At 42.5% G+C, this 69000-nt stretch overlaps 1 protein-coding gene and 1 non-coding gene across 3 annotated transcripts; both read right to left on the reverse strand.

Moving 5' to 3' along the window:
• Nucleotides 1–13732: 13732 nt before the first annotated feature.
• LOC130313953 (U2 spliceosomal RNA) lies at nt 13733–13919 on the reverse strand. Its single transcript, XR_008861751.1, has one exon. It is a non-coding gene; the product is annotated as a U2 spliceosomal RNA (small nuclear RNA).
• Nucleotides 13920–25062: 11143 nt separating this feature from the next.
• LOC130313952 (uncharacterized) lies at nt 25063–31000 on the reverse strand. Of its 2 annotated transcripts, XM_056552681.1 has the most exons (4): nt 30795–31000; nt 29653–29716; nt 28790–28853; nt 25063–28006 (listed from the first exon to the last, which is right to left on the reverse strand). In XM_056552681.1, exons 1-4 carry the CDS (start codon nt 30853–30855, stop codon nt 27671–27673), a joined length of 525 nt encoding a protein of 174 aa, XP_056408656.1. In that variant the 5' UTR covers nt 30856–31000; the 3' UTR covers nt 25063–27670. The 2 variants fall into 2 exon arrangements, with proteins under 2 accessions (XP_056408656.1, XP_056408655.1); XM_056552680.1 differs by lacking the exons at nt 29653–29716; nt 30795–31000 and having other exon boundaries at nt 28790–28921.
• Nucleotides 31001–69000: the final 38000 nt, after the last annotated feature.

The raw sequence follows: 69000 nt of genomic DNA on the forward strand, positions 1-69000 counted from the left end.
CCCCCATGAAAAGTGCCTTATAGGAAAAACCGTCCCTGGCTGCAGCGCAGTGGACCCGTGGGGCTAAAGGGCTAGCTGCTTTGGGCCCCCAGGAATGCCCCATACACATACACTGCCCCAGGGGTCAAGTCCTGGAAAAAAGGGGGGGGGGGGTGTTGTATGCACAGCCGAGATCGCAGGGGTCCCCAATGGCGGGACCCCTGCGATCAGACATCTTATCCCATATCCTTTGGATAGAGGATAAGATGTCTAGAGGAGGAGTACCCTTTTAAAGGAGTACTCTGGGGCAGTATTCCTGCTCCGTCCTGCCCGGGCTGCAAAAAAAAATGAAAATAAACCATCTCTCACCTTCCTGGGTTCCCGCGGAGCGCCACTACAGCTGATCGGTCCTCCGGTCCATCCTCTTCATACTTCCGGGTGTAACGAAGCGTCACATGGCGCTCAGCCTATCGCCGCCGCGATGTTCTGCCTCGGCCCATAATAGGCTGAGCGCCATGTGACGATTCGTTCACACGGAAGTATGAATAAGATGGACCGGAGGACCCATCAGCTGTAGTGGCGCTCCGCTGGAACCCAGGAAGGTGAGAGATGGTTTATTTTCATTTTTTTTTGCAGCCCGGGCAGAACGGAGCAGGAAAACTCTGCACCAGAGTACTTCTTTAAGTACCAGGGCACCAAGATGTATATTTACATCCAATGGGGGAGATTTATTAAAGCCTGTGCAGAGGATAAGTTGACCAGTTGCCCATAGCAACCAATCAGATCGCTTGTTTATTTTTTTAAAAGGCCTCTGAAAATGAAAGCAGCGATCTGATTGGTTGCTATGGGCAACTGCTCCACTTTTCCTCTGCACAGGTCTTTATATATCTCCCCCAATGTTCTTAAGGGGTTATCATTCTGATAATACACTGTAACAAAAACCTCCTCATGTCCCTATCATCATGATAACACACTGTAAGAAACCTCCTCATGTAATCTTCTTAGAATTGGGGTGACACACTGTAACAAGCCTCCTCCTCATGTAATCACCTTACTACTGGGGTGACACACTGTAACAAACCTCCTCCTCCTGTAATCACTTTACTACTGGGGTGACACACTGTAACAAACCTCCTCCTCCTGTAATCACTTTACTACTGGGGTGACACACTGTAACAAATCTTCCATGTAATTACCTTACTGGGGTGACATGTCTCCTCCAGCTCCGCCCCGCCTCCTCCACAGCATCACACAGGTCCTTCAACCACGATCTTCCCTCTCCACCACAGCTAAGCTCCGCCCCAACATGTGATGGTGACATCATCACAGGTCCTACATCTCCAGCATCTAGCAGTCTGGGCCAGGGGAGGAGACGGAGGGAGGGTAAGAACAGAGAGGATGGTCCTGCAGGACTAATGTAAGGAACAGCATTCCTCCTGTGGAAAATGCAAAGGAACGCTGTTCCTGCAGGATTCGAGCCCTGCACTGCCCCCATACACATACACTGCCCCATACCATACACTCTGCCCCCATACACATACACTGCCCCATACCATACACACTGCACCATACACATACTCTGCCCCATACACATACACTGCCCCATACCATACACACTGCCCCCATACACAGCCCCCATACACATACACTGCCCCATACCATACACACTGCCCCATACCATACACACTGCACCATACACATACACTGCCCCATACACATACACTGCCCCATACCATACACACTGCCCCATACCATACACACTGCACCATACACATACACTGCCCCCATACACATACACTGCCCCCAGACACATACACTGCCCCCATACACATACACTGCCCCATACCATACACACTGCACCATACACATACTCTGCCCCATACACATACACTGCCCCATACCATACACACTGCCCCCATACACAGCCCCCATACACATACACTGCCCCATACCATACACACTGCCCCATACCATACACACTGCACCATACACATACACTGCCCCATACACATACACTGCCCCATACCATACACACTGCCCCATACCATACACACTGCACCATACACATACACTGCCCCCATACACATACACTGCCCCCATACACATACACTGCCCCCATACCATACACACTGCCCCATACCATACACACTGCCCCATACCATACACACTGCACCATACACATACACTGCCCCCATACACATACACTGCCCCCATACACCGCCCCATACACATACACTGCCCCCATATACATACACTGCCCCCATACTCATACACTGCCCCCATACTCATACACTGCCCCATACACATGTACTGCCCCCATATACTCACATGCACTGCCCCCCATACACAGCCCCCATACACATACACTGCCCCATACCATACACTGCCCCATACCATACACACTGCCCCATACACATACACTGCCCCATACACATACACTGCCCCATACACATACACACTGCCCCATACCATACACTGCCCCATACACATACACTGCCCCATACCATACACTGCCACATACACATACACTGCCCCATACACATACACTGCCCCCATATACATACACTGCCCCCATACACATACACTGCCCCATACCATACACACTGCCCCCATACACAGCCCCATACCATACACTGCTACATACACATACACTGCCCCATACCATACACACTGCCCCATACCATACACACTGCCCCATACCATACACTGCTTCATATACATACACTGCACCCATACACATACACTGCCCCATACCATACACTGCCCCAATACACATACAATGCCCCCCATAAGCATACAATGCCCCCCATACACATACACTGCCCCCATACACATACACTGCCCCCATACACATACACTGCCCCATACACATACACTGCCCCCATACACAGACACTTCCCCCATACTCATACACTGCCCCCATACTCATACACTGCCCCATACCATACACACTGCCCCATACACATACACTGCCCCCATACACATACACTGCCCACATACACTGCCCCCATACACATACACTGCCCCATACACATAAACTGACGACATACACTGTCCCATACACATACACTGCCCCCATACCTTACACACAGCCCCATACATATGCACTGCCCCATACACATATACTGCCCCTATATACACACACGTACACAACCCCATGCACACATACACTGCCCCTATAAACACACACGTACACAACCCCATACACACATACACAGTCCCATACCATATAAACTGCCCCATACACATGCACTGCCCCATACACATACACTGCCCCATACACATACACAGCCACCATATACACAGCCCCCATACACAAAAACAGCCCCATATCATATACACTGCCCCTATATACACACATAGACACAGCCCCCACACACAGTCCACCATACACACAAACACAGCCCCCCACACACACATACATACAGCCCTGTACTATATACACTGCCCCATACATATACACTGCCCCCATACACTGCCCCATACACATACACTTACACCAATACCACCATACCATACACACTGCCCCATACACTTACACATACACCCATACAAATATACTCGCATACACAGCCCCATATACTCACCTACACTGCCCCATACACATGCACTGCTCCCATACACATACACTGCCCCCATATACACACACATACAGAGCCCCCATATACACACATACACAGCCCCATACAAAATACACTGCCCCATACACATACACTGCCCCCATCTACACACACATACACAGCCCCCATATACACTGCCCCATACACATGTACTGCCCCCATATACTCACATGCACTGCCCCCCATACACTGCCCCTATGTACACGCACATACACAGCCCACATAAATACTGCCTCATACACATACACTGCACCATACACATATACTGCCCCTATATACACACATACACAGCCCCATACCATATACATAGCCTCATACACATACACTGCCCCTATATACACACACACAGCCATACACATACACTCAGGACCAGTTTTAGATTTAATGTGGCGCTGGGCAAAATTAAAAGTGGGGCCGCAAAAGCCAAACAAGTTAGATTTTATTGTGAAACGACTGATGTCATTACAAAGTAAAATTGGTAGTGCATAAAACAAGCGCTTGTAGGGGTCTGTAGGTGGAAAACTGAAAGCGTTATGGTTTTTAGAAGGTGGGGAGGAAAAAACAAAAGTGCAAAAACGGAAAAACGCTGAGTCCTGAAAGGGTTAAATGATCAGGAGCACAAGCCACAAAGCGTATGTCCCTGTAGACACACAATATTTGCTAGACACACAATACCGCTATATTGTTCCAAATTAAAAACCACGATAAAAAGACCAATATTCTGACATACAATAACATATACTGTAGTGGTAGATACCAACTATACACTGGCACCCTGCAGATCGAATGAGGCCGGGTTCACATATGTCAGGCGTGCACTGGAGGGAAACTAATGCTAGAACTGATCCCATTTATTTGAATGGGGCAGTTCACAATCATCCAGCGTCTTAATTTTGACACCGGATTGTTGGACACACCGGAGAGGGAGGTTTGGATTACACCCCCTGAAAAACACTACTGTGCGTGTGTGTATGTATATATATATCATAGGAAAGAAAAATAATATATATATATATATATATATATATATATATATATATATATATATTTCCCAACCAGAGTGTATCCAGCTGTTGCAAAACTACAACTCTCAGCATGCTGGGATTTGTAGTATTCCAACAGCTGGAGGCACCCTGGTTGCGAAACATTGATATATACACACACATGCATAAATCAGTGTTTCCCAACCAGGATGCCCCCAGCTATTACAAAACTATCAATCCCAGCATGCCCAAATAGCCTAAACAGCTGGAGGCACCCTGTTTGGGAAACACTGTTAACAATATATATATATATATATATATATATATATATATATATATATATATATATATATATAAAGTCCCGAAATCACAGCACCAGTCAGGTCATGGATCTTGAAATACTGGATTATTTTATTCTTCCCCACAGCAAATGCAACGTTTCGGCAGTAGTAGCCTTTATCAAGCATAATACAAATACAAAATGTGCATATATATATATATATATATATATATATATATCACAGATACATTTCATTGGCTACAACTCATGTGATACAAATGTATAATTATCTAAAAACGCACCTCTATTTAAATGTAATTGGAGCAATGCTCTGTTAATCACAGTGATGTCAAGTTGACATAGCATCCGTCTATATACAATACAATCAATACACATATAAAGTGCCCTGTGCCATATGACATACAGTGCTATATAGTGTTATATAGGTACCTTCAGTATCAGCCAAATATATAACTCGATCGCACCCAGAACATGCCGATCGCTGCCATCTCCGTTCTCATTCTTGTTTGTATACAAAGCGACTGCGCATGCGTCGGAAAAGTTCCTACGTATCAGCGCATCACTTCCGCTCTCGATCGCTCACAGTAATGTGTGCTGATCAGGTGCGCGTAATGCCCTTACCCACACTAGTCACCATTTTTGTTCTGCGGCTGCGCAAACGGGTCCGACGATCGTGTTATCACACTGGACATATCGCGATCCAGCCGGCCGGCTGTGCATGCGCATTGTAACCAAACACTTGTAACCTAGCAAATCATGTTTGAATAGTACAACAGTAAATGCTGACATCAAATTATCATGCAACTGATATTTTATTTCTAGATGACATGAATGAGGGCATATATTAGAAAAAAAAATAATATATAAGAGGATGGCTGCAATGGCTGCGATCTTGGCTGTAGTGAAGGTCCCCACGCATTTGCTGTGGGGAAGAATAAAATAATCCAGTATTTCAAGATCCATGACCTGACTGGTGCTGTGATTTCGGGACTTTGTTTATATATATATATATATATATATATATATTCTTTTATTTTATTGAAGAGCTGAGGTATGTGCTCTCAAGTCACCCAAGTGCAAGTATTCACACAAAATACCATGCACAAGGATGCGGTCTATCGCAAGCCCTTTTTTTACACTTGATCTTAGCCAAAAGGCCCAGAGGTGATAACCGGTAAAGGGGTGGAACCAACCATGCCCCCTTCATGAGCACTCACACTACTTATAGGGAAGAAAGGAAGGCTGGCAGGCGGCCTCCCATGCATAGGAAAGGAGGGAGGCAGGCAGTCTCCCATACACTCTCTGGGTGGGTGGCAGTCAGCCACCCGTACATACAGCACAGGCTAAATCCACATCATTGCTTAAAAGAAGGACAGGAGTCCATTCCACTCTGATGGAGCAATAAGCAATGCAATCCATACCCTGGCTTTTACAGGAACCCCTGTAATTGTGTAATTCACATTTCTTGCCACAAGATGGCAGTGGTGTTTTAAAATCTTGAACGCTGTGCACAGCTAACTCCGTACTATTGAAATTGCTCAGTGTCTGTCAGACAGACTGGTATTTAGACTCTTCTATCTAGTTAGTTCCGGTGCCCTGCTGCAGCTCGGGCACGGGAGTTACTAACTAAGCTGGGACACTGGCACAGCGTTATTATTAAAACATAATCCTCCCTTACTTTAAAGGAAGGGAGGATTACGTTTTATATCATGAAAAACTATTTCCGAAACTATCTCGGAGTTAGCTGTGCACAGCGTTCAATATTTTAAAACACCACTGCCATCTTGTGGCAAGAAATGTGAATTACACAAGTCAAGAAATATTTTAAAGAAGCATTAATAAAAGTAAATTTTTAGGGGATCTTTAGTCAGGGTTAATCCTGAGGGGATTTATTTCCCCAAGTAGGTTGTTCATTAATAAGTCGGCCCAGAGATCCCTAGGGGATTTAGCTAGTGTAGGTTTTCGTGACATATTCTACTTTAACATAGCGGTAAATTTTTGTGGTTACTTGCATCACAAAATGTCATGAAAATTTAGAAAATTTAGCATTTTTCTAACTTTGAAACTCTCTGCTTGTAAGGAAAATGGATATTCCAAATACATTTTATATTGATTCACAAACACAATGGGGGAGATTTATCAAAGGATTTAGACTGATTTTTCCTGTCTAAATTTGTCGCACAGAAAGTCGCAGTCTAAATATGTGCGACTTTTCTGCGACTTTTGCTCTAGAGGATTTTTAGAACATGATGCATGCAAGTCTATTTTAGACAGAAATGCATTGGAAAATGCATTGGTGCTGAATTTATCAAGTGCGACTTTTGTGCGACAAGTCGCATCTGCCCAAAATACGCTGAAATGTCAGACCATGCTGGAGCAGGACTAAATGCAGTTTAAGCTGTAGACCCTGAAGTCTGAGCACAGAATTTATCAAGGGCTGTGAGACCTTTGATAAATTAGGAGCACAATAGACAGGAGACTACCACATACGCTGGTCTATAAGCATACCCAGAATAGACTAGATTAGTAAATGTCCCCCAATATGTCTAATTTATGTTGGCATCATAAAATTGACCAATTTTTTACTTTTTGAAGACATTAGAGGGCTTCAAAGTATAGCAGCAATTTTCTAAATTTTCATGAAAATTTTAAAATCTGAATTTTTCAAAGACCAGTTAAGTTTGAACTGGATTTGAGGGGCCATTCTGTGAGAAATACCCCATAAATGGCCCCATTGTAGAAACTACACCCCTCACAGTTTTCAAAATGACATTCAAAAAGTGTGTTAACCCTTTAGGTCTTTCACAAGAATTGCAGCAAAGTGAAGGAGAAAAATCAAAATCTGCATTTTTTACACTAACATATTCTTGTAGCCCCATTTTTTTCATTTTTAAAAGTGGTAAAAGGAGAAAAAGCCCCCCAAAATTTGTAGCTCAATTTCTCTCGAGTACGTAAATACATCATATGTTGACATAAAGTGCTTTGTGGGCTCACAACATGGCTCAAGAGGGAAAGAGCAACTGTAGGATTTTTTTAAACAAATTTTGCTGTCATGGTTTTTGGGGCCATGTTGCATTTAGGAAGCCCCCATGGTGCCAGAACAGCAAAAAAAACATATGGCATACTATTTTGGAAACTACACCCCTCAAGGAATGTAACAAGGGGTATAGTGAGCCTCAACACCCCACAGGTGTTTGGGGACTTTGCGTTGAAGTTGGGTGTAAAAATGGAAAATTAGATTTTCTCTATCGGCTCCATTGGGGGACACAGACCATGGGTGTATGCTGCTGTCTCTAGGAGGTATGACACTATGGCAACAAAAAAAAGTCGGCTCCTCCCAGCAGGATATACCCGCCTCTAGGCCCTGAGCTAATCAGTTTTAGCTTAGTGTCTGAAGGAGGTGGACATGGTCTGGAATTCTCCAGACCAGGTCTTCTGTTTCTTATTTTTCCTAGTTAGGGTATGTGTTAGTTTTTTATTCCGTTTTCTTTCATGTTTTCAGGTGGGGACTCGGGAACTGCGGCTCACTGTTTCCTCATTGTGATTGAGGGGGCACAGACATTGCGTATATGAGCTGTTCACCCCCTCTCGCCAACGGTCAGCGTCTGGGGTTGTACCTCATGGGTCCGGGTCCCCCTATTCCCTGCTCGCTTTGCTCGCACATGGTAGCTCAGCGTGATGCAGGTAACAGAAAGCTGACTGAAGACCTCACAGAAGACTCCATTAGGTAAGTACTTCTGATTGAGGTGAGTATATATTCTTCTCCCTTTAGGTGCTGACTTGCAACCTCTGGAGACCCTCATTTTTTGGCCCACCTTTCAGGGTCCAAGGGGCTGGCCTGTGTTAGGGGCTCTATCTTTTATTCTAAAAAAAGGGGCGAGCAATGGCATATTGGGAATGAATGGTTTACTTTATTATTATGCACGTGTGTGTGTGTTATACTATGCGGCTGACAGCCGCGGCGCTTACTATGTGGCTGACAGCCGCGGCGCTTTTACTGTTCGGGCGCATGAAGCGCCGACTTACTTTCGCTTTCGGCAGCAGACGACTGTCGGCGAATATGTGTATCGCCCGCTCACTTCCCCGTGGGCGCATATGCGGCTGACATGTGCGCCTGGGGCAAGGAGCGGGCGCCATTACTATTGTTCTTCTCGGCGGCCGGGGAGCTATAGCTCCGCCCACAGGGCCGCCGGAGCTCACTGGAGGCGCGGATTGTCCTCCAATCAGCGCCGTGCGTGCGATTTTCGGTGGCAGAGGCCAATCAGACAGGGCCCCTGCTCCAGGCACGCCCCTCTCTGGCTATTGGCTGGCCTGTTTCTCCCTCTCTATCTACACAGAGCGGAGTTCTCCTCACAGCAGCCACCACAGGGGACACAGACTCAGGTGAGATAGTTCTTTTTTCATTATGTTCGTACCCAGAATTGTTCCTCCCTCTAAACAGACAACTGGAGCGTTAGTTTCCTATTTGGTCTGTAAGAACTGTAATTCCAAAATACCTGGTTCTGCTGAACCCACTTGCTCTGCCTGCTCCTCTGCTGCCCCAGACCCCCTGGTACCCTCGGATGCTCTTTCAGTTCTGGTGGATTCGGCCGCCCCTCCAGCCTGGGTTTCTTCCCTATCCCAGTATATGGGCTGACTTGACTCAAGTCTCCCGTTCGGTGGCTGAGGCTTCTCGTGATGTGGTGTCTGCCTTGAAGAGGTCTGCCCTGTGCCAACCCTCTAAAGGGCCCCGCTCCTCTTCTCCACATACTTCACCCTCTCACAGGCGTACTAGGGGTGTATCTTCTGACTCTTCCATTGAGTCTTCAGGTAGACGTGGGTGCTCCCCTCGTGGGTCCCGCCCCCCCCCCCCCCGTGTCATCTGGTCACAAACGTCGCTCCTCCAGAGGACGTTCCCGGAATCGCCACTCTGCCTCGCAAGAGTCGCGTACCCGGTCATGGTCGCCCCCCACTTGTTCACATTCTCCTGGTGGATGAGGCTTTCGAATTGGCATCTGACTCGGAGGACTGCTCGGATACAGTTGAAATGGTGAACTCATTGGTTGCGGCCATAAGAGACACCTTTCACTTAGAGGACCCAGGATCTTCGGATGTGACTCCTGAAGTATCTTTTCATCATGCTAAACTGGCACCTCAAAGGTTCAGCTCTCACGCTGAATTTGACACCCTTCTGGAATCTGCATGGAAACATCCGGACAAGAGGCTCCCGGGAATGAAGAAGGTTCAGGTGCGTTACCAATTCGACAAGGACCTTGCCTCTAAGATGGTTTCCCCTCCCTTGGTGGATCCACCAATTTCCCGCCTCTCTAAGGCTACTACACTGTCGCTAGCAGATATGGCTGCTTTCAAGGATTCAACGGACAAGAAGGTGGAGTCCTTAGCGAAGTTTGCCTCTGAAGCAGCAGGCTCTTCTCTGCTTCCCACCTTCGCCTCGGCTTGGGTGTCCAAGGCCCTATCGGTGTGGTGCTCAAAACTCCGTCAGGGTATCCAGGCGGGATCCCCCCAGAGGATCTGTCTGCTTTGGTTCTCCAATGCTCTAAAGCTGGGGACTTTCTGTGCACAGCTTCCATGCAGTCAGCCCGTTGTGCTGCCTTTGCTGTGGGTCACCTGGCGGCCCTCCGCCGTTCCATGTGGCTTAAGGCTTGGGATGTGGATGCGGATGCCGCTTCCAAAAGGTCTCTCACCGAGCTTCCTTGTACTGGTGCCCGTCTTTTTGGCAAGCGCCTTGACGAGATTATCTCTGAGGCGACGGTTGGCAAGAGTTCCTTGTTGCCTCAAAATAAGGCTCGCTCTACTTCCCAGAGGAAGTCCTCTTCCTTTCAGTCCTTTTGGACTTTTGGCCCTAATAAGGGGTCTAGGCAGGCGCCTTCGCGGGACAAGAAGGCTCCCTCATTCCGGGCTTGCCCGTCTTGGAAGTTGGACACCAAACGTTCCGGCCGTTTTGTGGCCAAATCAGGCAAACCCAAACCCACTTCTGCATGAAGTGATGCCCCCACCCGCAGATTTTTTTCGGGTGGGAGGTCGTCTCTTACTTTTTCGAGACATCTGGACCACACACATTCAGAACTCTTTGGTCAGGGACGTGGTGTCCAACGGATACCGAATGGAATTTGCCTCCCTCCCGAGGGATCGTTTTTTTCAGTCCCGGGCCCCCCGGTCTCCTTCTCTGGCGAAACAGTTTCGGGAGGCTCTCCGGTCCCTGCTTCTCCAGGGAGTTATTTTTGGGGTTTCTATTCCAATCTTTTTGTGGTCCCCAAGAAGGGCGGTTCTGTGCGGCCAATCCTGGACCTCAAGCGTCTCAACCTTCATCTTCTCATCCGCCACTTCCGATTGGAATCCCTCCGTTCGGTAGTGGCATCCATGGAACAAGGGGAATTTCTTTCTTCAGTGGACATCAAAGATGCCTACCTCCATGTTCCAATATTTCCCAGCCATCAATGGCTTTTTTTCCTATTACTCCTTGTGAAAATGAAAAATTTGGGAAAACACCAGCATTTTAGTGAAGAAAATAAAATTTTTCATTTTCACGTCCAACTTTAATGAAAATTTGTCAAACACCTGTGGGGTGTTAAAGCTCACTATACCCATTCTTACATTCCGTGAGGGGTGTAGTTTCCAAAATGGGGTCACATGTGGGTATTTATTTTTGTGCGTTTATGTCAGAACCGCTGTAAAAGGTAAAAGGAGAAAAAGCCCCCCAAAATTTGTTGGGCAATTTTTACCGAGTACGGTAAAGTGAGAGAGCGCCATGCGCATTTAAGGCCTAAATTACGGATGCAAGAGTTAGACTTGCCTCGGATACCAAAATTACCCTACGGCAGTGTTTCGCAAACAGAGTGCCTCCAGCTGTTGCAAAACTCCCAGCATGCCTGGACAGTCAATGGCTGTCTGGCAATACTGGGAGTTGTTGTTTTGCAACAACTGGAGACTACGTTTTAGAAACCGTGCCATACCAGAGGTTTCTCATTTTTATTGGGGGGGGGGGGGGGGACTGTGTAGGGGTATGTTTATAGGTAGTGTTTTTAGGGTACATTCAGACTGCCGGGGGATTACAGCGAGTTTCCTGCTGGGAGTTTGAGCTGCAGCAGAAAATTTCCTGCATCTCTAGCTTGCAGCGAGAGACTAACTGTAAACCCCCGCCCCTTGTGAATGTACCCTGTACATTCGCATGGAGGGGGGGGCAAACCCCCAGGTACCGCCACCATCTTCTCCCCCCCCCCCCTCTCTGCCTGACATCCAGGGGCGGGCAGAGCGGGGAATTTCCATGGTAACCCCTCCGCCTTTAACTGCCATTGGTCAGTAGTCATTACTAATGGCAGGGGATAGGGGGGGATGGCACCACTGCCACCTCGCTCCTATCCCTTAGGAGGATTGGGGCTGTCACTGACAAATCCTTTCATCCCTATTTTCCGGGCAATCAGGTCATCAGAGACCCGATCAGCCCGGAATTGCCACAAACGTCGATTTGCCGCCATGGCCGACATGGGGGGTTCTCAGGACCCTCCTAGGCATTTTCACAGGATGCCTGCTGAAAGATTTCAGCAGGCATCTCGGTCCGGTCCCCGACGGCTAGCGGCGGGGACCGAAATTCCCACGGGCGTATCCATACACCCTCAGTCCTTAAGGACTTTGAAACGGGGGCGTATGGGCACGCCCTCCATCCTTAAGGGGTTAAGATCTGCATATGAAAATAACACGCCTACCTTTGTTGCCTGCAGCCACCTCCCTGGCTGTCCGGACAAGGAATCAAACCAACTGTTACGAGAAACTGAAAATAAACAGTATTCACCTGCATCCTTTTGGACTCTTTTCTGAATCAGGGTAATCTGACAACCCATGGTCGTGCTGTTGGTGCTTCTGGTTCTTCTGCTGTTTACACCTGGCAGTGGCATTGAATGACATTTAATAGAACTAAAGGTCCTGGGTGCAACAATCCTCCCATGAGGACCAGCCTCAACAGCTTTGTAGATTGCACTCATGTTTGCAACTCCATATACATTTTATTTTCTTCATACTTCTTTCTTCATACTTTTTTCTTTCTGTCATTCAGACTTTCATTCATTCATTCTCACTCACTCACTCACTCACTTTAATTCATTTGTTCTCTCTCTCACTCACTCAATTATTCACTCAAGCACTCACTCACTCTCTCTCTTACCCACTCACTCAGTCAGTCTCTCTCTCTTTCTTTCTTTTTTTTATTAATTTTTTTCCATCTTCTTCTTCTTCTTCAGACCCCATCATAGCACTAATGCTTATCCAATACCACCAGCAGATGGAGACACTCCATTGCAACATTGGTTGTGAGCAGCAGTTTCTAAAAACAAATGCCTCATGGCTGATTTCTCATCAATCAATGGATGGCAAATTTTGTTTTTATCATTCACTGACCACAGAACCAATGCATGGTCAAGCAACAGCAATGACGCACCCTTGTGAATAACCATGAGACCCTCACATCATTTAACAGGATTCAGCACCACCTGCAAGACAGCTACGTATCATGTCATGTCAAACCTGCACAGGTGTGCTAGATTAGTATTATTATTATTTTTTTAGTTTTTATGACATCAATCAGTGTGCAAACATGGTCAGTAAAACGCCAAATGGATAGACGTTCATAAACCAGTCAGTGCAACTCATTATTGTGGTCTCTAATTGTGGAACTCTTTTTTTTTTTGTGAGGATACGATGAGCTTATCCAATTAAGGAGGCCATTCAGCAGTACTGGGTCTGGACAGCAGCGGCACCTTCTGCAGCCAGTCTGACTGACATGACAAGGCAGGCAACAGCTGCAGCAGCACCCACAGAGGATTAAATAAGAATCTGTCTTTTTTAACACTGGAATGGGGTGGTGCACTGTACCCGAAGATACTGCCATATCGGGTCAATGCATTGGGCGACGGAAGCAAGTTTCCAAATCGGCTCCCATTCTCAAAAATCCATTTAATTTATGGTCCCCAGATAGGGGACGTATCAGATATTAAACTGATAAGAACAGATTTTTGATTGAAAAAACCTTTATTACCAATCAATTGTCAATCACACAATAAATATATTCACCATAACAGAACTGACTTTTTTTTTATCTATCTATCTATCTATCTATCTATATATATATACCGTATTTATCGGGGTATACCACGCACCTGCCTATAACATGCACCCTCATTTTACCAAGGATATTTGGGTAAAAAAAGTTTTTTACCCAAATATCCATGGTAAAATGAGGGTGCGTGTGTGCGCGTGTATACCCCGATAAACCCCCAGGAAAGGCAGGGGGAGAGAGGCCGTCGCTGCCCGCTTCTCTCCCCCTGCCTTTCCTGGGGTCTAGAGCGCTGCTGCCGGCCCTTCTCACCCCCTGGTTATCGGCGCCGACAGCCAGGGGGAGAGAAGGGGCAGCGGCACCCATTGCAGGCGCCGCTGCCCCATTGCCTCCCCCCATCCCCGGTGGCATAATTACCTGGGTCGGGTCCGCGCTGCTGCAGGCCTCCGGCGCGCGTCCCCTGCGTCGTTGCTATGCACGGCGCGGCGCATGACGTCAGTGCGCCGCGCCGTGCAGCGCATAGCAACAGGTAATTATGCCACCGGGGATGGGGGGAGGCAACGGGGCAGCGGCGCCGGCAATGGGTGCCGCTGCCCCTTCTCTCCCCCTGGCTGTCGGCGCCGCTTCTCTCCCCCTGGCTATCGGCGCCGGCACCGATAGTCAGGGGGACAGAACGGGCAGCGGCGCCGATAGCCAGGGGGTGAGAAGGGCCGGCAGCAGGGCTCTAGACCCCAGGAAAGGCAGGGGGAGAGAAGCGGGCAGCGACGGCCTCTCTCCCCCTGCCTTTCCTGGGGGTGTATCGGCGTATAACACGCACATAGACTTTAGGCTAAAAATTTTAGCCTAAAAAGTGCGTGTTATACGCCGATAAATACGGTATATATATATATATATATATATATATATATAAAAAAATATTTTATTGAAGAGCTGAGGTATGTGCTCTTAAAGAGTAGCTATCCTCAACTAAAATGTCCATATTCCCCCTCCCCATCTTTCCCTCACACTGTCTACATCTATCCCTGTTTTTTTTATCCTCTTAAAACATTAGAACAATACCTTTTTCCACTCCTCTTCGGTAGCTCAGAGTTGAGCAGTCTCACGATTGCAGGAAGTCGGCGGGCGGGCGGGCCGGCGTGACGTCATCTGAAGCCTCGCCGGCCACCACTTCCGCCCATCTTGCTGTATTCTGCGCTCAATGTCGGGAGCGCGCATACAGGCGCGCATACAGGCTGGGAGGGACGGCAGCCTCTGAGTCTCCTCCTTTCTGTTTGGTTTTGCACGTACCATTCAGAGAGGAGGAGAGTCTGAGAACGGAGCTGCTGTACTGTGCCCTGAGGGAATTTATAATATCAAAATGGTGGGTAGTACAATTGATTATATGCCCAAAACAATAAAAATAAAATTTCACAAAGCTGCAATCCCCAATAAATGACTGCAGACCGCAGTGCATTATAAATGGTGTGAATAATAGTGATTTTATCCCAATCAAAAATGATGCATAATTTTTGAATGGGATAAAATCTCCATTATTGACACCATTTATAATGCACTGCTGGCTGCAGCCATTCATTGGGGATTGCAGCTTTGTGAATTTATTTATTTATTTTTTCATATAAAGCTGCACTCCCAAATGAATGGCTGCAGCCAGCAGTGCATTATAAATGGTGTCAATAATAGTGATTTTATCCCATTCAAAAATGATGCATCATTTTTGTAATGGAATAAAATCTCTTTTTTTTCCACCATCTATACCAGTGATCCCCAAACTGTGGCCCTCCAGATGTTGCAAAACTACAACTCCCAGCATGCCTGGACAGCCAACGGCTGTCCAGGCATGCTGGGAATTGTAGTTTTGCAACATCTGGAGGGCCACAGTTTTGGGACCACTGACCTATACTGCATTGCTGCGGTTTTATCGTGTACATGTGCTCACTGATTGCATATTTTATTGCATTAGGAACACCTCAGCAATTCAGGATAGGTGATTAAAAAAAAAGATTTTATTCCATTCAAAAATTGTGCATATTTATTGATGGAATGAATTCACAATTTATATCACCATCTAGACTGTATTGCACATAACACCATAACCTCCCCCCAATGGAATAAATGTGCTTTTTTTGCTCACCATCTATACTGGAGTGATCCGGTGTTACTCAATAAAACCGCAGCACTACAATATAGATAGTGATCCAAAGTCCCAAATGAGTCCAAAATCAGAAATTTACCGTGCATACCATCCACACTCAATATATGATAATGAGCGTGCATAGCATGCAGGCTCAAAACATGATAATGAGAGTGCATAGCATGCATGCTCAATACCTGATATTGAGCATCCATAGCATGCACACTCAATACATAATAATAAACATGAATATTTTGAGCGTGCATAGCCTGCATGTTGAATACATGATATTGAGCATGCATAGCATGCACAGTAAGTATATGATATTGAGCATGCATAGCATACACACTCAATACATGATAATGAGCGTGCATAGCATGCAGGCTCAATACATTGTAATGAAAGTGTGTAGCATGTATGTGTAGCATACATTGAGTATCCATAGGATGCATACTCAATACATAATAATGAACGTTAATATATGAGTGTGCATAGCATGCATGCTCAATACATTATATTGAGCATGCATAGCATACACACTCAATACATGATAATGAACGTGAATATATGATCGTGCATAGCATGCATGCTCAATACATGTTATTGAGCATGCATAGCATCCACAGTCAATACATGATATTGAGCATGCATAGCATGCACAATCAATGCATGATATTGAGCGTGCATGGCATAAACACTCAATACATGATAATGAGCATGCATAGCATGCAGGCTCAATACATCGTAATGAAAGTGTGTAGCATGCATGCTCAATAAATGATATTTTGCATGCATAGCATGCACACTCAATACATAATTAACGTGAATATTTTGAGCGTGCATAGCATACATTTTCAATAAATGATATTGAGCATGCATAGCATACACACTCAAAAATGATATTGAGCATGCATAGCATACTGGCTCAATACATCATAATGAGAGTGCATAGCATGGATGCTCAATATATAATAATGAACATGAATATATGAGCGTGCATAGCATGCACAGTCAATACATGATATTGAGCATGCATAGGATACACACTCAATACATGATAATGAATGTGAATATATGAGCGTGCATAGCATGCATGCTCAATACATGTTATTGAGCATGCATAGCATCCACAGTCAATACATGATATTGAGCGTGCAAAGCATGCACAATCAATACATGATATTGAGCGTGCATGGCATAAACACTCAATACATGATAATGAGCATGCATAGCATGCAGGCTCAATACATCATAATGAAAGTGTGTAGCATGCATGTTCAATATATTACATTGAGCATCCATAGGATGCATACTCAATACATAATAATGAACGTTAATATATGAGTGTGCATAGCATGCATGCTCAATACATGATATTGAACATGTATATCCTACACACTCAATACATTATAATGAGCGTGCATAGCATGCAGGCTCAATACATCATAATGAGAGTGCATAGCATGCACACTCAATACATAATAATTAGCGTGCTTATCTGATCAATACCTGATGTTGAGCGTGCATAGCCTGCACAGTCAGTACATGATAATGAGCCTGCATAGCTGAGTGTGCATAACATGCACACTCAATACATGATAATGAGTTTGCTTAGCTGAGCGTGCATAGCATGCAGGCTCAAAATATGATATTGAGCAGCCCTAGCTTGCTGTCGCTATAAATACAATGTGCAGAGTATTATTAAACCTTGTATAATTGATTATTGTACCGAAAAAGGATGATAGCCACTAACATGTTATCTCAACAAGACCAAAACCAAGTAATGGAGAATTTTGCTTTAGGCTATTACATACTCTATTAATATATTTACTAAAGGCAACTGGATATTCATACGCTGCAGAGGAGGAAAGGGATGAAGAATATAATCCTGAAGAATCTTCTGATGAGGTAATTAATATTCTTTATTATTTATATATATATATATATATATATATATATATATATTTTTTTTTTTTTTTTTTTTTTTTTTAATACTTATTATTATATTAATTCACTTTTTTTTTTTTTAAATAGGAAGATTATAGTATTCAACAGGAGACGGAAAGTGACAGTGAGGAGGAAACAGCTGCAACAATACATGAAATAACGCCGGTAAGCATATCAACAAGCTACACTTGAAGATCATTTGAACACTGTAATTGAACCCACACCAGGGTCTAACCTACACATTACTAACAGCGCCCTGATGTTTAGCTTTCTACCCCGTTTGACAAAAGATCTCCATAGACCACAATGGGCAAAATAAAAAAAATAAAATAAAATAATGTTTTAGATCTAGCCCATTCATTCCTATCCACCAAAAATAGACCCTGGAGGCTGACTTCCAGTACCCTGCTGTTTAGCTTCCTACTTCATTTGACACAGGATCTCCATAGACCACAATGGGCCATTGAATTCAATGGGCAAAAAATCTCAATATTATAGATCTAGCCCATTCATTCCTATACACCAACAATAGACCCTGGAGGCTGACTTCATACTCAGCCTCCAATGGTATTTTGACTAAACAAACCTCAAATGTTTAATGGGTTAATTTGTTGGTGTATAGGAATGAATGGGCTAGATCAGTGTTGTTCAAACAGTGGCCCTCCAGATGTCGCAAAACTACAACTCACTCACAGTCCAGGCATGCTGGGGGTTTTAGTTTTGCAACATCTGGAGGGCCACAGTTTGAAGACCACTTGGCTACATCTATCTTCTACAATCTTCACTATCACCAATCTCTTCTTTCTCCTGCCCTAATCTAGCAGCCAAACATTACCATGACACCCTAAAGTCTACCCTGGATCAAATGGCACCCTCTAAAACACGAATCTCCCGACACAGACGGCAGCAACCCTGGCACACGCTAACAACCCGCTTTCTCAGGCGATGCTCTAGGTGTGCTGAACGTCTCTGGAGGAAAACTAAGACTTCTTCAGACTATCTGCACTATAAATTCATGCTTAAATCCTATTACTCTGCTCTTCACCTCGCCAAACAAACATATTTTACCTCCCTCATCTCCTCTCTGTCTAACAACCCTAAACACCTTTTTGACACGTTCAACTCTTTCCTTCGGCCTAAAGTACAGACCCCAATCACTGATCTCTGTGCTGAAGACCTGGCCAAATACTTCAAAACTAAAATCGATGAAATTCGTGATGAAATCCTCTCCCAGTCCCCTAAAAGTTCTGATCCAATTCCCAGCCACGTCTCCTCTTCATCACTCTCAGTTTTTGAGCCTGTAATGGAGGATGAGGTTTCCAAGCTCCTCTCCTCCGCCCGCCCCACTACCTGCTCTAGTGACCCCATGCCTTTACACCTCATCCAGTCTCTCTCTCCTGCTATCAGCTGTCACCTAACTAAAATCTTTAACCTCTCCCTCTCTTCTGGGGTCTTTCCCTCCTCCTTCAAACACTCTATCATAACCCCACTATTGAAAAAACCATCTCTGGACCCTTCCTGTGCAGCCAACTATCGACCCGTCTCAAATCTCCCCTTTATCTCCAAACTCCTGGAATGCTTGGTCTACTCCCGCCTTATCCACTATCTCTCCGAGAACTCTCTCCTTGACCCCTTACAGTCTGGTTTCCGCTCCATTCACTCCATTCATAGAAACGGCCCTAACCAAAGTCACTGACGATCTTCTGATGGCCAAATCAAATGGCAATTTCTCTTTACTGATTCTCTTGGACCTGTCTGCGGCTTTTGACACTGTGAATCATCAACTCCTCCTCAGTAGTCTCCGCTCCATCGGTCTCAAGGACTCTGCTCTCGCCTGGTTTTCCTCCTATCTCTCTGGCCGCTTCTTTAGCGTCTCGTTTTCTGGCTCTACTTCTTCTCCTCTTCCCCTTGCTGTCGGGGTTCCCCAGGAATCGGTCCTAAGTCCTCTACTCTTTTCACTCTACACATCCCCGATTGGGAAAACAATCAGTGGATTTGGTTTCCAGTACCACCTCTACGCTGATGACACCCAACTTTATACCTCCTCCTCCAACATCACCCCTGCACTCCTACAGAATACCAGTGACTGTCTCGCTGCCGTCTCAGACATCATGTCCTCTTTATATCTGAAACTAAATCTTTCTAAAACAGAACTTCTTGTCTTTTCTCCATCAACTGATACTGTACCTAACCCTGACATTTCCATCTCGGTATGTGGTACTACCATAACTCCCGGGCAGCAGGCTCGCTGTCTTGGAGTTATACTTGACTCTGATCTGTCTTTCACTCCCCATATTCAGTCTCTTTCACGTTCTTGTCACCTGCATCTAAAAAACATTTCCAGAATCCGCCCGTTTCTCATTACTGAAACTGCTAAAACTCTCATTATTGCTTTGATTCACTCCCGTCTCGACTACTGTAACTCTTTACTAATAGGCCTTCCTTTCTCCAAACTCTCTCCTCTTCAGTCCATCCTTAATGCCGCAGCCAGACTCATCTCCTCTCCAGCCGCTACACCGACGACTCCTCCCTGTGCCAGTCACTACACTGGTTAACAATTCAGTCCAGAATACAGTACAAAATCCTCAGTCTCACACACAAAGCTCTCCACAATGCTGCACCTCCCTACATCTCCTCTCTCATCTCCGTCTACCATCCTACACTTTCTCTCCGATCTGCTAATGATCTCACACTAACATCTTCTATAATCCGAACTTCTCACTCCCGTCTACAAGACTTCACTCGTGCTGCACCGGTTCTCTTGAATGCTATCCCTAAATCCCTCAGACTCAACAACAACATCCATAGTTTCAAACGTGGCTTAAAAACACATCTCTTCAGACAGGCCTACAAGTAGTCTCTAATTGGCCTCAACATATCCTCAACATATCCCCAACATATCCTCAACATATCCCCACACCTCTTGTTTGAATAGTTATTGTGTAATTTTATGTCTGATACTTGTCTTTGTTTGTACCCCATAATTGTAAGCGCTGTGGAATCTGTATGCGCTATATAAATAAATAAATAAATAAAATAAATAAATCTATAACATAGTGATTTTTTGTCTATTTAAATCCAAGGGCCCATTGTGGTCTATGGCGATATTGTGGTAAACTTGTAAGAAAGCTGAACAGCAGTGTCCTTTTAGTAATGTGTATGGGAGACCCTGGTGTGGGTTCAATTCCTCTGTTGATATAGAGGGAGATTTATCAAAACCTGTCCAGAGGAAAAGTTTCTGAGTTGCCCATTGCAACCAATCAGATTGCTTCTTTCATTTTTCAGAGGCCTTTTAAAAAATGAAAGAAGCAATCCAATTGGTTGCTATGGGCAACTGCACAACTCTTCCTCTACACTGGTTTTGATGAATCTCCCCCATAGAGTTCTGTGATTATACTCATATTAGTTTGAACTTTTGTGAACTAGGTCAATTGAATACAACACATTACCTCCTTTTTCAATTAACCTAGTTGCCCATTTATGGTATCCAATCAACCTAGTTTCCACGGTTCAAAGTATCAATTGACCTATATCTGTCAAACCTAATTAAAGAATAATCACACAACTTGAGCTGAACCCAGTAATTGAACCCACACCAGGGTCTCCCATACATATTACTACCAGTACCCTGCTGTTTAGTTTCCTACTTCATTTGACACAGGATCTCCATAGACCACAATGGGCCATTGAATTCAATGGGCAAAAAATCTCAATGTTATAGATCTAGCCCATTCATTCCTATACACCAACAATAGACCATGGAGGCTGACTTCATACTCAGCCTCCAATGGTATTCTGACTCACCAAAATGATAATGTTTAATGGGTTAATTTATTCCTAAATTTCTGTACTTTCCTATTTTGTCTGTAGCTTGATGCATTGCACAAACATTTTAGCAGGAACTGGTGGGTTTGGATAAAACAGTCCCCCATAGGGCTACTGTAAGTGGTCCCCAAAATTTTTTGTGACACCTCTATGTCCATTTAATATATTGTTCAAGAGGATTACATTTTTTTATTGTATACAATTTTTTATCTTTTTGTATTCATTTTTAGAAACGAAAAGCTCTTCTGGAAAGACTAAGAAAAAAGGCAGAACTACATGGCGAGCTACATGAGCACTCTTTCCAAAACGATCCAGAGTGGCCAAGCATCAATGACATCCCAGGTGACATAGTTACATAGTTACATAGTTAGTACGGTCGAAAAAAGACATATGTCCATCAAGTTCAACCAGGGAATTAAGGGGTAGGGGTGTGGCGCGATATTGGGGAAGGGATAGGATTTTATATTTCTTCATAAGCATTAATGTTATTTTGTTCCAGGAATGTATCTAATCCTGTTTTAAAGCTGTTAATTGTTCCTGCTGTGACCAGTTCCTGAGGTAGACCGTTCCATAAATTCACAGTCCTCACGGTAAAGAAGGCGTGTCGCCCCTTGAGACTAAACTTTTTCTTCTCCAGACGGAGGGAGTGCCCCCTCGTCCTTTGGGGGGTTTAACCTGGAACAGTTTTTCTCCATATTTTTTGTATGGGCCATTAATATACTTATATACGTTTATCATATCCCCCCTTAAACGTCTCTTCTCAAGACTAAACAATTGAAACTCCTTTAATCGCTCCTCATAGCTAAGATGATCCATGCCCCATATTAGTTTATTATATTAGCGCGTCTCTGCACCCTTTCCAACTCCGCAGTGTCCCTTTTATGGACAGGTGCCCAAAACTGAACAGCATATTCCAGGTGAGGCCGTACCAATGCTTTATAAATTGGGGGTATTATGTCCCTGTCCCTTGAGTCCATGCCTCTTTTGATACATGACAATATCCTGCCGGCTTTGGAAGCAGCAGCCTGACATTGCATGCTATTCTGTAGTCTGTGATCTACAAGTACACCCAGATCCTTCTCTACCAGTGACTCTGCCAGTTTAATCCCCCCTAAGACATACGAAGCATGCAGGTTATTAGTACCCAGATGCATAACTTTACATTTATCCACATTGAACCACATTGAACTATAATGATCCAAGAATTGGGAATACACATTGGTGCAAGTGCCAAAATTGCAAAATTATGCCAACAAGAGATGAGAGCATCTGCTGCCAGGAGGAGGATATTCTTAATCCCCACTTTGATAAAGGACTAACTTGTATTCTACAACACGAGGAGTTAGTCAACTTGAGATTTAAAGAAAAAAGTTCAGTGGATGGATAAGTGCCAAAGAATTGTTAAAAAATCGCAATAGGTAATAATATTGTATTGTATATAAATTTTTATATCTTTTTTAGAAACATTTTTTTTAATGTTTTTAAATATTACTCTCTTTTTTTGACCTTTTCATAAAACTTGAAAAATTAAAAATGTGCATATCAGCATTTCTCTGTGTTTACATGAACATAATTGCAGTTGCTATTACAATTCATTTTATTTTTTATTTATTTTTTTGTGTGCAAATAATTTACCAATCTCAAAGTACATTTACACAAACTTTAGCGTATACGGCTGGGGGAGATAAAACCGGGGGATCACGTATCCCTGCCATATGCAACCATATGTTAATTCCTTTCTATGAGCCGACCGGAGTGAAATGCCGATTATGGTTGGCTCATTTTTGCCCTGTATGCGCTTTTTCCACAGACCTAAAGCCATAGTCGACCATGGTTTTACTTCACCTTTTTAGGTACGGTTGAAAGTGCATACGGGACAAAAATGAGCCAACCTCACTGAGGATCACTCCGGTCGGCTCATTGAAATGATTTACCATACGGCAGGGATACGGTAGCACATGGTTTTAGCTCCACCACAGCCTTATGAACTCATGTAAGTGTAACAACATGATGTAGGTCTTTATAAGTCTTCCCCCACGATTGTGAAATTTGAATCTAAATCCACATATCTGTAAATTATTCATAATTTTTACACTATTTTAATCTTATTTTATTTGTAGGGTTATTCGCAAGTCCGCTTATAGATCCTACTCTTGTTTTGCGCATGGAATCCTTGGGCCTAAACGACGAAAGCCAATACCATCATGTGTCGTCAATTTTATTAGGTCTGAATTTCCAGATCCTGACGGGCAATATATTGGATTCCACTGGCCTGATGAATACCCAGCAAGTGACATGGCTGCTGATGTTTGATTCACTATAACACTTACTTTCTGCACTTTTCATGTTATTACAGTTTTACATTGCACTTTTATTGTTTACAATTTTTTTATGTTTATTTATCTTGTTATTTATATTATATTAATTAGTTATTTAAATTTTTATGGTGGTTATTTTATTTTGTCTATTTTAATCTGTCTACACCAGTCATTTCCCAAACGTGGTCGGCACACTGCTATTCCATTTGACACTTCCCATTGTTGGAGTTTATTTTTCCGTTGATTTTTTTATTTCCAGCCCTGGCATGCTCGCTGATGACTGACGGCGCAGGGTGGAAGGGAAGCCTGCGTGCGAACTGCGCACAGTGTCCCACTCCCCCTTGCGGCCCAGTGAGGCAAAAATGGAGCCATGGTGAAGAAGCTGTAATACCTGCGGTGCCACCGTCACTGCGGTGTCACCCAGGTCCACCCTCTACCCACCCCAACTGTCAACCCCCCCCCCCCCCCCGTCCACACCCGTGTCACCATGTTCATCCTCCTGTCCTCAGTGTCACACATGTTCCCCCTCCCCGTCAATCATGTCTATCCCCTATTCACATCTGTCACCCATGTACACTCCTCTACACCCCTGTTACCCAATTACACCCCTCTGTTACCCATGTACATTCCTCTACACCCCTCTATAAACCATGTACACTCCTCTACACCCCTCTATAAACCATGTACACTCCTCTACACCCCTCTATAAACCATGTACACTCCTCTACACCCCTCTATAAACCATATACACTCCTCTACACCCCTTTGTCACCCATGTACACCCCTCTGTTGCCCACGTAAAATAATTGCGGATCCTAATGTGTTTGTTTTGCATGTTTAACAGTGAAGAATTGTGTGTGGAATAAATAGTCAAGATGGCAACAATTCAAAGTAGAGAAGATATTTTTTGTCAGTTGCTATATAAAGCAGAAATTTTAAATACATACCAACTGAAAAATAGATAATCCATACTCCTTGTATCTCGGCCAGCTGCAGCACCTGGCGTATGAGATAACCCCCGGTTTTCTATAAAATTTTACCTTGTTTAAAGGTAGTCTTATATGGCATATAAAAAAAATATTAATTCCTTAGAAACTGAATATTTTTGATTTACGTTTTTTTTTAACAATTGATGATTAAAATTTATTTTCTGTAATGAAAACATTTCACAAAAACAAGTAGTAATAATATTTTTTAATAAACAACACTATAATAATAAACCATTAATAAAAAAAAGTATTTTTTACTCATGAAAATATACATGAATATGCATGTTAAACAATATAGCACATAAACAAGTATATAGCACATAACAAACAAGTAAAAAATTTAAATCTTGAGTGGTGTTTTTCAACCATTGATTGTTTGTCTGGTTTTTCAATTGGTGCTATATTAGAAGGCATTGTTGACCGGCGAGAGGTCCAGTCTATGGAAATGTTTCCATCAGCAAGTCCCATTACATCCTGCATGATTTTCGAGACGAATTCCTGAGTGGTTGGCTCATACACTGATCGTACAAACCACTCTTTCCGGGCTTTTGAATAGGCAAGATTGTACCTCGGTGTGCCTAAAGGTCCGCTAGTTTCAGTCTCTCTTGTAACAACTGCTTGCACTCTATTCATTATAATTATGGTCAAGAGCAGCAAGCTGTGTTCGAGCATACACCCTGTCTGTACTAAAATGAAGTCTTTTAGGCCTGTATTTTGTTAGTGAACTATGAAACACTTCCAGATCTCCAGTGTGACAAAAGTTGCTAAGATGTCTAAGGTCTTTTTGTAGTCTTGTATCCATGACAATTTTTCCAAGTTCAACATAACAGGCACTTTGTTTTTTTAACCATTTTCGGGTGGACTGAATGTCCTCAGGGAGTTGGTCATGATGACAAGATGATTCCTGACCATTATCATCCTTCCAAAAATGAACGTTGGTGACATGGTACAAGACAGAGTTCCATCTGTTTACAAGTTCATCTGGATTGCATTCACAAGTATTAGAACTCCACCATAAATGATTTTTAATTGGTCCTATCCATTCTGCTAAATCTTGGCAGTTTTTTGTTTTTTTTTGCTGACGGCAAGTAGCTTTTTTCCAATAGATTTCGCTAAGTGCCAGACATCAAACTGGTGACCAATTGTTTTATATTCCTCACGCAGCATTTTTCTGATGGATACGTGCCGGTCAGTGCAAATGATGTCTATGTCCACTTTATTTTGCAGTAGAAATTCCAAGGCATTCTTGCACGCTATTTTTTCAAGGGCAACAGAGGATAAACCAATACCGATTTGTTGAATGTTGAAATTCAATATTTTGTTAGTTTCTACATCCATCAATGTGTATATGCAATATTTTGCACTGTGCCCGGGTGAATCACATTGTCCATCTCCAGCAACACATACTGCATGTTGTGATATTTTTTCCATTTCTAATTTTTGATTAATTGTTCAAGAATTTTCAATTGCAGGAAATATATATATTTTTTGGATACGGTAGTAAGTAGCCTGGCTAATTCCCAAAATATTAAATATTTTTAGGAACTGTTGGATTTTGATGTAAGTGTTTCCACTAGTAATGATAGCAGTAGCTAACTGTAAATTTCCAAATGGTTTCTTTCCCAATCGGGGCTGGCTCTGCCATATGCATTTTAAATGTTTGGCCTCGAATTCAGCAAAGACTGAAATATATGATCCCTTTGTTTTTTTATACACTCTTAGTATTTTTTTGTTGCAGGGTGGATTAGAGGTACAAGGCATCTTGTATAGTAATGTGTCCAAACAGCTTTCATAAACTATGAATTTTCTTTCTTCATGATGTGGTACATTTACATTTACAAATTTTTCACTCAGCACATGCTGACTGTCCTCTTCTTCGTAGTCTTCATCATCTGAATGAACTGAGTCTCCCTCATCATCACTTGAACTACTTTCATTTGTTGAGACTGGAGTTGTGATTGTTGATAAACTTTTATCTACTTCTAAAACAGATATAGGGGCATGCAGAGTAGATTCCTCCACAATAACAGTGACTTCAGGGTCTTCAATAGGTTGTATAGGTGAAATTGTCAATTCGGATAAAAGCGTGGCAGGTAGTAGTTCGTGTCTAGCTCTACAACTTTCTTGAAACTCAGGTACACTGTTAAGAGTTGCTGATCCAGTTGGTCCTATATTTTTTTTCGGAGTCGAAAATATTACACTGGCACCTTGCAATGGCTCCGAAGGCAGGTTTCCAAATACCAAGCTTTGTCTTGATTTTTTTTTTCTCAAGATTTTTTTTTTAACCAGTCTTCTGCATTGTATTTTTATAGAGAAAGTTGTAGGTTTTACTTGTATACACTGATTTCCGGTTCCCCAATTCCTGTCAAATATAGTTGCTGCTTCCTTTTTCGTTATCTCTGAGGCTTGTGGCTCCGTTTCAGTTGGGTTAACATGAGGTACAATATTTCGGCAGGTTGGGCACATTTCCCCTGGCTTTAAACCATTGGTTGAAGCTACGTCTTCATCCAATCTTTTCCTCTTTTGAGGATTCAGGATTTCAGCCTCAACTGCCTCGGCAGCTTGAACTTGTATATCCCGTGTAGGAAAATACTAGGAACGGCAAAGGGGGTGAGCCTCTGTTTTCCTGAATTTGGATTAAAGGTATAGTCAGTAGTTTTAAAATGGGCTGAGCAGAGCCGATAATTGTTCGTTTTAGAGAGATGAATGTGGTCAACCAGTTCATCAATTTTGGGAAACTCTTGATCTGTAGCCAATAGCCATGCCATGATACGATCCCTCTCTCTTGGGAAGGAATGCATGATGATATTATGGTCGCCTTTTACGCTCCTTGACTTGCAACCGTTGACAATGCAGCCCGGCATTTTCTAAAGAAGAAAATGGAATAATGGATTTTAAAATAAATACTAAATATGTCTATATAAAAATATTAAAATTACATTATGTTTCTATTTTCTAGGAGAACATTTGAAAAATAATATTTATTGAAAAAGCACCATTCAAATAATAAATACAAGATTAATATGTTAGTTCACTAGTACAGTAATGTAACTCCTTCCAAAATTTTACAAAGCTTTCTAAATAATTTTAGTGCGGGAGCATTACATTATTGAACTGAGGCATAAGATAGTATCCACTATAATCTAAGAATGGTGCAGAATCACGTGGAATAAAATAGTGTCCATTAGTGGAAGATGTTCCCTATTGTGAATAGAGGCAAAAAAAATCTTTATAAATTATAGAGTAGTGTCATGTACTAAATGAAGATTATAAATAACTATAAAACCCTTAAATACAGTAGAATATCTGAGAGCCTTTTAGTAATCTACTAAAACCACCACCCCATATGATTTTAACCACTGTGCCATATTATTTCACCTTGATCCGCCACTATATCTACTACTAATTTTCACCCTACTATTTCATTGCCCCTTTATTACCTCTGTGTGGCATGAAGAGGAAATACATTTATGTATCTAAAGGTTGTTGGGTTGCCCAAAGCAAACAATCATATAGCTTTTTTGATGAAAGAAGCGATCTGAACAGTTGCCATGGGACACTCTTCAGCTTCACATCAGGACAAGTTGTTCTAAAATCACCCACACTATATTTATGTATTACATAACTTTATGTAAAATTTTTATGCAAACCTGAAAAGCGGCTCTGATAAGTAGTAGACAATAAAGCAAAAGAAAAGAGCTGTTGATGAGTCTTCTGAAAAAAATCAAAAAAGGATAATGTCACATTGACACACAGAACTAAACATCATTTTATTACTTAGATTTTTGATCTATGTTGCCCAGTTTTAAAAAATGTAACACATAGACACCATAGGTGAACTAAGCCTAAATAGACAAAATTTATAACACAACAAATGACAACTTATCACAAGTTAACCCTACTAATCGCTTTTGAAAATGGGGATGTGGCTTCCATAAATGTGTGTAGCCTAGGACTGCACACACCAATACCAAAATATTATACACATAGTAGTACATGCAATTACGAAGCGATTACCGTCTCACTTGAGAACTGAGAGCACGCTCCACTGATCACAACATCACCGCTGTCCAGCCAAATCGTGGCATTGGTCCCTGAACCTAGTCCAATAACACCACCATCTGCATTTTCCAGCAAGAGGCACATACTGGCAAACCTTCATTCCGCTTGAAACTTGGTTAATATTGTAACAGCACTGCAAGGGTAAAAGAGTTCCACAGCGGAGGACTCAAGTAAAGCAGTGCGCCCCTGAATAACTCAGTACTCACCCCCACCCCACTAAATATCACTCATACAGCAGGGCTGTGACGACAGGGTATATTGGGCAGAAAATAGAGGGACTCCAGCACAGCTACTAAAGTCATTTTTACGTTTTATTTAGACTACATTGGCACAGTGACGTCCGTGCCAGCTACATGTAATGCTAAGACATTGATTATAACAAAAAAAAATGTTTATGTACATTTAGTTTATATTACATAATACAATTATGTATGTATTATTAAATGCCAACCTGTATAGCTGTTCTGTAGAGTAGTCGACAATAAACACAAATAAGATAGCTGTAGATGAGTCTTCTGAAAAATGAAAAGGAAAATGTCACTTTGACATACAGACCAATACATCATTTTCCTAATTATGGTTTTGATCTATGTATCACAACTTGTTCCAAATTGAATGCATAGACACCTTATGGTGAACATTAGAGATGAGCGAACTTACAGTAAATTCGATTCGTCACAAACTTCTCGGCTCGGCAGCCTTCAGGTGCTCCGGTGGGCTGGAAAAGGTGGATACAGTCCTAGGAAAGAGTCTCCTAGGACTGTATCCACCTTTTCCAGACCACTGGAGCACCTGAAAGCTGAACTAATTTATGCAGGAAAAGTCATCAACTGCCGAGCCGAGAAGTTCGTGACGAATCGAATTTACTGTAAGTTCGCTCATCTCTAGTGAACATAGGTTAAAGCATAAATATTGACACAATTGACGCCACAACAGATGACCACTTATTATAAGTAGTATAGCATCTGGTGTCCATTTTTTCAAGACAGTGGACAGGGTAACGCATAAAGATGTGTTACCCTGTCAGGTGCCCTCTCAGATGTCCAACCATCCTGCCTCAAAATTGATGTCCTGCAAAGTTTCCCTCTGGCGTGATTTGCGGGTAAAATCATGCAAGAACTGATACCAATCTTTTCTTTTTGACAGTTCACATTCATCAAGAATCTAAATTTAACCTCCTGAGCGGTATTCCCGAGCGTGACTCGGGGTTAATTTTCCCTGCCAGAATCGGTAACCCCGAGTCACGCTCGGGGTAGAATTACAGAGTTCCCGGCCGGGCTGCACGATATATCGCAAAAGCAATGCGATATAGCGATGCGGCCCCCCGGGAAAACTAGCGATTATCTGCTCTGGTTGGCTCGCGTTGCGGGGGCCGGCCAGAGCAGGTAAAGAAAAATACTAAAAGTCAGTGTTTCCCTACCAGGGGGCCTCCAGCTGTTGCAAAACTACAACTCTCAGCATGCCCGAACAGCCAAAGGCGGTCCGGGCATGCTGGGAGTAGTAGTTTCACAACAGCTGGAGGTACCCTGTCAGAAAAACACTGAGCTAAATGTAAAAGGAAAAAGTAGTAAAATAAAAAAACCTTTTGCTCACCTAATCCCGGTCCCTGCAGATGCCGTTCCCCTCCGTGCGCTCTGGTCCCTGCTCTATTCATCTTACAGGACCTTTCACTTTTCAGCCAATCACAGGCCGCAGTGGTGTAAAGCCTGTGATTGGCTGAAGGGGAAAGGGCTTGTTCTGCAGCAAATACACTAGGTTTGAAAACTGCCCGGCAAACCCAGTGTATCCTGCTGCAGAACAAGGTGACAAGGAGGGGATAGGAAGAATGTGACAAAGCGGTGAATGTGACAGAGGGGGGGATGTGACAAGGGGGGGGGGATGTGACATGAAGGGGGGGGAATGTGACAGGGGGGAATGTGACAAGGGGGGGGGGAATGTGACAAGAGGGGGGAATGTGACAGGGGAGGGGAATGTGACATGAAGGGGGGATGTGACAAGAGGGGGGAATGTGACAGGGGAGGGGAATGTGACATGAAGGGGGGGATGTGACAAGGGAGGGGGGGAATGTGACATGAAGGGGGGGGGGGAAATGTGACAGGGGGAATGTGACAAGGGGGGGGAATGTGACAAGAGGGGGGAATGTGACAAGGGGGGGGGGAATGTGACATGAAGGGGGGGATGTGACAAAGGGGGGGGGGAATGTGACATGAAGGGGGGGGGGTAAATGTGACAGGGGGGAATGTGACAAGGGGGGGAATGTGACAAGAGGGGGGAATGTGACAGGGGAGGGGGAATGTGACATGAAGGGGGGGATGTGACAAGGGGGGATTTGACAGGGGGAGGGGAATGTAACATGAAGGGGGAGAATGTGACAAGGGGGGGAATGTGACAAGGGGGGGAATGTGACAGGGGGGGAATGTGACGGGGGGAATGTGACAAGGGGGGGAATGTGACAAGGGGGGGAATGTGACAGGGGGGGAATGTGACAAGGGGGGGATGTGACAAGGGGGGGGGATGTGACAAGGGGGGAATGTCACAAGGGGGGAAGAATGTGACAAGGGGGGAAGAATGTGACAAGGAGGGGGGAGAATGTGACGGGGGGATGTGACAAGGGAGAGGGGGAATGTGACAAGGGAGGGGGAATGTGATGGGGGAGATGTGAAATGGGCGGGGGGGAGATGTGAGATTCAGTGCAAAAAATTGTACCGCTTTTGGTACAAATTTCCAGAAAGAATCATACCGCCAGGGAGGTTAATGCCAGATGGGTGGACATGATGGAGGGCTTATGACAGGGTAACACAACTTTCTGCTTTCACCTGTCCATTGGCAAGAAACAATGGACGCATGAGTCAATACAATTTATGCCGAGTTTTCATAAGTTATTCAATCAGTTGTGTCAATATTTAGGGTGAGACCACCTATGCAGGATACCTGATATATGTGAACCACACCATATAGCGCCACCTCTACCCTGTTAATATGTATTTTGAATACCATGTTACACAATTAAATTATTATGTTTTATTTTCAGATTCATTAATTGTGAGGAATACAATTTTGCATTCAGTTGCCTATGTAGCTGGCTCTCCTGGAGGGGCAAGCTGTGCATAACTAGCTTGCCCCCTGACTGGTGAGCAGTTAAGGGGTTAAGAAATATACAGGCAATGTTTTTTAGCCCCCTCCCCCGCCTGTAAAAACTTGTTGCTAACTATAGTGGTATGTCCCATGGGTGGGGGGGAAGGAGTGCACCAATCAGGGGTCTAATAGTTTCCCGGGCTTTCAGGGGCCCTCCCCTGGGTATTTATAGCTGTGGTGCCTCCCTTCCCCCCTCAATCTGCCCAGGACCCGGAGTTTTGACTGCTGGCTGGTATGTGTCTGCCCCTTATTTGTGGCCTGGATGGAGCAGGAGGGTGAGGGCTGGCATGCTCCCTTGTGGCTGAGCTGGCCTCCCCTCCTGTTGCACCCTTGGCGGGTTCTGGAGGCTGGCGGACCTCTTATCAGTCCTGCCCTCCTTTCCCACTGTAATCCCTTTGAGCCCTGTCCCGTTCTTTTGCCCTCTCCCCTGCCTGTACTTTGATCCCTCTCTCCGGGGTGCTCCTGGAGCAGGCTCTGATTACCTACTTGCCCCGTCCGTCTCTTTTTCCCCCCCTTTTGCGGTCCCCTTCGTCTGCCTCCCCCCCCCCTGTTGCGGTCCTTACCATAACCCCCTCCCCTCCCGCCTGTTTGTCCCCTCCGCTCTGGAGGTGGCGGCCCCTGGGTGGCTGCTGCTGTTTTAACCCCCTTTAACGTTTGCGCAAATGGACGTTTATTAACGTCCATTTGCGCGTCCCCAGCTATAATCCGCGCTCACATTGTGAGCGCGCATTATAGCTGTTGGGTCCCAGTTGCTATTAGCGACCAGGACCCCTGATAATGCCAGACATCGCCGATCTGGCAGATGTCCGGCATCACCTTTTCAGACGCGGCGATCAAAGTCATCGCCGCGTCTGAAAATGTAATTGAACGCATCCCGGCTGCTCAGCGGGCTGATCGGGACCATCGCGATAAAATCGCGATGTCCCGATCAGCTGGGACGCAGCAGGAGGGTCACTCACCTGCCTCCTGCGTGTCCGCTCCTCAATTGATTGCTCCAAGCCTGAAATTCAGGCTTGAGCAATCAATCATTGATAACACCAATCATTGCCATGTTACTACATGGCAAGTGATCGGTGTCAGGTTCAGTGTGTGCAGTGTTATAGCTCCTAGGGGAGCTATAGCATTGCAAAAAAAAAAAAAAAAAACTGTTGAAGTATTTGAATAGTTAAGTTAATAAAGATCTTTTAACCCTTGCAATTTTACACGTTTGATCACCCCCCTTTTCCCCATTATAAAATAAATAAATAAAAAATAAAAATTAATAATAATAAAAAAAAAAAAAGAAAAGAAAATAAAAATATCATAATAGTAATGATAAAAAATTAAAATCTATAAATAAAATAATAATACATAAAATACTGTATATTACAACAACATACACATGTGTGGTATCGCCGCGTGCCTACATGTCCGTAGTATAAAAAAATAAATTAATTAATTAATTAAAAAAATTAATAAATAAATATAGTCATTTAAGGCGCTCCGTCTATGGCGTACGTGTATACTATAAAAAAATAAAAATAAAAAAAAACATTACAAATTTATTAATTAATGAATAAAATACATAAATAAGTAATAATTGAATAAATACATTTCACAGTCCAAAATAGCGTATTTTTGACCCCTTTTTATACCGTAAATATGAAAAACAGCGATCTCAAACTCTGATCGAAACGACAATGGTACTGCGGACAGCTTCAGATCAAAACGCCAACTATATGAGCCCTCATACCGTCCCCACTCCTTTGCCCGGCTCCTTACCCCCACCACACTAGCACTCCCCCCTGCCCACTGCTGCTGCTGCCCCCCCCCCTTTTTCCTCGTGCTCTTCCAGTGCTCCCCATGGTTCTTGCAGCCACTGCGACCCCCCACGCCTCACCATCACCTCTCTGCCCAGAGTTCCCAACCCCCCCCCCTTCCCCCACTGCTGCCGCTGCTGTCCTCCTTCCTCCTGCCTCTCCAATGCCCCCCGTGGAGGGGTAGGGAGTGCTCCCCTGATTTCGTGTTGCTCTTCCCCCCTCTGGGGCCGGATGGGGGCATAGACGTATTTGTCGCCGCTCTCGCTCTGGTCCTGGGGGGCGGCACAGGCGGTGTTTTTTGGGCCTTCTGTTCACCTGCGGGGAGTAGGTGTTTCGGTTCTTCCCGCAGGGTTCTCCCTCGGAGTCCTCTACTGCTGTTTTCCCGGCGTGGTTTCCGGCGCCGTTCCGGGCGGCGGCCGAGTGCCCGCGACCCGGCGGTCTCCAGTGTGCCTTGTCCCACGCCTGCGGCGGTGGTGAAGTGGTTCCTCCCTCTGTTGTACTTCTCCATTTTCTGGAATTGGTGAGTGTTCTGATGTGGGGCTTTGCCCCTTCCCTGGTTTGTGTGATTATGGCTACGTCTGTGTAGTGTTCGTCCTTTTGTTCCCGTGTGTTTGTTGAGTTTGGGTCTCGGATATGGGTGTATATCTGTGTTGGTCTCTGGTTGTGAGTTGGGTACGTCTCTTCTTGACGGGGTGCTTTGGTAGGGTATTATTTTTTGCGGTGCGCGCTTGGGTGTGTGGTCTTTTGGCCTTACGCTCTAGGTGGCCGGGGTTTTGCTGACTTAGCTCCCGTAGGCATGTTCCTTTTCCTGAATCGGTGGCTGCCACCCAGTCACGGTTTTGTTTCTTTGGGTTTTCTCCCCCTTTGTTTGGTTTATCTCTCCATCTTAAGTTGTAGTCTCTCTCCGCTGCTCCATTGTCCTAGTATATTTGTCTGCTGTTTTTTCCTGTTTCGCCCAATCTCATGTAGGCATGGGACTCCTGTATGTCGTGCTGGGTGCTTTGGCTGATGTGGCGGAGGGTAGGTTTCGCTTGAGTCTCTAGGGGTAGGTTTTGCTTGTGTCTCCGTTTGTCTTGCCTGTGTGGTTTCTTCTGTTCGTGGTGGTATTGCGGAGGGTGATTCTCCTGTGCTCTACACAGATTTGTGAAGCGTCCATATTTTGTGCTCGCTTCGGCAGCATGTATGTTAAAATTGGAACGATTTTGAGGAGATTAGCATGTCTTCCGCATGCCTTGTTGGCGTTGGTTTGCTGCTTTCCTATGGTCAGGGAGTAATTGCGTTTTCTCTGTTTTGGTTTCTTCAGGGCTCGCTATGTGCCCCGGTTCCGGTCCTTGCTGGTTTACTGAATGTTCCACGTGGAATGTGGTTCAGGGCAGAGTTTTTTCCTGCAGGTTGTCTCTGGCCGCCGAGGGTGTGTGGTATCTGTGCCCCCGCATATGTGCCCCTGGTGCACTAAGGGCTGACGTTCCGGTTGGTTGGGGTTTTTTCAGGCGTGATGCAGTGGACAGGCCTGCTTTCAGTCCCCCGTTGCAGCTCATGGGGAGCTCGCTCTGTTCCCGGGTGTGGCTGGTTTGGTTGGTTGTTGGTGTGGTGTTTTGGTTTTCCAGTGGTGCTGCAGGGTGGTTTACTACTGGGTGTCTTGGTAGTCAGTGGGTTTCTGCCATGCTTGGGTTTTTTGTTTGCGCTTTTTCCTTTGGTGTTGGTTGTGGGAATTTGGGTGCTTGCTTCGGCAGTTCATGTTCTAGGATTGTAACGGTACTGTGTGGGTTGGCGTGGCCCCTGTGCTTGATTGCGCTATAATTTGGTGATGCTTTTCTTTTTTGGGTGTGATTTGAGTGATCGGGGGCGTTTTGTCGGTCTGACATTTGGGGCGTTGTCACTGTTATTATTTCTTTCTTTCGGCTTTCTTCCTGCGCTCGGCTTGTTGCACCTAGTGCTTCGCTGTTTGGAGATAAGGTTTATTTTGCGGCTGTACTCCCTGGGGTCGGTATTGGGTGTTGACGCTTTGTCCCGTTCTCTGGCAGTGGTTCCGGAGGTTGCTCCCTCGGGTGGAGTCGGAAGGTTTGCTCATGTGGCTGTGGAATGGGAGACCACCTCGGGTTCGGGTCCCGGGGTAGGACTGAGTGATACAGTTGTGGTTAAATTTTCGGCCTGTGGGTCATCGTGGAGATTGGTGTATTTCTTGGTCCGCTTTAGTGGCTCCTGCGACTTGGTCGCACTCACGGTGAGGCGCTTGCGAGTAGTTGGGGTTGGTGTGGAGGCCGGGATGTCTACAGCCAATGAGGGTCCCGAAGGTTCCAAATGTGTCTGTGGATAGGGGTTTTGTTTTTTGTACCTACAAGGTTCTGCTGTTTGACTTCCTATTTTCTTTTCTGCTTTGCGGTTGGTGGGATGTTGGTGTATACCTAGGGGCTGGGCCCGTGAGCGGGTGGCCTTGCTGTCGGCGACCGTTTTTTCCTATCAGTTTTTGGGTCGCTTGGTGGCGGCTGTGGGTCGGATTTTTGGTTGTCGCTTTTGCGTCGTTTTTTCTGATCCGAGGTTTTGCGCTGGCTTTTTTCGGGGCTAGGTGGATGGGGCACTTTCTTTCTCCTCGTCTCCTTCCATGACACTTGGGTGTCTGATGTGTTTTTTGGGTGCCTATTTTGTGCGTTTTCAGGTCCGTCGGTCTGAGATTGCTTAGGCGATCTGGGACACACAGCTTGTGCTGCATGAGGGTCCTCGAATGACAGTTTTTTCCGATTGTCGTCCTATTGTTGACTGGACTGCGGTGGGGGCCTCCCCCCCCTTTTTCTTTTATGCTCCCCGCCCTCGATTGTCTGTTTTGGGTTTTGGCTTCTCTTTGTAGGAGGGGGTGTTGTGAGTTTGGGATTCGCTCTCTTTTTGTGTCGGTGTCGGCGGAGAGGGCTCAGTTTCCGTAGAGGGTAGCGCAGCGCGTGGGGCGCGGGCGATCTGCATGTTGCGTTGCTATTTTCGCCCAGTTTGATGTTTCCCACATGTGTTTTTGTTTTGCGAGCGGCTTTCCGCAAGGTGGTGCAAGTGCTGCGGCACTCTTCGGTGTATGGGCGAGTCTGAGAAATGAGTTCACACAAGAGTTATAGTGAATACAAAAAAAATAAAAAAATAAAAAATAAAAATAAAATGCAAAAACATAGGACCTGGCGGCAGGTACCTCGGATTTCCTGGAGAGGTTATGTGTTGGGCGAATTTCCTGGAGAGGAAATGTGTTGGGCGACTTTCCTGGAGAGGAAATGTGTTGGGTGTGTTCGGGGGGCTGAGTTGGCCCCAGGTGTTGGCTATCCAGTATCTCTTGGGTGGGGGTCGGAGCCCAGTGTAGGGCTAACTGGTCTCCTCCGTGGCGGTAAGAAGACGGTGAAAGCGGGGTCAACCCGGGGTAGACCTCCACACAGGACAGTGTGGCAGCACCTCTCGGGTTGGCAAGAAGCCAATCGGTGTCTTTGTTACAGTTAAATTGTTATTTATATAAGTAATTTTATAAATAAAGCTTTGGCCGATCCCCACCCACGGAAAAGTTGAATTGTTGTTGTGTCAGTTATTATTTAATTAATTATTGTAGTAAGGGGGAGGGGTAGTTATAGCCTGCTCGGAGCTAATTGGGTCTCAACAGTCTTTATTTTGGTATAAAAACAATAAAATGGAGGGGAGTGCTTATTTCTCTAAAATGTTATAATTTTTTTTTTAATAATTTATATTATACGGTTTAGTAGTGGAACCAATCGTATAGATGTAGTCTATTACAAACGCAGGGATTAGCGTTTGTGCTAAAAAATAAATAACCAGGAAGCGGTAACCTCCAATTATTACCAAGTTCACAACCTAAAACGAGGTACCGGGAAGAGCCGGTACCAACAGGCCCAGAGCATCCAAAATGGTGATCCTGGGCCTAGTTGTTAACAGGCTGGTGTTTTTTAGTCTGGGGAGGGCCAGTAACAATGGTCCTCGTCCACTCTGGTAATGTCAGGCTCTTGCTGTTTGTTTGCTATCTGGCAGAGACTGAAAAAATGGTGACACACACGTTGTTTGTCAAAAATAATTACCAAGATGGGGAAAAAAAAAAAAACGTGTGCAGTTCACCATATTTTCATTCTCAGCCAGATACCAACCAAACAGCAACAGCCTGACGTTACCAGGGTGGGTGAGGACCATTGTTACTGGCCCTCCCCAGCCTAAATAATGCCAGCCTGTTACCACCTAGGCCCAGGAGCGCCATTTTTGATTCTCCAGACCTGTTGGTACCGGCTCTTCCTAGCACCCCTGTGGCGGTGGGTACCAGGGTAATAATGGGGGGGGGGATAGCGCTAGCTGGTTTTGGCGCTAAAGCTAAGCCCTGACTTAGTAATGGATTCTGTCTACAAGACAGTTTCCACTACTAAGCCTTATAATGTAAATTTATTACACAAAAATAAAAAATTACAACACGTTTTATAAAAAGTTGTAGCCCTTCACACGTATCTGAAATAAAAACTAAAAAAAAAGTTACTACATGCATGGCACTCACCCCTGTGGAGAACGTTTTTTTAATGTGGATGCTCCAACTTTTGATAAAAAACAACCCCCATTTCCTGTGTGGGAATGATGGGAGTTGGAATTTAAAAAACATGTTGAGCCTAAAGATTTGCAACAGCAGAAGGCAACCTGTTCCTAAAATACAACCCTTATCATGGGAGTTGTTGTTTAGAAACAGTTATTCATGTGTCTACTAAAATTACTGATGATGAATATAATGAAGCATATGTTTATTGGTCTCAAGAATGTTTTTATCATGTCAGTAAGCAATACATACACACACACACACACATATATATATACCCATATATATATATATATATATATATCCATATATCCATATATATATATATATATATATATATACCCACACATACATACCCATACACACCCACACATACATACCCATACACACCCACACATACATACCCATACACACCCACACATACATACCCATACACACCCACACATACATACCCACCCATATATATATATATATATATATATATATATATACATATATACCCATACACCTATACATATATACCCATACATATACTGTATACCCATACATATATACCCATACATACATTCACCCTTACATATACTGTATACCCATACACATATATACCCATACCCACATATATACCCATACCCACATATATACCCATACATATGTACCTATATACCCATACACCTATACATATATACCCATACATATACTGTATACCCATACATGTATACCCATACATATACTGTATACCCATACATATACTGTATACCCATACATAAATACACCCATATATATATATATATGCACCCACACATACATACCCACCCATATATATATATACACATATATACCCATACATATATACCCATACATACCTACACACATATATACCCATACCCACACACATATATACCCATACCCACACACATATATACCAATACCCACACACATATATACCCATACCCACATATATACCCATACCCACATATATACCCATACCCACATATATACCCATACATATATACATATTTACCTATATACCCATACACCTATACATATATACCCATACATATACTGTATACCCATACATGTATACCCATACATATACTGTATACCTATACATGTATACCCATACATATACTGTACAGTATATGTATGGGTATACATGTATAGGTATACAGTATATGTATGGGTATATATGTATAGGTGTATGGGTATATAGGTAAATATGTATATATGTATGGGTATATATGTATGGGTATATATGTATGGGTATATATGTGGGTATGGGTATATATGTGGGTATGGGTATATATGTGGGTATGGGTATATATGTGTGTGGGTATGGGTATATATGTGTGTGGGTATGTATGGGTATATATGTATGGGTATATATGTATATATATATATATATATATATATGGGTGGGTATGTATGTGTGGGTGCATATATATATATATATATATATATATATATGGGTGTAATTATGTATGGGTATACAGTATATGTATGGGTATACAGTATATGTATGGGTATACATGTATGGGTATACAGTATATGTATGGGTATATATGTATAGGTGTATGGGTATATAGGTATATATGTATGGGTATATATGTGGGTATGGGTATATATGTGGGTATGGGTATATATGTGTATGGGTATACAGTATATGTAAGGGTGAATGTATGTATGGGTATATATGTATGGGTATACAGTATATGTATGGGTATATATGTATAGGTGTATGGGTATATATGTATATATATATATATATATATATATGGGTGGGTATGTATGTGTGGGTGTGTATGGGTATGTATGTGTGGGTGTGTATGGGTATATGTGGTATGTATGGGTATGTATGTGTGAGTATATATGGGTATGTATGTGTGGGTATATATATATATATATATATATATATATATTTATACACACATATATATATATACCCATATATAAATATATATATATACCCATATACATATATATACCCATATATATATATATATATATATATATATATCCTTATATATATATCCATATATATATATACACACCCATATATATATACCCATATATATATATATATATATATATATATATATATATATATCCATATATATATATCCATATATATATATCCATATATATATATATATGTGTGTGTGTGGGTGTGTATGTATTGCTTACTGACATGATAAAAACATTCTTGAGACCAATAAACATATACTTCATTATATTCATCATCAGTAATTTTAGTAGACATATGAATAACTGTTTCTAAACAACAACTCCCATGATAAGGGTTGTATTTTAGGAACAGGTTGCCTTCTGCTGTTGCAAATCTTTAGGCTCAACATGTTTTTTAAATTACAACTCCCATCATTCCCACACAGGAAATGGGGGTTGTTTTTTATCAAAAGTTGGAGCATCCACATTAAAAAAACGTTCTCCACAGGGGTGAGTGCCATGCATGTAGTAACTTTTTTTTTAGTTTTTATTTCAGATACGTGTGAAGGGCTACAACTCTGTCTGATGGACTACGTTTATTTTGTTGTAAATTCCAAAAAATATTTTGACAGCTTGTGTGGTAGTGCTTCTTTCAATAAAATTTTTATAAAACGTGTTGTAATTTTTTATTTTTGTGTAATAAATTTACATTATAAGGCTTAGTAGTGGAAACTGTCTTGTAGACAGAATCCATTACTATGTCAGGGCTTAGCTTTAGCGCCAAAACCAGCTAGCGCTATCCCCCCCCCCATTATTACCCTGGTACCCACCGCCACAGGGGTGCTAGGAAGAGCCGGTACCAACAGGGCTGGAGAATCAAAAATGGCGCTCCTGGGCCTAGGTGGTAACAGGCTGGCATTATTTAGGCTGGGGAGGGCCAGTAACAATGGTCCTCACCCACCCTGGTAACGTCAGGCTGTTGCTGTTTGGTTGGTATCTGGCTGAGAATGAAAATCTGGTGAACTGCACACGTTTTTTTTTTTTTTTCCCATCTTGGTAATTATTTTTGACAAACAACGTGTGTGTCACCATTTTTTCAGTCTCTGCCAGATAGCAAACAAACAGCAAGAGCCTGACATTACCAGAGTGGACGAGGACCATTGTTACTGGCCCTCCCCAGACTAAAAAAACACCAGCCTGTTAACAACTAGGCCCAGGATCACCATTTTGGACGCTCTGGGCCTGTTGGTACCGGCTCTTCCTGGTACCTCGTTTTAGGTTGTGAACTTGATAATAATTGGAGGTTACCGCTTCCTGGTTATTTATTTTTTGGCACAAACGCTAATCCCTGCGTTTGTAATGGACTACATCTATATGATTGGTTCAATTACTAAACCGTATAATATAACTTAATAAAAAAAAATTATTAAATTTTAGAGAAATAAGCACTCCCCTCCATTTTATTGTTTTTATACCAAAATAAAGGAGAGCCAGCTACATAGGCAACAGAATGCAAAATTGTATTCCTCACAATTAATGAATCTGAAAATAAAACATAATTTAATTGTGTAACATGGTATTCAAAATACATATTAACAGGGTAGAGGTGGCGCTATATGGTGTGGTTCACATATATCAGGTATCCTGCATAGGTGGTCTCACCCTAAATATTGACACAACTGATTGAATAACTTATGAAAACTTGGCATAAATGGTATTGACTCATGCGTCCATTGTTTCTTGCCAACGGACAGGTGAAAGCAGAAAGTTGTGTTACCCTGTCATAAGCCCTCCATCATGTCCACCCATCTGGCATTAACCTCCCTGGTGGTATGATTCTTTCTGGAAATTTGTACCAAAAGTGGTACAATTTTTTGCACTGAATCTCACATCTCCCCCCCGCCCATTTCACATCTCCCCCATCACATTCCCCCTCCCTTGTCACATTCCCCCTCTCCCTTGTCACATCCCCCCTGTCACATTCATCCCCCCCTGTCACATTCCCCCCCTGTCACATTCCCCCCCTTGTCACATTCCCCCCCTTGTCACATTCCCCCCCTGTCACATTCCCCCCCTTGTCACATTCCCCCCCTTGTCACATTCCCCCCTTGTCACATTCCCCCCTGTCACATTCCCCCCCTGTCACATTCCCCCCCCTTGTCACATTCCCCCCCCCCTTGTCACATTCTCCCCCTTCATGTTACATTCCCCACCCCCTGTCAAATCCCCCCTTGTCACATCCCCCCCTTCATGTCACATTCCCCCTCCCCTGTCACATTCCCCCCTCTTGTCACATTCCCCCCCCCCCCTTGTCACATTCCCCCTCCCCTGTCACATTCCCCCCTCTTGTCACATCCCCCCCCCTTGTCACATTCCCCCCTGTCACATTTCCCCCCCCCCCCTTCATGTCACATTCCCCCCCCCCTTGTCACATCCCCCCCCTCTGTCACATTCCCCCCTTTGTCACATTCTTCCTATCCCCCCCTTGTCACCTTGTTCTGCAGCAGGATACACTGGGTTTGCCGGGCAGTTATCAAACCTAGTGTATTTGCTGCAGAACAAGCCCTTTCCCCTTCAGCCAATCACAGGCTTTACACCACTGCGGCCTGTGATTGGCTGAAAAGTGAAAGGTCCTGTAAGATGAATAGAGCAGGGACCAGAGCGCACGGAGGGGAACGACATCTTCAGGGACCGGGACTAGGTGAGCAAAAGGTTTTTTTATTTTACTACTTTTTCCTTTTACATTTAGCTCAGTGTTTTTCTGACAGGGTACCTCCAGCTGTTGTGAAACTACTACTCCCAGCATGCCCGGACAGCCTTTGGCTGTTCGGGCATGCTGAGAGTTGTAGTTTTGCAACAGCTGGAGGCCCCCTGGTAGGGAAACACTGACTTTTAGTATTTTTCTTTACCTGCTCTGGCCGGCCCCCGCAACGCGAGCCAACCAGAGCAGATAATCGCAAGTTTTCCCAGGGGGCCGCATCGCTATATCGCATTGCTTTTGCGATATATCGTGCAGCCCGGCCGGGAACTCTGTAATTCTACCCCGAGCGTGACTCGGGGTTACCGATCCTGGCAGGGAAAATTAACCCCGAGTCACGCTCGGGAATACCGCTCAGGAGGTTAAATTTAGATTCTTGATGAATGTGAACTGTCAAAAAGAAAAGATTGGTATCAGTTCTTGCATGATTTTACCCGCAAATCACGCCAGAGGGAAACTTTGCAGGACATCAATTTTGAGGCAGGATGGTTGGACATCTGAGAGGGCACCTGACAGGGTAACACATCTTTATGCGTTACCCTGTCCACTGTCTTGAAAAAATGGACACCAGATGCTATACTACTTATAATAAGTGGTCATCTGTTGTGGCGTCAATTGTGTCAATATTTATGCTTTAACCTATGTTCACTAGAGATGAGCGAACTTACAGTAAATTCGACTCGTCACGAACTTCTCGGCTCGGCAGTTGATGGATTTCCCGCATAAATTAGTTCAGCTTTCAGGTGCTCCAGTGGGCTGGAAAAGGTGGATACAGTCCTAGAAGACTCTTTCCTAGGACTGTATCCACCTTTTCCAGCCCACCGGAGCACCTGAAGGCTGAACTAATTTACGCAGGAAAAGTCATCAACTGCCGAGCTGAGAAGTTTGTGACGAATCGAATTTACTGTAAGTTCGCTCATCTCTAATGTTCACCATAAGGTGTCTATGCATTCAATTTGGAACAAGTTGTGATACATAGATCAAAACCATAATTAGGAAAATGATGTATTGGTCTGTATGTCAAAGTGACATTTTCCTTTTCATTTTTCAGAAGACTCATCTACAGCTATCTTATTTGTGTTTATTGTCGACTACTCTACAGAACAGCTATACAGGTTGGCATTTAATAATACATACATAATTGTATTATGTAATATAAACTAAATGTACATAAACATTTTTTTTTGTTATAATCAATGTCTTAGCATTACATGTAGCTGGCACGGACGTCACTGTGCCAATGTAGTCTAAATAAAACGTAAAAATGACTTTAGTAGCTGTGCTGGAGTCCCTCTATTTTCTGCCCAATATACCCTGTCGTCACAGCCCTGCTGTATGAGTGATATTTAGTGGGGTGGGGGTGAGTACTGAGTTATTCAGGGGCGCACTGCTTTACTTGAGTCCTCCGCTGTGGAACTCTTTTACCCTTGCAGTGCTGTTACAATATTAACCAAGTTTCAAGCGGAATGAAGGTTTGCCAGTATGTGCCTCTTGCTGGAAAATGCAGATGGTGGTGTTATTGGACTAGGTTCAGGGACCAATGCCACGATTTGGCTGGACAGCGGTGATGTTGTGATCAGTGGAGCGTGCTCTCAGTTCTCAAGTGAGACGGTAATGGCTTCGTAATTGCGTGCACTACTATGTGTATAATATTTTGGTATTGGTGTGTGCAGTCCTAGGCTACACACATTTATGGAAGCCACATCCCCATTTTCAAAAGCGATTAGTAGGGTTAACTTGTGATAAGTTGTCATTTGTTGTGTTATAAATTTTGTCTATTTAGGCTTAGTTCACCTATGGTGTCTATGTGTTACATTTTTTAAAAGCTGGGCAACATAGATCAAAAATCTAAGTAATAAAATGATGTTTAGTTCTGTGTGTCAATGTGACATTATCCTTTTTTGATTTTTTTCAGAAGACTCATCAACAGCTCTTTTCTTTTGCTTTATTGTCTACTACTTATCAGAGCCGCTTTTCAGGTTTGCATAAAAATTTTACATAAAGTTATGTAATACATAAATATAGTGGGGGTGATTTTAGAACAACTTGTCCTGAAGTGAAGCTGAAGAGTGTCCCATGGCAACCGTTCAGATCGCTTCTTTCATCAAAAAAGCTATATGATTGTTTGCTTTGGGCAACCCAACAACCTTTAGATACATAAATGTATTTCCTCTTAATGCCACACAGAGGTAATAAAGGGGCAATGAAATAGTAGGGTGAAAATTAGTAGTAGACATAGTGGCGGATCAAGGTGAAATAATATGGCACAGTGGTTAAAATCATATGGGGGGGTGGTTTTAGTAGATTACTAAAAGGCTCTCAGATATTCTACTGTATTTAAGGGTTTTATAGTTAATTACAATCTTCATTTAGTACATGACACTACTCTATAATTTATAAAGATTTTTTTAGCCTCTATTCACAATAGGAAACATCTTCCACTAATGGACACTATTTTATTCCACGTGATTCTGCACCATTCTTAGATTATAGTGGATACTATCTTATGCCTCAGTTCAATAATGTAATGCTCCCGCACTATCACAAAGGCTCAAAAGAAACACAAGCCATGATTCAACTCAAACGATAATAATTTGAAAAGATTTGTGTTCATCTTGTAAAAATATTTGAGTTAAAACAGGACACACTAAAGCAGTGTTTCACAATCAGTGTGCCACAATCTGTTGCAAAAGTAAAACTCCCAGCAATCTCAGACATACAGAGGGTACACATACATGACAGCCAATGAAGTTTTGCAACAACCGGAGTAACCATATTTTGGATAAACAGTAATAGTTTAGTCTTGAGAAGAGACGTTTAAGGGGGGATATGATAAACGTATATAAGTATATTAATGGCCCATACAAAAAATATGGAGAAAAACTGTTCCAGGTTAAACCCCCCCAAAGGACGAGGGGGCACTCCCTCCGTCTGGAGAAGAAAAAGTTTAGTCTCAAGGGGCGACACGCCTTCTTTACCATGAGAACTGTGAACTTATGGAACAGTCTACCTCAGGAACTGGTCACAGCAGGAACAATTAACAGCTTTAAAACAGGATTAGATACATTCCTGGAACAAAATAAGATTAATGCTTATGAAGAAATATAAAATCTCAACCCTTCCCCAATATCGCGCCACACCCCTACCCCTTAATTCCCTGGTTGAACTTGATGGACATATGTCTTTTTTCGACCGTACTAACTATGTAACTATGTAATAAGTACAGGCCAAGTAAAAAAATAAAACTTATTTAGAAAGCTTTGTAAAATTTTGGAAGGAGTTACATTACTGTACTAGTGAACTAACATATTAATCTTGTATTTATTATTTGAATGGTGCTTTTTCAATAAATATTATTTTTCAAATGTTCTCCTAGAAAATAGAAACATAATGTAATTTTAATATTTTTTTATAGACATATTTAGTATTTATTTTAAAATCCATTATTCCATTTTCTTCTTTAGAAAATGCCGGGCTGCATTGTCAACGGTTGCAAGTCAAGGAGCGTAAAAGGCGACCATAATATCATCATGCATTCCTTCCCAAGAGAGAGGGATCGTATCATGGCATGGCTATTGGCTACAGATCAAGAGTTTCCCAAAATTGATGAACTGGTTGACCACATTCATCTCTCTAAAACGAACAATTATCGGCTCTGCTCAGCCCATTTTAAAACTACTGACTATACCTTTAATCCAAATACAGGAAAACAGAGGCTCACCCCCTTTGCCGTTCCTAGTATTTTCCCTACACGGGATATACAAGTTCAAGCTGCCGAGGCAGTTGAGGCTGAAATCCTGAATCCTCAAAAGAGGAAAAGATTGGATGAAGACGTAGCTTCAACCAATGGTTTAAAGCCAGGGGAAATGTGCCCAACCTGCCGAAATATTGTACCTCATGTTAACCCAACTGAAACGGAGCCACAAGCCTCAGAGATAACGAAAAAGGAAGCAGCAACTATATTTGACAGGAATTGGGGAACCGGAAATCAGTGTATACAAGTAAAACCTACAACTTTCTCTATAAAAATACAATGCAGAAGACTGGTTAGAAAAAAAATCTTGAGAAAAAAAAAATCAAGACAAAGCTTGGTATTTGGAAACCTGCCTTCGGAGCCATTGCAAGGTGCCAGTGTAATATTTTCGACTCCGAAAAAAAATATAGGACCAACTGGATCAGCAACTCTTAACAGTGTACCTGAGTTTCAAGAAAGTTGTAGAGCTAGACACGAACTACTACCTGCCACGCTTTTATCCAAATTGACAATTTGACCCTGAAGTCACTGTTATTGTGGAGGAATCTACTCTGCATGCCCCTATATCTGTTTTAGAAGTAGATAAAAGTTTATCAACAATCACAACTCCAGTCTCAACAAATGAAAGTAGTTCAAGTGATGATGAGGGAGACTCAGTTCATTCAGATGATGAAGACTACGAAGAAGAGGACAGTCAGCATGTGCTGAGTGAAAAATTTGGAAATGTAAATGTACCACATCATGAAGAAAGAAAATTCATAGTTTATGAAAGCTGTTTGGACACATTACTATACAAGATGCCTTGTACCTCTAATCCACCCTGCAACAAAAAAATACTAAGAGTGTATAAAAAAACAAAGGGATCATATATTTCAGTCTTTGCTGAATGCGAGGCCAAACATTTAAAACGCATATGGCAGAGCCAGCCCCGATTGGGAAAGAAACCATTTGGAAATTTACAGTTAGCTACTGCTATCATTACTAGTGGAAACACTTACATCAAAATCCAACAGTTCCTAAAAATATTTAATATTTTGGAAATTAGCCAGGCTACTTACTACCGTATCCAAAAAATATATATATTTCCTGCAATTGAAAATTCTTGGACAATTAATCAAAAATTAGAAATGGAAAAAATATCACAACATGCAGTATGTGTTGCTGGAGATGGACAATGTGATTCACCCGGGCACAGTGCAAAATATTGTATATACACATTGATGGATGTAGAAACTAACAAAATATTGAATTTCAACATTCAACAAATCGGTATTGGTTTATCCTCTGTTGCCCTTGAAAAAATAGCGTGCAAGAATGCCTTGGAATTTCTACTGCAAAATAAAGTGGACATAGACATCGTTTGCACTGACCGGCACGTATCCATCAGAAAAATGCTGCGTGAGGAATATAAAACAATTGGTCACCAGTTTGATGTCTGGCACTTAGCTAAATCTATTGGAAAAAAGCTACTTGCCGTCAGCAAAAAAAACCCTAAAAACTGCCAAGATTTAGCAGAATGGATAGGACCAATTAAAAATCATTTATGGTGGAGTTCTAATACTTGTGAATGCAATCCAGATGAACTTGTAAACAGATGGAACTCTGTCTTGTACCATGTCACCAACGTTCATTTTTGGAAGGATGATAATGGTCAGGAATCATCTTGTCATCATGACCAACTCCCTGAGGACATTCAGTCCACCCGAAAATGGTTAAAAAAACAAAGTGCCTGTTATGTTGAACTTGGAAAAATTGTCATGGATACAAGACTACAAAAAGACCTTAGACATCTTAGCAACTTTTGTCACACTGGAGATCTGGAAGTGTTTCATAGTTCACTAACAAAATACAGGCCTAAAAGACTTCATTTTAGTACAGACGGGGTGTATGCTCGAACACAGCTTGCTGCTCTTGACAATAATTATAATGTGAATAGAGTGCAAGCAGTTGTTACAAGAGAGACTGAAACTAGCGGACCTTTAGGCACACCGAGGTACAATCTTGCCTATTCAAAAGCCCGGAAAGAGTGGTTTGTACGATCAGTGTATGAGCCAACCACTCAGGAATTCGTCTCGAAAATCATGCAGGATGTAATGGGACTTGCCGATGGAAACATTTCCATAGACTGGACCTCTCGCCGGTCAACAATGCCTTCTAATATAGCACCAATTGAAAAACCAGACAAACAATCAATGGTTGAAAAACACCACTCAAGATTTTAATTTTTTACTTGTTTGTTATGTGCTATATACTTGTTTATGTGCTATATTGTTTAACATGCATATTCATGTATATTTTCATGAGTAAAAAATACTTTTTTTATTAATGGTTTATTATTATAGTGTTGTTTATTTAAAAATATTATTACTACTTGTTTTTGTGAAATGTTTTCATTACAGAAAATAAATTTTAATCATCAATTGTTAAAAAAAAAAACGTAAATCAAAAATATTCAGTTTCTAAGGAACTAATATTTTTTTTATATGCCATATAAGACTACCTTTAAACAAGGTAAAATTTTATAGAAAACCGGGGGTTATCTCATACGCCAGGTGCTGCAGCTGGCCGAGATACAAGGAGTATGGATTATCTATTTTTCAGTTGGTATGTATTTAAAATTTCTGCTTTATATAGCAACTGACAAATAATATCTTCTCTACTTTGAATTGTTGCCATCTTGACTATTTATTCCACACACAATTCTTCACTGTTAAACATGCAAAACAAACACATTAGGATCCGCAATTATTTTACGTGGGCAACAGAGGGGTGTAGATGAGTGTACATGGGTAACAGAGGGGTGTACATGGGTGACAGAGGGGTGTAGAGGAGTGTATATGGTTTATAGAGGGGTGTAGAGGAGTGTACATGGTTTATAGAGGGGTGTAGAGGAGTGTACATGGTTTATAGAGGGGTGTAGAGGAGTGTACATGGTTTATAGAGGGGTGTAGAGGAGTGTACATGGGTAACAGAGGGGTGTAATTGGGTAACAGGGGTGTAGAGGAGTGTACATGGGTGACAGATGTGAATAGGGGGTAGACATGATTGATGGGGAGGGGGAACATGTGTGACAGTGAGGACAGGAGGATGAACATGGTGACACGGGTGTGGACAGGGGGTTGACAGTTGGGGTGGGTAGAGGGTGGACCTGGGTGACACCGCAGTGACGGTGGCACCGCAGGTATTACAGCTTCTTCACCATGGCTCCATTTTTGCCTCACTGGGCCGCAAGGGGGAGTGGGACACTGTGCGCAGTTCGCACGCAGGCTTCCCTTCCACCCTGCGCCGTCAGTCATCAGCGAGCATGCCAGGGCTGGAAATAAAAAAATAAAAAAATCAACGGAAAAATAAACTCCAACAATGGGAAGTGTCAAATGGAATAGCAGTGTGCCGAGGGACCACGTTTGGGAAATGACTGGTGTAGACAGATTAAAATAGACAAAATAAAATAACCACCATAAAAATTTAAATAACTAATTAATATAATATAAATAACAAGATAAATAAACATAAAAAAATTGTAAACAATAAAAATGCAATGTAAAACTGTAGTAACATGAAAAGTGCAGAAAGTAAGTGTCATAGTGAATCAAACATCAGCAGCCATGTCACTTGCTGGGTATTCATCAGGCCAGTGGAATCCAATATATTGCCCGTCAGGATCTGGAAATTCAGACCTAATAAAATTGACGACACATGATGGTATTGGCTTTCGTCGTTTAGGCCCAAGGATTCCATGCGCAAAACAAGAGTAGGATCTATAAGCGGACTTGCGAATAACCCTACAAATAAAATAAGATTAAAATAGTGTAAAAATTATGAATAATTTACAGATATGTGGATTTAGATTAAAATTTCACAAACGTGGGGGAAGACTTATAAAGACCTACATCATGTTGTTACACTTACATGAGTTCATAAGGCTGTGGTGGAGCTAAAACCATGTGCTACCGTATCCCTGCCGTATGGTAAATCATTTCAATGAGCCGACCGGAGTGATCCTCAGTGAGGTTGGCTCATTTTTGTCCCGTATGCACTTTCAACCGTACCTAAAAAGGTGAAGTAAAACCATGGTCGACTATGGCTTTAGGTCTGTGGAAAAAGCGCATAGAGGGCAAAAATGAGCCAACCATAATCGGCATTTCACTTCAGTTGGCTCATAGAAAGGAATTAACATACGGTTGCATATGGCAGGGATACGTGATCCCCCGGTTTTATCTCCCCCAGCCGTATACGCTAAAGTTTGTGTAAATGTACTTTGAGATTGGTAAATTATTTGCACACAAAAAATAAATAAAAAATAAAATGAATTGTAATAGCAACTGCAATTATGTTCATGTAAACACAGAGAAATGCTGATATGCACATTTTTAATTTTTCAAGTTTTATGAAAAGGTCAAAAAAAGAGAGTAATATTTAAAAACATTAAAAAAAAATGTTTCTAAAAATGATATAAAAATTAATTTACAATACAATATTATTACCTATTGCGATTTTTTTAACAATTCTTTGGCACTTATCCATCCACTGAACTTTTTTCTTTAAATCTCAAGTTGACTAACTCCTCGTGTTGTAGAATACAAGTTAGTCCTTTATCAAAGTGGGGATTAAGAATATCCTCCTCCTGGCAGCAGATGCTCTCATCTCTTGTTGGCATAATTTTGCAATTTTGGCACTTGCACCAATGTGTATTCCCAATTCTTGGATCATTATAGTTCAATGTGGTTCAATGTGGATAAATGTAAAGTTATGCATCTGGGTACTAATAACCTGCATGCGTCGTATGTCTTAGGGGGGATTAAACTGGCAGAGTCACTGGTAGAGAAGGATCTGGGTGTACTTGTAGATCACAGACTACAGAATAGCATGCAATGTCAGGCTGCTGCTTCCAAAGCCGGCAGGATATTGTCATGTATCAAAAGAGGCATGGACTCAAGGGACAGGGACATAATACTCCCCCTTTATAAAGCATTGGTACGGCCTCACCTGGAATATGCTGTTCAGTTTTGGGCACCTGTCCATAAAAGGGACACTGCGGAGTTGGAAAGGGTGCAGAGACGCGCGACTAAACTAATATGGGGCATGGATCATCTTAGCTATGAGGAGCGATTAAAGGAGTTACAATTGTTTAGTCTTGAGAAGAGACGTTTAAGGGGGGATATGATAAACGTATATAAGTATATTAATGGCCCATACAAAAAATATGGAGAAAAACTGTTCCAGGTTAAACCCCCCAAAGGACGAGGGGGCACTCCCTCCATCTGGAGAAGAAAAAGTTTAGTCTCAAGGGGCGACACGCCTTCTTTACCGTGAGGACTGTGAATTTATGGAACGGTCTACCTCAGGAACTGGTCACAGCAGGAACAATTAACAGCTTTAAAACAGGATTAGATACATTCCTGGAACAAAATAACATTAATGCTTATGAAGAAATATAAAATCCCATCCCTTCCCCAATATCGCGCCACACCCCTACCCCTTAATTCCCTGGTTGAACTTGATGGACATATATCTTTTTTCGACCGTACTAACTATGTAACTATGTAACTATGTAACTATGTCACCTGGGATGTCATTGATGCTTGGCCACTCTGGATCGTTTTGGAAAGAGTGCTCATGTAGCTCGCCATGTAGTTCTGCCTTTTTTCTTAGTCTTTCCAGAAGAGCTTTTCGTTTCTAAAAATGAATAAAAAAAGATAAAAAATTGTATACAATAAAAAAATGTAATCCTCTTGAACAATATATTAAATGGACATAGGGGTGTCACAAAAAATTTTGGGGACCACTTACAGTAGCCCTATGGGGGACTGTTTTATCCAAACCCACCAGTTCCTGCTAAAATGTTTGTCCAATGCATCAAGCTACAGACAAAATAGGAAAGTACAGAAATTTAGGAATAAATTAACCCATTAAACATTATCATTTTGGTGAGTCAGAATACCATTGGAGGCTGAGTATGAAGTCAGCCTCCATGGTCTATTGTTGGTGTATAGGAATGAATGGGCTACATCTATAACATTGAGATTTTTTGCCCATTGAATTCAATGGCCCATTGTGGTCTATGGAGATCCTGTGTCAAATGAAGTAGGAAGCTAAACAGCAGGGTACTGGTAGTAATATGTATGGGAGACCCTGGTGTGGGTTCAATTCCTGGGTTCAGCTCAAGTTGTGTGATTATTCTTTAATTAGGTTTGACAGATATAGGTCAATTGATACTTTGAACCGTGGAAACTAGGTTGATTGGATACCATAAATGGGCAACTAGGTTAATTGAAAAAGGAGGTAATGTGTTGTATTCAATTGACCTAGTTCACAAAAGTTCAAACTAATATGAGTATAATCACAGAACTCTATGGGGGAGATTCATCAAAACCAGTGTAGAGGAAGAGTTGTGCAGTTGCCCATAGCAACCAATTGGATTGCTTCTTTCATTTTTTAAAAGGCCTCTGAAAAATGAAAGAAGCAATCCAATTGGTTGCTATGGGCAACTCAGAAACTTTTCCTCTGGACAGGTTTTGATAAATCTCCCTCTATATCAACAGAGGAATTGAACCCACACCAGGGTCTCCCATACACATTACTAACAGGACACTGCTGTTCAGCTTTCTTACAAGTTTACCACAATATCGCCATAGACCACAATGGGCCCTTGGATTTAAATAGACAAAAAATCACTATGTTATAGATTTATTTATTTATTTTATTTATTTATATAGCGCATACATATTCCACAGCGCTTACAATTATGGGGTACAAACAAAGACAAGTATCAGACATAAAATTACACAATAACTATTCAAACAAGAGGTGTGGGGATATGTTGAGGATATGTTGAGGCCAATTAGAGACTACTGTAGGCCTGTCTGAAGAGATGTGTTTTTTTTTTTTTAAACTTTCTTTATTGATTTTTCAAAATGTTACAAACTAGCTCCCAACATAGGAGCGAACATAAAGGAACAACAACAGCAGGGTCCTCATCAAAGCATGTAATAAGAGATAAGACATCTCCAATACAATCATAATCCTAATACATGCATCACAATACAAAGCATAATTCGAACGTAGTTAGTCCACGTCTCGAAAAGCCGTCCCTGAGCTTTCAGCCCATTTGGGTAACATGGCAATATGGCTATCAGAAGCTCCACATCTTTTCGCTATCAAGCCCTCCAATACAAAGTTACGATGGACCTCTGCCATAATGGCAGGAAGACTCGGCACAACAGCTGACCTCCAATTCCGAGCAATAGAGGTCCGCACTACCGTTAATATATGGTATATTAAAGTCATAAAGGATGGGGGCACCACTTCCAGGGACAAGAACAGAAGCGCACTCTCTGGTCCCCATGGGAAGGGGCAGTCAATTAATTCGTCCAGCAGTCTTTTAATTTCAGACCAGAGAGGCCTAATAAGGGAACAAGTCCACCAAACATGGAGAAGAGTACCCTGTTCAGAATTACAGCGCCAACAGACTGGGGAAGTGTTGGGGTATATTTTAGCCAGGCGCACGGGTGTATAGTACCAACGGTATAAAAGCTTCCTAGAGGCTTCAAAATGACTAATACATTTAGAATGTTTCTTATGTAAATCGAACACAAAGCTCCACTGCTCGGACGAAAAACTCTGTGCCAAGTCCTCCTCCCACCTGGACGTAAACGTACATGCATCACTACCCTCCACTTCAGTCAACGCCACATAGGGCAGGGAAATGCCTCTCACAAAGGATTGATCATTCATAAAATGTTTCTCATATATAGTGCAAGGCAATGAATCATCCCAGGCGAGAGACTGAAGAAAATGTCTAAGCCTGAGGTACTTATAGAAGTCCCTTTGCGGAACCGAAAACAATTGTACAATATTGGAGAAGGGCAGCAGGCCATTCACATTACTAATCATTGCTACATTGACAATACCCGCAGCAGTCCAGGGCCTGAAATCTATATCTGAGAGATAATCTCCTATAGCGGTCAGTGGAATATCTTTCACTCTAGGAGGGCACAGGTTCCGGACATGTGTCGATTTACCCCACAGCCTGACAGCAGCCGCAATAGTAGAAAAGATAGAGGAAAGAGCAAAAGTGGGGTTAAAGCGTAGTGCCCAGAGAAAGTTGTGAAGAGTGGAGACATTGAGGATAGCAGCCTCCATGTCTACCCACAGTGGGGACTCAATTTGCCACCACCATTTTTTAATCTGGTCAAGTAGCACTGCATGATAGTACAATTTAAGGTTGGGAACACCCATACCTCCCCTGTGGACCGGACGGTATAATAAATGTGCACTCACCCTGGAATGCTTCCCCGCCCAGATGAATCTCATGAGCAGTTTTTGTAGCTGTGAAAGATAGTAAGCAGGTATGATCACTGGCAGGCATCTAAAGAAATATAGGATCTTAGGAAGCAACATCATCTTAGCAGCAGCAATACGGCCAGCCCAGGACACCGGAAGCAAAGAGTAGTTATCAAGTTCTTTAGTTAGTTGGGATTTCAGAACAGCAAAATTAGTAGCAATCGTCTTTTCAGGCAATGCGGTTAGGACAATGCCCAAATAGGGAATCTGGTCATCTACCCATTTAAAGGGAAATCTAGATTGCAGCCATCCTTGCACATCAGGGGAGATATGTAACGGTAGAATACATGATTTAGTAGGGTTAATTTTATAGTAGCTAACCAAGCCAAAGGCATGTATGATTTCCATCACCGGGCCCAAGGAACTTCGGGGACTGGAGAGGCAGATAACCACGTCATCAGCAAATAAGCCGATTCTATGGTCTGTATTCCCTATCCGAACACCCCCTATGTCAGGGGAGGCTCGAATAGCCTGCGCAAACGGCTCCATAACTAAAGTGAAAATGAGAGGGGACAGGGGGCACCCCTGCCTAGTTCCATTGCTAAGGGAAAATCTATCAGAAAGAGTGCCCATGGTATAAATTCTGGCAGACGGGCAAGTATATAAAGCCATTATCGCTGACTCTAAGAGTGGGGGAAAGCCGAATTTGCGATGCACACATCTCAGATACTCCCAATGTACCCGATCGAAAGCCTTCTCCGCATCCAGGGAAAGGAGCAGGGAAGGCGTCCGACCAGAGTGGGCTGCAGGGATAATATCGAGGAAACGTCTCGTACCATCCACCGTCTGTCGACCCCTGACGAAGCCGACCTGGTCCTTGTGTATTAGTTCCGGCAACACTCTATTCAACCTAGAGGCAAGAGCCAGGGCGTACAATTTGACATCACTATTCAGAAGAGATATTGGCCTATAATTTGCAGTAATATCCAGCAGTTTACCTGGTTTAGGTATGGTAACAACCAGAGCTTCCAGCATCTCCTCAGGAGGTGAACCGCTTTCTACAATATCATTGAAGGCTCTGGCTAAGAAAGTGGCCACCGATGGGCCGAATCTCTTATAGAATTAATTAGTGATGCCGTCAGGACCAGGTGACTTCGAGGACCTGAGAGAGCGGATGCAATCAAGGATCTCATCAGTAGTAAAAGGAGAACACAAGGCAGAGGCCTGTTCCTGAGACAGAGAGGGAAGAGACACAGAGGACAAAAAGGTAGAAATAGCAGTACGGTCAGGCTGTGCAGTATCAGTGTTGTCCCTAAGGTTGTATAGTTTACTATAGAACTCCGCAAAGCAATTAGCAATTCCCTCCGGATCTGCAACTCTAGATCCATCACCCTTAATAAGAAACGGAATTCTCCCCTTATCCTGGCGTTTTTTGAGTTGTTTAGCCAGCAAGGAACTGGATCTATTACCCTGCCAGTACCATGTCATCTTAAACCTAAGCAGCGCCATCTCATAATTGTGCAGGGAAAGGGAGTGTAGTCTAGCACTAATCAGTGAGATTTCTTCAGCCACCTCTGGAGAATGAGAGGCCTTATTGCGCCTGTGCAAGTCTGCTAGCTGTTGCTGTAGTTCTAATGTCTTAGTCTGGCGAACCTTCCGATCATATGCAGTTTGACTAATAAAGTGACCTCTAATGGTCGCTTTAAACGCACACCAGATTGTGGGGTCAGAAACATTCCCTGTGTCATTAATTCTAAAGTAAGCATCCACAGCTAATCTGGTGGCCTCAGAGTATTCAGGGTCATGTAGGATCAGAGGATTGAGCCTCCACACATAAGTCGGTCGGGAAACGAAAGCCTCTCTAATAGTCACACTAATGGGGGAATGGTCCGACCATTCTATAGGCATAATTTTAGCCTCAGACACCAAGGGGAGTAAAGAGCGCGAGACAAGGGCATAGTCCATACGAGTATAAGTCTTGTGTACATGTGAGAAGAAGGTGAAGTCTCGCTCTGTAGGATGGAAGATACGCCACACATCATAGAGATCATTTTGGGAAACACAGTTAAAAAATCCAGTGGGCTCTTTTTGAGAGGTGGCTGAAGTGGAGTCTACACTAGGCCACATAGTCATATTAAAGTCCCCCAGTAGCATACAGTGGCCCTTTTTCAAGGAATCTAGTTTGCGCACAAATGACCTGAGAAAGGTGCACTGCTTAGCATTTGGAGCATAAACTGAAGCTAAAGTGAATTGAATGTTATTTGGTAGACATACCAAGATTATGTATCGACCTCTATCATCCAACACAGCATGTTGAACTGAAAGTGTCAAAGTATTTTTAAATGCAATCGCTACTCCACCTTTCTTGTGCACAGCATGCGCCTGATATATATGAGGGAATCGCTTATTCTGTAATCTAGCCGCATCACAGGCGACCAAGTGTGACTCCTGTATACATAAAATATCAGCATTTAGGCGTTTAGCCTCTCTCCACACCGATGAACGTTTGTATGGAGAATTAAGTTCATTCACGTTAAGTGACACAACCTTAATAGCCATAAATACGAATCATAAACATCCTTAGTAACACCAGTAACACAAGAACCTTAATAAGTGTGGACATGTAGACATGGAGATACACCCTCGCTGCCAGTATTGCTGAGTAGGAGAGTCTAAATATAAGCAACATAAAGGACAAGTAGACGAGGACCAACAGGACAGACAACAAGAACAGAAAACATTCAAAAAGAGAAGTGATGTGTTTTTAGGCCACGTTTGAAACTATGGATGTTGTTGTTGAGTCTGAGGGATTTAGGGATAGCATTCAAGAGAACCGGTGCAGCACGAGTGAAGTCTTGTAGATGGGAGTGAGAAGTTCGGATTATAGAAGATGTTAGTGTGAGATCATTAGCAGATCGGAGAGAACGTGTAGGATGGTAGACGGAGATGAGAGAGGAGATGTAGGGAGGTGCAGCATTGTGGAGAGCTTTGTGTGTGAGACTAAGGATTTTGTACTGTATTCTGGACTGAATTGTTAACCAGTGTAGTGACTGGCACAGGGAGGAGTCGTCGTTGTAGCGGCTGGAGAGGAGATGAGTCTGGCTGCGGCATTAAGGATGGACTGAAGAGGAGAGAGTTTGGAGAAAGGAAGGCCTATTAGTAAAGAGTTACAGTAGTCGAGACGGGAGTGAATCAAAGCAATAATGAGAGTTTTAGCAGTTTCAGTAATGAGAAACGGGCGGATTCTGGAAATGTTTTTTAGATGCAGGTGACAAGAACGTGAAAGAGACTGAATATGGGGAGTGAAAGACAGATCAGAGTCAAGTATAACTCCAAGACAGCGAGCCTGCTGCCCGGGAGTTATGGTAGTACCACATACCGAGATGGAAATGTCAGGGTTAGGTACAGTATCAGTTGATGGAGAAAAGACAAGAAGTTCTGTTTTAGAAAGATTTAGTTTCAGATATAAAGAGGACATGATGTCTGAGACGGCAGAGAGACAGTCACTGGTATTCTGTAGGAGTGCAGGGGTGATGTTGGAGGAGGAGGTATAAAGGTGTCATCAGCGTAGAGGTGGTACTGGAAACCAAATCCACTGATTGTTTTTCCAATCGGGGATGTGTAGAGTGAAAAGTGTAGAGGACTTAGGACCGATCCCTGGGGAACCCCGACAGCAAGGGGAAGAGGAGAAGAAGTAGAGCCAGAAAACGAGACGCTAAAGAAGCGGCCAGAGAGATAGGAGGAAAACCAGGCGAGAGCAGAGTCCTTGAGACCGATGGAGCGGAGACTACTGAGGAGGAGTTGATGATTCACAGTGTCAAAAGCCGCAGACAGGTCCAAGAGAATCAGTAAAGAGAAATTGCCATTTCATTTGGCCATCAGAAGATCGTCAGTGACTTTGGTTAGGGCCGTTTCTGTGAATGGAGTGAATGGAGCGGAAACCAGACTGTAAGGGGTCAAGGAGAGAGTTCTCGGAGAGATAGCGGATAAGGCGGGAGTAGACTAAGCATTCCAGGAGTTTGGAGATAAAGGGGAGATTTGAGACGGGTCAATAGTTGGCTGCACAGGAAGGGTCCAGAGATGGTTTTTTCAATAGTGGGGTTATGATAGAGTGTTTGAAGGAGGAGGGAAAGACCCCAGAAGAGAGGGAGAGGTTAAAGATTTTAGTTAGGTGACAGCTGATAGCAGGAGAGAGAGACTGGATGAGGTGTAAAGGCATGGGGTCACTAGAGCAGGTAGTGGGGCGGGCGGAGGAGAGGAGCTTGGAAACCTCATCTTCCATCACTCTCAGTTTTTGAGCCTGTAATGAAGAGGAGACGTGGCTGGGAATTGGATCAGAACTTTTAGGGGACTGGGAGAGGATTTCATCACGAATTTCATCGATTTTAGTTTTGAAGTATTTGGCCAGGTCTTCAGCACAGAGATCAGTGATTGGGGTCTGTACTTTAGGCCGAAGGAGAGAGTTGAACGTGTCAAAAAGGTGTTTTGGGTTGTTAGACAGAGAGGAGATGAGGGAGGTAAAATATGTTTGTTTGGCGAGGTGAAGAGCAGAGTAATAGGATTTAAGCATGAATTTATAGTGCAGATAGTCTGAAGAAGTCTTAGTTTTCCTCCAGAGACGTTCAGCACACCTAGAGCATCGCCTGAGAAAGCAGGTTGTTAGCGTGTGCCAGGGTTGCTGCCGTCTGTGTTGGGAGATTCGTGTTTTAGAGGGTACCATTTGATCCAGGGTAGACTTTAGGGTGTCATGGTAATGTTTGGCTGCTAGATTAGGGCAGGAGAAAGAAGAGATTGGTGATAGTGAAGATTGTAGAAGATAGATGTAGCCAAGTGGTCTTCAAACTGTGGCCCTCCAGATGTTGCAAAACTAAAACCCCCAGCATGCGTGGACTGTGAGTGAGTTGTAGTTTTGCGACATCTGGAGGGCCACTGTTTGAACAACACTGATCTAGCCCATTCATTCCTATACACCAACAAATTAACCCATTAAACATTTGAGGTTTGTTTAGTCAAAATACCATTGGAGGCTGAGTATGAAGTCAGCCTCCAGGGTTTATTGTTGGTGTATAGGAATGAATGGGCTAGATCTATAATATTGAGATTTTTTGCCCATTGAATTCAATGGCCCATTGTGGTCTATGGAGATCCTGTGTCAAATGAAGTAGGAAGCTAAACAGCAGGGTACTGGAAGTCAGCCTCCAGGGTCTATTTTTGGTGGATAGGAATGAATGGGCTAGATCTAAAACATTATTTTATTTTTATTTTTTTATTTTGCCCATTGTGGTCTATGGAGATCTTTTGTCAAACGGGGTAGAAAGCTAAACATCAGGGTGCTGTTAGTAATGTGTAGGTTAGACCCTGGTGTGGGTTCAATTACAGTGTTCAAATGATCTTCAAGTGTAGCTTGTTGATATGCTTACCGGCGTTATTTCATGTATTGTTGCAGCTGTTTCCTCCTCACTGTCACTTTACGTCTCCTGTTGAATACTATAATCTTCCTATTTAAAAAAAAAAAAAAAAAAAAGGGAATTAATATAATAATAAGTATTAAATTTTTATATATATATATATATATATATATATATATATAAATAATAAAGAATATTAATTACCTCATCAGAAGATTCTTCAGGATTATATTCTTCATTCCTTTCCTCCTCTGCAGCATATGAATATCCAGTTGCCTTTAGTAAATAGATTAATAGAGTATGTAATAGCCTAAAGCAAAATTCTCCATTACTTGGTTTTGGTCTTGTTGAGATAACATGTTAGTGGCTATCATCCTTTTTCAGTACAATAATCTATTATACAAGGTTTAATAATACTCTGCACATTGTATTTATAGCGACAGCAAGCTAGGGCTGCTCAATATCATATTTTGAGCCTGCATGCTATGCACGCTCAGCTAAGCAAACTCATTATCATGTATTGAGTGTGCATGTTATGCATGCTCAATATCATGTATTGACTGTGCATGCTATGCACGCTCATATATTCATGTTCATTATTATATATTGAGCATCCATGCTATGCACTCTCATTATGATGTATTGAGCCTGTATGCTATGCATGCTCAATATCATTTTTGAGTGTGAATGCTATGCATGCTCAATATCATTTATTGAAAATGTATGCTATGCATGCTCATTATCATGTATTGATTGTGTATGCTTTGCATGCTCAATATCATGTATTGAACATGCAGGCTATGCACGCTCAAAATATTCACGTTAATTATGTATTGAGTGTGCATGCTATACATGCAAAATATCATTTATTGAGCATGCATGCTACACACTTTCATTACGATGTATTGAGCCTGCATGCTATTCATGCTCATTATCATGTATTGAGTGTTTATGCCATGCACCCTCAATATCATGTATTGATTGTGCATGCTATGCATGCTCAATATCATGTATTGACTGTGGATGCTATGCATGCTCAATATCATGTATTGATTGTGTATGCTATGCATGCTCAATATCATGTATTGACTGTGAATGCTATGCATGCTCAATAACATGTATTGAGCATGCATGCTATGCACGCTCATATATTCACGTTCATTATCATGTATTGAGTGTGTATGCTATGCATGCTCAATATAATGTATTGAGCATGCATGCTATGCACACTCATATATTAACGTTCATTATTATGTATTGAGTATGCATCCTATGGATACTCAATGTATGCTACACATACATGCTACACACTTTCATTACAATGTATTGAGCCTGCATGCTATGCACGCTCATTATCATGTATTGAGTGTGTATGCTATGCATGCTCAGTATCATATACTTACTGTGCATGCTATGCATGCTCAATATCATGTATTCAACATGCAGGCTATGCACGCTCAAAATATTAATGTTTATTATTATGTATTGAGTGTGCATGCTATGGATGCTCAATAACAGGTATTGAGCATGCATGCTATGCACTCTCATTATCATGTTTTGAGCCTGCATGCTATGCACGCTCATTATCATATATTGAGTGTGGATGGTATGCACGGTAAATTTCTGATTTTGGACTCATTTGGGACTTTGGATCACTATCTATATTGTAGTGCTGCGGTTTTATTGAGTAACACCGGATCACTCCAGTATAGATGGTGAGCAAAAAAAGCACATTTATTCCATTGGGGGGAGGTTATGGTGTTATGTGCAATACAGTCTAGATGGTGATATAAATTGTGAATTCATTCCATCAATAAATATGCACAATTTTTGAATGGAATAAAATCTTTTTTTTTAATCACCACCTATCCTGAATTGCTGCGGTGTTCCTAATGCAATAAAATATGCAATCAGTGAGCACATGTACACGATAAAACTGCAGCAATGCAGTATAGGTCAGTGGTCCCCAAACTGTGGCCCTCCAGATGTTGCAAAACTACAATTCCCAGCATGCCTGGACAGCCGTTGGCTGTCCAGGCATGCTGGGAGTTGTAGTTTTGCAACATCTGGAGGGCCACAGTTTGGGGACCACTGGTACAAATGGTGAAAAAAAAGAGATTTTATCCCATTCAAAAATTATGCATCATTTTTGAATGGGATAAAATCTCCATTATTGACACCATTTATAATGCACTGCTGGCTGCAGCCATTCATTTGGGAGTGCAGCTTTATATGAAAAAATAAATAAATAAATTCACAAAGCTGCAATCCCCAATGAATGGCTGCAGCCAGCAGTGCATTATAAATGGTGTCAATAATGGAGATTTTATCCCATTCAAAAATGATGCATCATTTTTGATTGGGATAAAATCACTATTATTCACACCATTTATAATGCACTGCGGTCTGCAGTCATTCATTGGGGATTGCAGCTTTGTGAAATTTTATTTTTATTGTTTTGGGCATATAATCAATTGTACTACCCACCATTTTGATATTATAAATTCCCTCAGGGCACAGTACAGCAGCTCCGTTCTCAGACTCTCCTCCTCTCTGAATGGTACGTGCAAAACCAAACAGAAAGGAGGAGACTCAGAGGCTGCCGTCCCTCCCAGCCTGTATGCGCGCCTGTATGCGCGCTCCCGACATTGAGCGCAGAATACAGCAAGATGGGCGGAAGTGGTGGCCGGCGAGGCTTCAGATGACGTCACGCCGGCCCGCCCGCCGACTTCCTGCAATCGTGAGACTGCTCAACTCTGAGCTACCGAAGAGGAGTGGAAAAAGGTATTGTTCTAATGTTTTAAGAGGATAAAAAAAACAGGGATAGATGTAGACAGTGTGAGGGAAAGATGGGGAGGGGGAATATGGACATTTTAGTTGAGGATAGCTACTCTTTAAGAGCACATACCTCAGCTCTTCAATAAAATAATTTTTTTTATATATCTATATATATATATATATATATATATATGCAGATAGGGTCAGGCTGCTCACCACTCTCGCGTTTGCTGCGCTATCTCGTGCTGCGGACACCGGTACCGCTCCCGGCTTAGTAGAACTCTCACAGAAAAGAAAACGTCCGGCACTCGAGAAAATGCAGGTAAAACTTGTCAATGGCTTTATTCACACGCTTAGGCAGGACACAATCTGACGTGTTTCGCACCCTCAGGTGCTTAATCGTAGATAGACATACATTCAATAATGCAGGTTAAAATACACATGAGTTTGGTCACATGACCACATGGATCTTAATTAAAAACAGTTGGTTACAAAACATGGCATTGGGAATCATGATCACATTTAATCGTTCAAAGAGAGTTCACCCCAGGATGCAATCAATGCGGCTTTCACATTTTAAGTAAAATTTCAAACTTAAATGGTCCAAAGACTAATCTACCAGTACTACCGATATTCATATTTATGTAGGGGTGCATATTTAACCGTAATAAGCAATTTAAACTTTATCTACACATCAAAAAATCCGAGATATTTTTATATATAAATCGATAACCGCATGGTGTATGTCACACCATGTGAACAACCCCCTATATAATTTGCGACAATTCAAAATTTATCGTATGTACCGATATTCATATTGGTTTAGAGGTACATATTTACCGAAATAAGCACTTTGAACTATATGTAAACATCGAAATCCGAGATATTTATATATATAAATCGATAACCGCATGATATGCATCACGTCGTGTGAACATCCCCCTATAATTTACAACAATTCAAAATTTATTATATATGCACAGGAAACGAAGAATAAATATTAAACCGGGGACTAGGCTTACATGATTAAGGATAAATTGTGTACATCCACTATATTTACTTATTCCATTTATGCACACGTTAACATTAGATCCAATCTTTTATTTAATCCTTGCGGGAATCTTGTTCCCAAGAGGAACATCCAATGTGCCTCTCTATTGTATAGTTTCTTTCTAAGATCGCCTCCCCTAGGTCCTAAGGTGACTTTTTCTACTCCCAATACTCGTATATGGGTAGTGTCTCCTGAATGGGACTCTCTAAAGTGACGTGATAGCATGGACATGTTTGTCAAACTACTTTTAGCATCCGTAATATGTTTCCTAAACCTCACTTTTAATGAATTCCCCGAGCATCCTACATATTGCAAGTTACACGCAATGCATGTGGCTACATATATGATGGATTTAGTATTACAATTGATGTATTGATGTATATTGTATGTTCTATTTGTTGTGCAAGACGTTACAGTATTTGTATTCACCATATGTGTACATGTGATACATCTGGTATGACCACATTTGCGGTTACCTATATTCCTCAACCAGTCCCGATCCTTTACACTTTCCTTTTGACTAATAAATAGACTGGGTGAGACCCTAGTTCCAATAGTGGGGCCTCTCCTGGACACAATAGAAATACCTTCTGATAATAAGTCTCTTAATATTGGGTCTGTTTCTAATACCGGGATATATCTATTTATTATTTTCTTAATTTGTCCAAATTGAGTACTGTATGAGGTCACGAAAAATGGTGGTCTATCTTTACTCGAATTTACATTTTCATTTGTATTTTTGGCCGATATATCTCCAACCTTATGTGAGTCCCTTCTGTTCTGATGCCTGCTAGAATAGGATACTAGTTCCTCACGTCCCCGTCCTTCTATTCTTATTTCTGCTTTTTTTAATATTTTTTCACTATAACCCCTCTGTTCCAATCTAGTATGTAGTTCCTCTGCTGCAATTTTAAATTGTATCTCACTAGAGCAATTACGTTTTATTCTACATAATTCGCCATAGGGAATATTATCCAGGACATGTCGTGGATGGCAGGAAGAGGCTAGCAGAATGGAGTTAGAGGCTGTATCTTTTCTATAGGGGCGAATTTCTATGCCATCACTCCCACTAATCAACGAAATGTCCAAGAAATTAATTGTATTTTTATCGAAATGTGAGGTGAACCCCAAATTTAGGTTGTTATTTCCAATATACTTGACAAATTCCGAAAATAGTGTCTCTGTACCCCTCCAAATTATCAATAAATCGTCTATGTAGCGACTGATCCAGTGTATATTATCATAATATGGGTTTTTGTCACTGAAAATAAAAAGTTGCTCCCAGTGAAACATGTAGATATTTGCAAAGGACGGGGAATATTTGGCACCCATTGATGCTCCCCTGGTCTGCAGGTAGAAACCACCATCGAACACGAAGTAATTGTGTTTGAGCAAAAACTCCGTGGCGATGGTGATGAATTCCCGCAGACCAGGGGAGTATGTGCTGAACTTTTCCATATGAATGGACAGGGCCTCGAGGCCTTTAGACCAGGGAATACATGGATATAAGCCTATAACATCACACGTTGCCCATGACAACTGCTCATCCCACACGATTTTTTCTAAGATATTGATCACATGCTTAGTGTCTTGTGTGAATGTGGGGGTGATTTTAGTCAGGGGTTGGAGATGGTGATCCACCCATTCTCCAAGGCGTTCACCCAGCGACCCAATGCCAGCAACTATTGGCCGAAGGGGAGGTGGAAATACACCTTTATGTACCTTGGGGAGTGAGTGGAACACTGGAGTAACTGGATTCTCTACAAATAGATATTCTTCCAGTTTTTTGTTAATTGCCCCCAGTGCTACGCCCTCTTCCAATATTTTCTTAAGTTTCATTTGGTACATTTTAGTAGGGTCATTTCTTAATTTACAGTAAGTAGATGTGTCTAATAACATATCCTCATTAAGTTGTTTGTATAACCCTGAATCCAGAACAATAATATTTCCACCTTTATCAGCATTACGAATTACGATAGATTTATTCTCAGATAATTCCTTCAATGCTATACGTTCATTTTTATTTAAATTGTCATAAGCATTATTCCGAGACACCTGTTCATTGAGTTTCACTAGGTCCCGCTCGACCAACTCCTGGAATCTATCCAGCGCCTCCGAACGGGAGGCAACAGGATAGAAACCAGGGTTGGCCGAGCGGTAGTTATTGTTCCTACTATCATCGACAACTGCATTTTCTTTCTGCAAGCAGGTAAGCTGTAATAATACATTTTGATCCTTGAAATTAGTAACATTAACATTAATTTCATCACCATCGTTCGCTACTGATCCTCCCACCACTGTACCTGAGGATTCTCCCTCCTCATGACTCATAACCCCCTTGTGAAAATGTCTTTTGAGAGTGAGTCCTCTTGCCAATTTATTAACATCTAATATGGTATTAAAAAGTTCAAACTTACTTGTCGGCACAAAATTCAGTCCTTTACCAAGTACAGTAATTTGGTCAGCAGATAAGATGCATGCAGATAAGTTCATTACCGGATTTATCTCGGAACCAGTAGCGAGCGCAGGGGATATCTTCTTTCTTCTATGTTTGCGTCCAGCTCTCCTTGTTTTTGACCCTTTAGGTTGTCGGTCTGGTCCAGACGGTTTTTTGGAATAGCTCCAAGTTCTTTGGATGGTGCGGCGATCAATGTTAATTTCTTTTTCTGTTGTTGTACTGATGAATATTGTGCACCTGTGTTTTCCTCTTGGGAACTTTCAGGGTCTGAAAAGCTCACTTTCCTTGCAGATCGGGACCTTGGATGATTTCTGCGTTTGGATCTGGATCGTGGTGTGCGTAAAATAGAACGCGGTGTGTCTGGATTGTCCCCTTTGTTGAGATGCCACGAGAACACTTGATCTTTGTTGTAATCCAAAATATCTCTTTGGAATTTACTTTTTTTAATGTCCATTATGGAGTTTTCTACACTGTCTAGTTTCTCCAATGCTGCTTGTTCCACACTGGCAAAATCCTTGTGCTCTTTGTACATAGCCAGCTGGGTCCTAAGGCCCTCCATTTCCTGCTGCATATTGGCTAATTCCAGGGATTCCTCCTCCACAATATATGTCATAAGTTTGGCTGAACATTCCAGCAATGCGGAGTCCCATTTGGTAATGAATCCCTGTGAGTATGTTTTTATGGGTCTTTTTTTCAGTCTCAGACCCCTTGGCACAATGTTCTTTTCTAAATATGTAGTGAGAGTTTTATTATCCCACCAAGTCTTCGTCTCCTTAATCATGAGATTCTCCAACTGTCTTGTAATAGCAAGCATGTCAGGGGGAACCACGTTAACCGTGGTTGTAACAAAATCATTGAATACTGTTTGAGCTTTCGCATCTCTACTCGGACCATATTTGTCCATATTACTCACATCAGCGGTTACAGGTTCCCCCAGTCCTAGCCTTGGCGTTTCCAAATTAGATTCAGCCATGTTAGTCCACGCGGTGGGAGCACTCCAATGCGGGAACTGTTTGATGCAGATAGGGTCAGGCTGCTCACCACTCTCGCGTTTGCTGCGCTATCTCGTGCTGCGGACACCGGTACCGCTCCCGGCTTAGTAGAACTCTCACAGAAAAGAAAACGTCCGGCACTCGAGAAAATGCAGGTAAAACTTGTCAATGGCTTTATTCACACGCTTAGGCAGGACACAATCTGACGCGTTTCGCACCCTCAGGTGCTTAATCGTAGATAGACATACATTCAATAATGCAGGTTAAAATACACATGAGTTTGGTCACATGACCACATGGATCTTAATTAAAAACAGTTGGTTACAAAACATGGCATTGGGAATCATGATCACATTTAATTGTTCAAAGAGAGTTCACCCCAGGATGCAATCAATGCGGCTTTCACATTTTAAGTAAAATTTCAAACTTAAATGGTCCAAAGACTAATCTACCAGTACTACCGATATTCATATTTATGTAGGGGTGCATATTTAACCGTAATAAGCAATTTAAACTTTATCTACACATCAAAAAATCCGAGATATTTTTATATATAAATCGATAACCGCATGGTGTATGTCACACCATGTGAACAACCCCCTATATAATTTGCGACAATTCAAAATTTATCGTATGTACCGATATTCATATTGGTTTAGAGGTACATATTTACCGAAATAAGCACTTTGAACTATATGTAAACATCGAAATCCGAGATATCCTGCCATCCACGACATGTCCTGGATAATATTCCCTATGGCGAATTATGTAGAATAAAACGTAATTGCTCTAGTGAGATACAATTTAAAATTGCAGCAGAGGAACTACATACTAGATTGGAACAGAGGGGTTATAGTGAAAAAATATTAAAAAAAGCAGAAATAAGAATAGAA

This window comes from Hyla sarda, unplaced genomic scaffold, assembly GCF_029499605.1.
Source record: "Hyla sarda isolate aHylSar1 unplaced genomic scaffold, aHylSar1.hap1 scaffold_1795, whole genome shotgun sequence".
Lineage (NCBI taxonomy): Eukaryota > Metazoa > Chordata > Amphibia > Anura > Hylidae > Hyla > Hyla sarda.

Coding starts and splice junctions, on each gene's coding strand:
- LOC130313952 (XM_056552680.1), bottom strand. CDS start 27,605: ATGTGCCCAACCTGCCGAAATATTGTACCTCATGTTAACCCAACTGAA.